The sequence below is a fragment of the Helicoverpa zea genome, chromosome 14 (assembly GCF_022581195.2).
Source record: "Helicoverpa zea isolate HzStark_Cry1AcR chromosome 14, ilHelZeax1.1, whole genome shotgun sequence".
NCBI lineage: Eukaryota > Metazoa > Arthropoda > Insecta > Lepidoptera > Noctuidae > Helicoverpa > Helicoverpa zea.
The window spans coordinates 8,543,221-8,615,309 of NC_061465.1; the positions used below are offsets into that span (position 1 = coordinate 8,543,221).

The 72,089-nt window shown below is 35.5% G+C and overlaps 4 protein-coding genes and 1 non-coding gene across 5 annotated transcripts; 3 read left to right on the forward strand and 2 right to left on the reverse strand.

Moving 5' to 3' along the window:
* The first annotated feature begins 12,085 nt into the window (after positions 1-12,085).
* On the forward strand, positions 12,086-15,819 carry LOC124636553. Its single transcript, XM_047172685.1, has 4 exons — positions 12,086-12,217; positions 13,123-13,357; positions 13,900-13,989; positions 14,481-15,819. The coding sequence occupies exons 1-4, from the start codon at positions 12,215-12,217 to the stop codon at positions 15,716-15,718; spliced, it is 1,566 nt and encodes a 521-aa protein (XP_047028641.1). The 5' UTR covers positions 12,086-12,214; the 3' UTR covers positions 15,719-15,819.
* A 4,898-nt stretch (positions 15,820-20,717) lies between these two features.
* On the forward strand, positions 20,718-25,912 carry LOC124636405 (upstream stimulatory factor 2). Its single transcript, XM_047172488.1, has 7 exons — positions 20,718-20,860; positions 21,032-21,075; positions 21,277-21,363; positions 21,902-21,979; positions 22,509-22,621; positions 23,061-23,245; positions 23,932-25,912. The coding sequence occupies exons 1-7, from the start codon at positions 20,805-20,807 to the stop codon at positions 24,089-24,091; spliced, it is 723 nt and encodes a 240-aa protein (XP_047028444.1). The 5' UTR covers positions 20,718-20,804; the 3' UTR covers positions 24,092-25,912.
* A 1,551-nt stretch (positions 25,913-27,463) lies between these two features.
* Positions 27,464-33,240, reverse strand: LOC124636503. Its single transcript, XM_047172618.1, has 10 exons — positions 32,947-33,240; positions 32,464-32,657; positions 32,071-32,132; positions 31,177-31,363; positions 30,197-31,038; positions 29,488-30,110; positions 29,037-29,156; positions 28,202-28,350; positions 27,851-27,945; positions 27,464-27,717 (listed from the first exon to the last, which is right to left on the reverse strand). The coding sequence occupies exons 1-10, from the start codon at positions 33,052-33,054 to the stop codon at positions 27,491-27,493; spliced, it is 2,607 nt and encodes an 868-aa protein (XP_047028574.1). The 5' UTR covers positions 33,055-33,240; the 3' UTR covers positions 27,464-27,490.
* Positions 29,214-29,285, reverse strand: Trnae-cuc. Its single transcript has one exon. It is a non-coding gene; the product is annotated as a tRNA-Glu (tRNA).
* A 565-nt stretch (positions 33,241-33,805) lies between the features above and the next one.
* On the forward strand, positions 33,806-35,632 carry LOC124636523 (protein FAM177A1). Its single transcript, XM_047172643.1, has 2 exons — positions 33,806-34,031; positions 34,431-35,632. Exons 1-2 carry the CDS (start codon positions 33,891-33,893, stop codon positions 34,707-34,709), a joined length of 420 nt encoding a protein of 139 aa, XP_047028599.1. The 5' UTR covers positions 33,806-33,890; the 3' UTR covers positions 34,710-35,632.
* Positions 35,633-72,089: the final 36,457 nt, after the last annotated feature.

A 72,089-nucleotide genomic window follows, 5' to 3' on the forward strand; every position in this document is an offset into this window, starting at 1 on the left:
TAGGACTTAAGTTTCTGATCTATAACAGGTAAAAAAAACATTCAAAAAAATTCAACTAAGTGATGCAAGATCGATTTGATAGTCACCATACGTTGTCTACAAAACAAAAACAATTTCAAAACCAAAAGGTAATTAAGAAGTTTACAATATTAATTAGTTAGGTACATACAACGAATATAATGACATACATACTGACATACCAATTACTTTCAGCTTCCCCACACATCATTATAAGTTTGTTGACGAGTTTCAAAACGGAGGTATGTAAATTGTAGCTTCATTAAGTACTAGCTTCCGCCAGCGGCTTCGCCCGCGTGGTGTGTAAATAAAAAGTAGCCTATGTGTTAATCCACTGTATCATCTATCTACATACCAAATTTCAATCAAATCGGTCCAGCCGTTTTTGCGTGATTGAATAACAAACATACATCCATACATTCTCACAAACTTTCACATTTATAATATAAGTAGGATATTTCATTGGAGTAAGCCCAAATTTCAGTCTTCCTCGTTGTAATGACAGGTTACTCCAGGTTTACGAGTAAATAGCTAGTGCTGGGCTTGATTATGAACCTTCCTTTGTACAGCGCATGAGAAATTGAATTTGTTTATTACAGTCAGTTCTAGGGTAACCTAAAGATTCTTCTAAGTTTTTTTTTTTTTTTTTATTGATTGAGTTTATAGTTGTTTTGAGTAGTTTGTATTATAGCAGCTTTTAACAGTAATTATATACCTACATACCTACTATTTTATAAATAAACATGGAGTAGGTAACTAAAGATATTCCAAGCTTAGACGTATGAAAATGGTATAGTCATGCTTTTCTTATTCATGGAGTACCTAACTTTTGATCAATGTTTATTAATAAGACTGTTGATGTAAATCAGGAAACATTACATAATAAATATGTCCGTTATGTATTGACGCGTGACAAAACGTACATAACAAAGTTTTATATAGAGCTACGATACATTGAGCAACAATTTAATATCAGTCGAATTTGCAGGCATTTCACTACCGGCAGTTCGAGTCTGACACCTCTCGATTACGGAACCGCCATTTCAATTTCATTCCTGAAACTACATAAACTTCTGCAATTATTATAAAAGTAGATGTACCTATGTATTTTGACTTTGACGATTTTTTTAGAAAAATACTGATGATCAGTTTCACGGGTTACCTACTGATAATGTCTGGAAGCAAAATGAACGAAGAATGAACTTATGTGACAGATAGAGATGAGAAACTGTCACTTTTGGTGCCACAAGTCTCGGAAAGCAATATCTGGCAGATATTATAAGCATACTTTATCTGACCGATAGCATTAACTATCAGATAACTAACTGATGCTTTATCGGTAACAAATGAAACCGGACTTTTTGATAGATCAAACACCTTAACTGTTCAGTCTTTGTTTATCTAAGCATGAGCCATTAAGGACCTCTATTACCGAAGGCTATTTGAGAAAATAAAGTATTTTAAGTAAAACCTGAGGATTTTTCTTTGGTGGCTTTGTGACGAGCTATGAATAAACCATCGGATCATTTCATGTGGGATTATATGGGAGAATGGACCACGGCTGCCTTTTGTGTATGGTCTTATTTGAAATCTTGATTTATATACGATGTAGCTGATATTTATGTTATACTAGCTGTTGTTATAGAAGGAGTACATAAGCGGAGTACATAAGCACATAGGAGGAGTAGGTACATAATGGGAGAGTATATCAGGGGAGTACATAAGAGAGTTCTTAAGGGGAGTATATAAGAGAGTACATAAGGAGAGTAGGTACATAAGAAGAGCAGACAAGGGGAGTACATAAGGGGAGTATACAAGGGGAGGACATAAGAGAGCACATAAGAGAGTATGACAGGTTTCTAAGAATACTTCAAGATTTTATAGGTACTGATTGTTGGCTTTTCTTTACATCTTTCCTTTTGTTGGTATCTATTGTGTTATGAAGAAAACAGATACTTTCCATTTTTTTATATTTATTATGTTAGATACTTACTTTATTTAAAAGGATGGGTAGCCATACCCGTACTTATGTCATTACATAGAGTTCTAGTGACCGTCACAATCGCAAATCGCTGTCACTCACCGATGCCCTCGATATACGTCATAGAAAGTTGCTACCTAATTGCTACCAGCTACACAAAACAAATGATAAATAGCACATATACACAACCTACTTTATCAATTAGAACAGATATCTATTACAAAAGTCCGGAATGGAAGCTGTGAGATTGCTACTGAATTGAAGGTACGATCAATCTATCAAGCCTTACAAGTCGTTGGCAGTTGGTACGTGGACTGATCAGGATCGGGCTGTCCACAATGATTGATTGGCGAAGGTTTTCGTGGAAGTATGTTGGTGAAACATAGCGTATATTGTAGTTATTGATATATGGAATAATGCATATTGATCTTGAGAGTTTGGTTGTTTATTTAGTGGCGCTAATTTCAGGAACTAATAGAACGATTTGAAAAAAAAACATGGTCGGACAGCCCATTTGTCGAGAAAGGTTATCTAGTTTTTGTGCGCAGTATGTTCTCACGTGAATAGAGGAACTGCTTATTGAAACTAGTGACTAATGACAGCTTTGTCTCCTAGAGCGGCCACGTAGGATTAGGTAGAAGGAGAATTCTTCTCAGCAACCATCCTCGTAAGCAAGACCTCTGAGAAGGATCATTTAAAGTTTGTTGAAGGTGCCTGAAGCTCTGAACCTTCAGTCCAAATGAAGACGTATTTAAAAATATGTGACATACAATTTAGATTTTAAAACATCACTAAATATAGGAAAACAAATAATTAGCGAGAAAGAATTAAACACTAATACAATAGTTACCTTCTGGATGCAGGTCGCCTCCAACAGGTATCTGTGGAGATCTAAGGGGGAGGCCTATGTTCAGCAGTGGACGTCCTATGGCTGAGATGATGATGATGATGATGACAATAGTTAACAGACGCAGGTAGGTACCAACGAACCCTCCTTACTTATTTCTTTTGTTAGACTGACCTAACTTAATAAGCTCTAAGCCAGATCGTCTCAATTAAAACTTTCTAAGCTGGCCAATTCTATTTTAACTGGTACCTATTATTAAGTAAAACCTTTTAAACACAATTGCTTTTTAAACTATTAATAAACTTAAATTAAACAGTAAATAATACTTGGTTCACAGCATTTTTTTTAATAGAATTATCAAAACATAAACTAGCCTGCTGAAATCCAGAATAGCTGTTTACACATAGATACAAATTTTCTTGTTTATAAATACATAATTACCATATTGGCGGTCATTTACAAAGGCCTCTTTATCTGCCGTCCGACCTCTGCATTGTTTTAGGGCTAAACCTTTTGTACCCTCCGGTAACAAGATAATGCTCTTTTATACCAACAAAATATTTAATTTATGGCATACATTCTACATTGTAATAATCCTTTAAATTCTCTGAGGGTTACTTTCGATAAAAAACAATGTTTTACGAAATCTTGGTTATTTATAATTGATGTTTGTATAATGAGTAGCTTTATACATAATATACGATCGAAGTTTGCGTAATATTTAGCAAAAACACTATATTATTAAGGAAGTACTTAGGTAGGTATAGTCTCCTCATAATAAACTAAGTAGTTAGTAATGTAAGTATCTCTTGAAATGCGAATTTTACACATAGAAAGAACATTTAGATAGGTATTACAATACAACAGATCAAAGACATATGAATAACTGGTGATATAATACCGAACTATTCCATGCGTAAATTATTGTCATTCATTAAAATATTAATTAACATAATAAAAGCTGTTCTAGTCCCACATAAACTCACATTATTCCATAAGCTAATTACGGAATCGTCGACTCGTATTCATTATTGAGTCACATAATTATATTAATTTTACTGAATATACTGTTACTAAGCCCTTTATTGTTTATATGCTTACTCCAGCCCAGTGTCTAGTACAATTTTGATGCAAGGTTTCAGTTGTATATCGGGTGTGTCGTTTCACAATCACATTAAATGAAATGCGTTAATATACTGGTTAATATATGTCGATTAACACAACCAATAAAGAAAAATACGTAAGAAAAATGATTTTTTCAAACAAAGTAAATAGAATAAAAATGTGCGAAGAACACCATATAAACGTCAGTCATTACAAACAACTGAAATTCTCCTTTGAAAACTGACAGCCGTCAACTGATCAAAACATTCGATACTCCTCTCCTAACTTTATCTCTGCTTTAACATTTTTTTTTTTTACTTTAAGTTTTACCCATAAGGTGTGTGAAAAAACATACCTATTTCAAGAAAGTATCTAAGTACATATCATCAAAATCGAGCCACAATATTCTTCACCATGAAATCCTACACACGAAAAACAAAACCTAACATCTGTATAGAACGTGTTTGCGTTTCCCCAATACAAGGGTTGGGGTCGAGGATATTAAACACGCCGAGAAATACCCCTAACACCTTCCAAAACCCCAAGGTTTTGCCCCAGTTGTAAATGATACCCCATTGAATAGACGGGAAAATGTTACCTACACTGAAAATGTGTGCTGTGCTAATATGAAGTGAGTAATTTTATTGAGGTTTAAATGTTTCCTGATAGATGTTCGTTTGTTTACTGACTTTGAAGACTTTACTTTGTGTAACGACTTACATGTTGGTAATAACTTGATTTAAAAAAATATGGTATAGAGCTTACTTTTCAATGTGTAGGTAAACATAATTGAAAACTGGAGAAAATGCGCGTGAGATGTACTTCTAGCGGCTTTTGCGTTTTACCTGCGTATTGCAGGTTCGGTGATTTTTAAACCGATTAAGATAACAATCATCAGTTTCATGTTCCATTTACTTATACGACTATATTTAAATGAAACTCTCATACACTTCTGTTTTTATTTATTAGTAACTTCTGCCTGCGACTTCGTCCGCGTTAGATTCGGACTTTGTGCAAAAAGAGGAAGAAACAATAAACACCAGCCTATATTTATCTAAATCTATGCGTACCTACCTACTCCTACTTCACCTAAGTAGAAAAATAAAATGTAAACTACCTACTATTTTATAATTTGAACGAATATTTAAACACTGCCAAAATAACTAATACTTTCCTATTTTATAAAATAACAACAAAAGAAAGTGAAAAATAAATAAAATGTTTAAAGTTGTATGTATAAATAAGTGTATTTTCAGTTTTATGTAGATATTTCTCTAAAGTCATCAATAAAATTATTGTCAGTCAATAAGGTTGAACACTCTGAACGTCTACTCAAATTCGTTGCACAAAAATGATCCTTATAGCATGACTCAGTATTCACGCGAGATGGCTTATTAATAGATTATTATTTCATGTATAATCAGTAGCGGCGTAAGGGGGGGGGGGGCGGAGGGGAGGGGGTATCTTGAGCCGTTAATCTCAAACTTGTTAATCTCTTAATTTGAGAGGTTTATATTTTCAGGTACAGAAAATAAACAATCACACACAAGACAGATTTTATAGTTTTATTTATGAATACTCGGTGTTTATAAATTAAAGTTTTAACTAAGTATATGTATGAGTTATATTATTTCAAGAGACGACGGCGTGGGTTCTGGCAGAACCTGTTAAACACTTCTTCTAAAAAAATATTTTTCGATTGTGAGACCCTTGTTTTGTGCACACTTAGCATACACAGGCCGCTTAAACGATTTTGGCTCATGGTTGAGCGAAGCCACGACCATTTTTTGACCTTCCGTAATGTGCTAAACCAGTGGCTCTTAACCTTTTAGTCATGAGGGTCCATTTTACCAAAAGTTTGTCTTGCCGGAGACCACCTCATCGGTTTACCTAAATTGAGAGTACTTTGATAAAGAATACAAGCATACTTTATAATTAGCACTCATTTCTTTATTATTTAGCAAAAATTAAAAGTTAGAGATTTTAATTTAATGAAATTTTTGTGACTGCATTCTCTTTACTAATTTCTGAATTTTTGGTACAGTACTACTACTCAAACCTAAACGCATGTCGGCAGTTGTTTAGATAAGCACATGCAAAGAATGAAAAACTTGCCTATGTAGTTTCCAAATGCGCGAGCGAAGCGAGCGCGAAATTTTTATCGGACTTAAACCTAATATTACGTAAAATTTAGCCCAAACGAAATTAACTCTTTGTTTGTTGACAAAAAAGGGCACATAGTTTCTGAATACGCGAGCGAAGCGAGCGCGAAATTTTGATCGGACTTAAACCAAATATTACGTAAAATTTAGCCCAAACGTACTTAACTTTTTGTTTGTTGACAAATGCAAAAATAAGGGCATATAGTTTCTGAATACGCGAGCGAAGCGAGCGCGAAATTTTTATCGGACTTAAACCAAATATTACGTAAAATTTAGCCCAAACGTACTTAACTTTTTGTTTCTTGACAAATAATAATAATAATAATAATCCCCCATCTCCGGCTTGCCGGAGTGAAGCATGACGGGGGATAGGTCTCCCGCCTCTTGGCTTGCCTTCATCGGCCGGTCAGAGTGGAGTCGCTAGAGCAAGGTTAGTCCTGCTCGGAGGGTAGGTGCCTCGTGGTAAGTGGCGAGTGGGCCGGTGATGCTGGACCCACAGGGAGCGCGTGATCTGCGTTTAAAGTCCGCCGAGGTATCCTCACCCTTCTCAGCCGCTCATGTCCCTGTTGCCCTCTTGTTGCTTTTCAGTGACTGATTCCCGGGGGCCCAGTAAGTGAGTTGGCGAGTCTCCACCTGCCATTTTAACATGTATTTATTACATTGTCATCGGCAGGTGCCATAGTTCCCGTAGTTTTCCCATTCCTAGTCCATTAGCATCCCATTACAATAGCCCAAGTAGTTTTCATCCATAGTTAGCAATAGTTTAGCACAGAACCGGGGATTGTCCTTGGGTACATTTCTATAGTGTATACAGGGATAATCGTCGGTTTTGTGTCACCATTTCATTAAAGTTGTCTCAAAAGGGCTTCAGCGTGTTGGCTTCGGCCCCACGTTTGCCTCCCAAAAATCCGGGACTCTATAGTCCCGAGGTCTGGTAGAGACATACAAGAATAATAATAATAAGCCTTTATTTGTTTCCTTGACTTAATCCTATTACATAAGTATTTTAAAATATATAAAAAAAAAGTTTGACTTATGCGTAATATAAAAAGTTAAAAAAAAAAAAAGTAATAATGCTAAATTTAATATTAAGTCATGGCCCCTCTCGGGTATAGGCCTCCTCCAACTGTTTCCAATGTACTCTATCTCTTGCTGTATCCATCCAGTTGTCTCCTGCTACCTTTCGTAGATCATCAGTCCAACGGTCTATAGGTCTGCCTCTAGCTCTCTTGCCTGTTGGACCTTTCCATATTGTGACGAGTTTCGTCCATCGTTCACCCTTCGTTCGTATCATGTGGCCAGCCCATTTCCACTTCAACCGCATTGCATGCGTTACCGCATTTATAACTTTGGTTTTTCGCCTTATAACGCTGCTTCTTTGTTTATCTTTGAGCTTTAGGCCTAGAATGCTTCTCTCCATAGAGCGCTGGCATGTGCGTATTTTTGTTTTCGTGTATTTATTGTAGATCCAGGTCTGTGCTCCGTATGTCAGGCATGGTAGTATACATGAGTCCATGACTTTTTTCTTAAGATATAATGGAAGTTTTGATTTTAATGTTTCTTTCAGGCTCCAGAACTTTTTCCAAGCCATATTAATTCTTCTGTCTAGTTCATCTTTATGCCGTGTGTTTTTAAATGAAATGAGCTTTCCTAGATATATATAGCTATCGACATATTCGATTGGTGTTTGGTTTACTATAATGGGGGTTTGTATACTGTTTGTAGCTACTTTAGTCTTAGAGGTGTTTAGTTGTAGACCAATGGTATTGCTAGAGTCACTTAAATCTGTAAGCATTTTTTCAAGTTGTTTTGATGACGTCGAGAAAAGGACTATATCGTCGGCAAATCTTAAGTTGCTGAGGAACTTGCCGTTTATATCTATTCCTTTTCCTTCCCACTGTAAACCCTTCATTATATTTTGTAGGACTGCAATAAACAGTTTGGGTGAGAGTGGATCTCCTTGTTTCACACCTCTGCGTATATAAATTGTTGGTCCTAGTCTATCGAGCTTCACACGACTTGTGCTTTTTGCATATATGTTTTTGATTATATTTATGTATATATTCGGAATGTTTTGATGTTTCAGTGCCTGCCAAATGCTCTCGTGTGATATGGAGTCAAATGCTTTCGCATAATCTACATACGCTAGGTAGAGCGGGGTCTTAAATTCTTGATATTTTTCCACTATTTGCTCTAGCGTATGGATATGGTCAATAGTTGAGAACCCTGGTCTGAATCCTGCCTGTTCTTTCGTTTGGTGTTTCTCTATATCTACTTCTATCCTTTTTTCTAGACACATTGCGAATAATTTATACATTGTTGGGAGTAGACTTATTGGGCTGGGTTTCTTGACAAATACAAAAATAATAAAGTTTCTGAATACGCGAGCGAAGCGAGCGCGAAATTTTTTAAGACTCAAAACCAAAAACTACGTAAAATGTCGCCCAAATATACATTTTCATGAATGGGGGACATACGTCCATGCGAAAACCCCCTCGCTCGCATAGGTAAGTCGATAAAAATAAAGTTAGATAACGTATAGCAACGTCGCGCAGCTAAGCTTCACGGACCACTTGGAATGCCTCCAGGGACCACCAGTGGTCCGCGTACCACCGGTTAAGAACCACTGTGCTAAACGATCGTTCTATTGTACATGGCTGGGCAAGCAAAATAGCGAGCGCGGTTTTTACACTAGGATAAAATTGTATTTCCGAAATTTTGATCACATCTACCAGTTCCATCTCTTTCTATGCATTATTTTTTGGATTGGATGGACGGCTCGGCTCGCTACGCCACATATTCTTTTAGGGAATACGGCTCGCTTTCAAATGACGCGCGCACCGCGCACGTTCGGGAACTCGAGCGTGCATTTTGTTTTGATCGCGCTCTTTTCAAAGTCCACAATTTTTTTTGTGCAATAACTTACGAATAGTATGATTGTTGATGTGTTAGTAAGAGTTAGTAAAAAAAACATTGTTTAATCAGACACCTTATAGGCCAGAGCTAGGGCCCAGGGTGGGGCAAGTGCCCCAGCTTGCCCCAGTGTGGCTACGCCCATGTCTCTTTGCGTCCCAAAAATCAAAAATTTCGCGCTCACTTCGCTCGCGCCTTCTTCACTTAACAGTACTTTTTTTAACTTTTTTGGAGCTTCTGTGTCTAAAAACTCAAAAATTTCGAACTCGCTTCGCTCGCGGATTCTTCACTTTGCGGTGCTTTTTTCAAACATGTTTGGGTACTTTTGTGTTAATTCTGTATGATTTTTTTTACTACGTGATTATATTTTGTCGTTTTTTTTCTGGGGGGGGGGAGAGGGGTGCTCAATAAGTAGTTCGCCCCGGGTGCCACCCGATGCTACGCCGCCACTGTGTATAATTTTGGTGTTTCTTTACCGATTTATATGATTCTTTCTTTATTGAATACGTAATAATGTTAACTTTTTTAAATTAGTGTCAGTGAGAGTAATATAAACGTAATAGTAGACAAATATAATCAGAAAGCTCCGAACTGCTAAGCTATCGAGAGTTACACGTGTTATTGTGAGCCAACCATAAAAGTTAGACATATGCTGCCATGGTATATATTTTACATAATTTTAAGGAGAACATTTCCGTCATACATGGTTTCGGTGTAGCATTAAAAATAACGGCTGCACACGCGACGAAATCTTAAAAAATGGAGTATCTTCTCCCGTTTTCCCAACATTTCCCTTCACTGCTCTGGACCTATTAATCGTAGCGTGATGAAAAGTATTCTATAACCTGCCATGGAGTATGAAGAATAATTGTACTAAGTTTCGTCAAAATCCGTCAAGTAGTTTTTGTTTCCATAACGAACATACAGACAGACAGACACACATACAGACAAACATTTTACTAATTGCATTTTTGGCATCAGTATCGATCACTCATCACCCCCTGATAGTTATTCATATATTTTGTACTCTCTTTTTGTAAAAAAAGGTGTTGGGTACACGCAATCAAAGTGCGAATGCGAAGGTTTAATTTAAGGAGGGTGAGGGAAATTCTACGCTTCGCCGTCGAAGAAAAGAAAACGGTGATTGAATTTCAAAATACGTGGGTCGTGACGTAATCCTTTGATTGGTAGGCCGTTGAGGAATACCATAACTTTAAATGAGACTTTGTTATCAATAGCATGATACCTGTTACATACAATATGTATTGATAAATATGTTTATATGTAGCTATATGTAATTTATCAGTTGTGTTGGCACCCATAACACAAGTTAATAAATAACTTACCATGGGGCTAACCAACCGTTTTCTTCCTCTAGAGCGGCAAAGTGATTTGAATTTAGAACATCGTGTGCTACTCCATTTGTGACAGTCTTGATAAGACTTTTCAAACAAGTACATATTAAACAAATAAAATACTGCTTAAAATATTTATTCAATTAATTAAGTATTTTTTATTATTGTTTTTACACAGATTTTTAACCTCGTTTCATTTTTAAACGGAGTTTTCAAATAATTGAAGTTTAATAGGTACTTCTTTTTAATTTGATACTCATATGTGTGCGCCATTTTGTTTTTTTGCATTTAGTAATTTCCTCGATGAAGTGGCATGAAATAATATTTTTTTATTGTTTTCAGGTCGATTTTAAACCTCATTACATTTTTAAACAGAGTTTTTGCATAAATAAATTGTAATAGGTACATCTTTTTAATTTGCCATGTGTGACGTGCGTGCCATTTTCTTTTTTTGAGTTTAGAAATTTCCTCGATGAGGTGGGATGAAAAGTTACGTGTTGCACTCGAGTGCAAAGATTTTTCACCTTGTGCTCTTTTGATTCCCTCGCTATCGCTTGCTCGGTCATCAAAATTGAGCCCGCGATTAAAAAGCAACTTTGCACTCTTGTATAACAAATAACTATTACCTACCTATATACAACGTGTTACAATGCTACCCGTGAAGCCGAAAGGGGGTTAAATGACCATAATAAAGACTCGGTTTACCTAATTCTTAAATCATTATATCGATATTAAATTTTTAATTTTTCATTGAAGTGCAAGCCTGTGCTGACTAGCTAACTGAAACAGTCTAGGTATTACAAGGTGAAAATTAAATGCGTCATCGAATCAATATTCGAAATCCATACTAATATAAAAAACTGCGAAATTAACTAGGTACTAGTTATGTCTATCAAATAATTCGGTATAAGAAAGGACTTGGCGTCCTTTGAGACGTGGATGGAAACCGCTGGCCATACCTAGTATCCAAAAAATCTGTAGTTTCGTTGCAAGTTATCAAATCTGAAGCTAAGCCTCAAGTAGTGAATACATATAAATATTTTTCTTTAAGTACTGCACAATCTGTATAAATATTATGACGTAAACACGAGTTTGATACAATGTCAATGCCAGCGGTGATTACAAAGTCCGTTTCGTGTAAGTCAACAAACTTTGGCTCGATTCCCCGCAATTTGGATTTCGCGGGAACTTTGTACCTAAATGTTTACAACTACTAAGGTAGGCACATAGTCTAGTACCTAACTTAGCAGTGTCTAGCATTAGAACGATATTATACAACTCATGCTATAACTATCTACTCAAAGCGTAAAAAAGAAAAACAATTATTGTTGTCTAAGATTGATATTTATGTCAATTTATTATTTAAAACCCTCTTCGTTTGATGCAATTATGGCTATACTGAAGACTGATTTAATTCAATTCATATACCTAGGTAATAATACATAAAATAACAACAATACTTTAATCAGTAGACAAGTAAGAGAGTAGTAGATAACGCATAGAATCAAACAAAGTAAAGGTAGGTAGTTACATGTTAAGATTGTGAATGAAAGGAATAATGTTTATAAATTAATGGAAAATATATCTTATAACGGCTCTTATTTCAAATTGATTGACATAAAACAAAGGCGTAATAATATACTACGCATTACGAACACAACGGCCAAAGCCCTCCAGACTGAAGTTTTGCAAGAAAAGGACGCGTGATCATTCGGCAGATCGGCACTCAGTAATCGGCGCGCGCCGAGTCGGCCGCCACGTCTCTAATAAGTGTATCAAACAATATTACCACTAAAAATATAATAAAATTGTTTTGTATAACAGAATTTTGATTATGGTAAGCTCATGTATATTAATTTTTGAGCATGATTTTTCATCTTTATTTTTATTACATATTCATAAAGTTTTGGCACGAACCTGTTTTTTAAATGTCTGCTAAGCGCTCCCATTACGACGATATGAGGTCCCGACCTTGAGGCGCGCTTGTTTTGTGGCGACGGGGAATCCCTGAGCGAGAAACTATTTTTGTCGGTGTCGGTGCTATATCAATGTTAATTTTATTCAATATTTTCTATCACTATGTAGTATAAACAAAGCCACTGTCGCTGACCGTCCGACCCTTATGGATGCTTAAATCTTAATACATATAATACAATTTGAAAGTTTTTTTATTTACCTACTTCATAATAATGGTCATTACATAAACTTAATTACAAGAATGGATATCAAAGTAGCTGCAGTAATAAATTAGAAAAGATTTTACCAAAATTCTGTATAAGTTTGGCAAGGCCTGAAACAATCGATTGATTGACGATAATCAATTGAGTGTCTGCAATACTTTCTTCCGAAGCGCTGCAATGAGTGGGCTCCCTAATCACGAGATGACGCAATACTGACCCGGGCGAATCGTTCGTAAAATTCCAGAATATTCTGCATACAAATCAACATGCATGCAGACATATCTAGCGTTTGTCGCAAGGTCGGAATTTGAGTGCCAGTGTCAATAAATGAATTTTGTATGAGGCTCACTTTAGGTGGACAAACTCTGGATTTGGTACTATAGAAAGTGGGCTATGCTTGTATGTTTTATGATAACTTAAAATCAGAGCCGTAGGTATTTTATCTTAATCAAATAAATAAATCTTGACCACAGAAGACACTACTTAATCATAACTTATAAACTGAAAGGTTTTAACTGATGATAAAGATTTACTTTATTAAACGATTGTATATTATTCACAGATAATGGCGCACGAATACAAGAGATTTGTGGTTATAAAAATATTAAGCCAGAGAAATGATGACCTTGAACAATATGTATGTATACCGAGGACTTGGATAAAGGTGAAAGACTGTGATAATGACGACGTGGTGTTTGGATATCCTTCCGAACAAAGAGATAATATTGCAAGAGTCATTAACCAATCCTTGGATAAAAGATGGCCTACATTGTTTGGCGAAGTGGTACATGATACGGGTAAGTTCGATAGTATTGATTCCGACTGCGGTTTCACCCGCTTCCCGAGATAACTGCTTCCCGCAACGGGATGGTGCCAAAAACTAACCTATGACCTTTTCCTATATTGCTATTTTCCCTCTAATTTTCAGCGTAAATGTTTTTTTGATGGCTTGGCCACGGGATATGGGAATTAATTTTTATACATAGATGTTGTTGTGTGTTGACAACATAAACAAGTTATCTAAATTGAACTAACTATGGACGTAATACTTACAATTTATTTATATACTATATATGTATAGCTTCCGCCCGCGGCTCCGCTCACGTGGTGTGTAAAAAAAGCAAAAAGAATAACTAATATACATTCTCACAAAAACTTTCAAATGTAATATTAGTAGCATTTATGGAAATATACAATAGGAGAATAGCATTCCTTTCAAAATATAATTTTACTTGTCTAATATTAATTTTAGTATTTAAATATCTACGGACACTGTATTATGTATATTGGGTATATACCTACCTATTTATTTGTGTTAACAACAACGAAATTTTTATAGATTCTCAAGAAGACGCTTTTCTAGTACAGAAAAACAACAATTCTGGAGATGAACATAAAACTGAAGATCAGTCAGACAATAGTAAACCAGGTAATTAAAAACTTAGACCAGACATAATATCATAGTTCCATGTATGCCTCCTTATCTATCATATTTAGATTAATTATTTTCTTACTTGACGATATAATGGACAGTTTCACCGGTTACTGATAAAGTTTATGATAGCCTGTCAGGACTTATCTGACAGATAAACTATAACTTATAGTTTCACAGGTCTCAGATAGCGATATCTGAAAGAATTTGTAAGCAGCCTTTATTCGTCATCATCCTCCGAGCCTTTTCCCAACTATGTTGGGGCGGCTTCCAGTCCAACCGGATTCAGCTGAGTACCAGTGCTTTCCAAGAAGCGACTGCCTATCTGACCTCCTCAACCCAGTTACCCGTTAGTTGTAAGCAGCCTTTATTAAGCAGATAGTATTAAATATTGGATAACTAACCGACACTTTATCGGTAAACAGTGAAAACGGACCTTAATATAATATTACTAATCTCACTGATCTGAGTACACGTTTTTCTTGCAGAAAATAAAAAAACAAAAATTACTTCAGAAAAAGAAAAATCATCTTCGAAAAAAATTAAACGCAAACAAACTGATTCTGGCGACAAGACGCAAAACAAACAAGCTAAAGCCAAAAGAAGCAAAGATGCTGAGATTAAACTGCAAATATCAAAACTAATGGAAATGTTAGGTACTTGTAAAGATAGTGATCGACATGAATCGCCATCCTCAAGTTCATCAGGAGAATCTGAAGCTGAAGAATCTGAAGCTGAAAAATCTGAAGCTGAAGAATCTGAAAGTATATCTAATGATACGGAAATAGAAGATAATGATACTCCCACAACATCAAGAAGGTCTGCTCGAGCTCAGTCGTCTAAGCCTGATGGCTATTACCGCCATATCGATGATTTTTCAGATTCAGGTTCAGATTACGTTCCTGGCTATGAATTAAATTCAAAAAATAAATTGACTGTAAAAAAAGGAAGATCTAAGAAAACGGTTTCTGAAAGTAATCGATCAAATCAGTCTGAACCGTCTGACAATAATGAAAATGACGATGTGGACATTTCGGACACAAACCTATGTCAAATTAATGTCGAAGTTCATAATCAATGCAGAAACTTTTGTACCGAGTTTAATGAATCATATAAAAAAACGATGTCAATTTTAGACAATACAGTTAATTACTTTCAACAAGTAATAAATGAAAATGAAAAAATATCGAAGGAATCAAGGAAGAAGTCGAAAGACGATAGGGAAAGATTCAAAAATACTTCTGAATCACAGCCACCGTTTGATGCATCTAGTTACAGTACTGGAGATACTAAATGGACTATTCTATATCCAGGGCCGTGTCCAGGTCTTGTAGAACTTATGCCACACACAGGTGTTTATGTTTCCAAAGAAGGTCTCATTAAATGCCAAAAGACAAACCAAGATGCTACAAAATTGGCCAGAGCTCTGCTTGAAGAAATTTTTAAAGTGGAAGCTTTATTCGTTTGTTCTTTTACCGGTAGTGTTCCCAAACGTGGTAGCAAGAATAACTTGGAGGCCAGGCCAGGTCTGGATGTGAATGCAAGAGATACCTTGGTACGTTATGCCGAAGAGTATGGGTATGAAATGAATATGGGGTATTTAGATGTGGTGTCTATTATTAACAGCATAAAAAACCAATTACAAAAGTACCACAGCCTAAGTCCTGAGGAAAAAAATGACTTACTTAAAAAACAAGCAAGCTTAAAAGTGAAATTTATGAAATAGCGTATTTTTTGTTATCATTGTTATCTAGTGTTAGTGTATTTTGTCCATTTGTTGTGAAAAGAGTGTGAAACTGACTGATTGTAGGTTCTTACCTAATTGAATTATTTTTTATCTTACGCATTACTATATTACCTAATTGCTGCTTTACCGCGGTTTCACCCGCGTCCCGGAGAAATTTGTCACTGTACCCTGACAAAATATAACCTATGGTACTGGAATAGTCTAGCTTCCCAACAGTGATAGAATTTTTTCAAATGGGCTCAGTAGTTTCGGAGCCTTTTGGGTGCAAACAAAAAACACAAAAATCTTTTGCCCTTCTTTAAATAAGATGTAGATAAATTATTTAAACAGACTAAAGCTGTTCTGCATTGTTTAATGATAAACTTAAAAAAAATTACGCAACTATACTTCGGCCGTTCAGAGAATGCGTTCCTGACACCTATCAGTTAGTCACGACTAGTGATGGGCACAACATAACACTGAGTTCGTTACCGTTCCTTCAAAATGAACCGCCGCATTATTTTAAGATTATTTTCGTTTTAAATTGGCGGAATCATTTGTTTTATATTTTAGTTATTTAAGTGGAAACCAAAAAAAAGGTAATATTCATATAATAAAATTGTTTTATTTATTCTTTGTTACAAGTACATTGAATTGAATGTGCGAACAGAATATTAATCAGACTCCGATTTGCTTGAGGAGGTGGTGTCTTCATCATCATCTTCGCCTACATGTATAATTATATTATTATCAATAACAGAATCAATCCTGATATCTCGGTCTAACAAAAGCCGGGTAATCAAATAAAAACAGATCGAAAACACTTGAAAAACGTGGTCTATGCGCACGAAACGACAACGGACGACTGTTTTAGCGTCACAAAATGGCGGCCCATAACGCCATTTGGGGTTACCATTTTTAATCTAAGTATAAAAATGCGGTTTGGTCATAGTTTTATTTTTATATTTCATAAAAGTTAATTAAGTCTTATAGTCCATTATTTTCCAATTCTTAAAAAGAAAATCAAAACGTATTATTTTATATTATAACTGTATAAGAACAGATTACGATACTTGCCTGTTATTTTTAGCACAGCACTACAAAATATAAACCGCTGACATAACCTTGTAATAGCGCAGTATAGATTTAGAAAAATATTGTTTACCAAGTTATTTGACACTCAGTTTGGCACAAAATTATAACATTCATTGATTATTGATATAATAATGTTGTTTTAATGCTCCTCAATGGTTAAAACGGTAAACAACCAGCAAAAATATTTTTATCGTAACTGCAACGCCATTGCAAAGTTACGTCGTCAGTTCAATCGCGACGTGTCAGGAACGCATTCTCTGAATGGCCGAACTTTAATATTAGGTATGACATTGTATTGTGTATATTTAATTATCTTAATTCTAAGAAGAAAATCTTAGTAATTAATTTTTTTCACCATTTTTGGAGTCTCATCATTATTGGAGAAGTTCCCATTTTCATTTACCTATGTGGGAAAAGAAATCTTAAGTTCCTACCTTAGTTATGTACTTGTTGAAACTAATCCTAAATGTACCTATTGGAGAGATATCGGTTTACGAGCCATTTGAAGATTAACTACTAGTCATGCTCTTTAAAACGTGACAAACCCACACACTGTTTACAAGGGCAAAGTCCGGTGTCTAATGTCGGATATTATAGGTCGGTACATTTAAGCACTCCACATTTACCAGACTTGCAGTTGGTAGGTACCTACTGATTTTAACCAAAGGTCATACAACTAGGGTTTCAGGAAAGGTTACTTTCTATTTCCAGTTTCTTTAGCTTTTATTATGCGAGAAACCGTATAACTCAGTAATTAAGTAGTTATCTTTCACAGTGATATAATATATGTATAGGCAAATCTAAATCAATTTCTTTATTGCTTTCCATCATAGCACTTGAAAGCGTGTACTGCACTTTATCAAATGACTACATCTACTTAGGTACAAATGCAAAGGCTTCATACCTATTAAGTAGGGTACACAAAAGAGGGCTGCATTGTCACATTGCATGGTGTCGATAAGCCGAGCCTTTCATCTGCTCCTTCAATGCTATCTCTAGCGACCACCGATCAACCTATTGAGTGTCGAGCCATCGATAAATCTGTCATACGGGATGTTTTTATCGACACATTGGTTTACAGCACTACGCCATACTTTCGATCAGTAGCAACTGATTCGTCGCGAAACGATATGAAGCCTATACTATATATAGACTAGAGTTGCTACTGATCGAACTCATATATAGACTCCATAGAGGCCCATCTAAGCTAGTACAGAATTTATATAGGCTTAGATTTGCTATTCAATTTATCTAGATAATTATAAATAGAAATTAGTTCTAGTATCTTTCGGAGAATCAAAACGAACGTTCATTGCAAGACGTGAACATTTCTAAATAACTGACTTCGTTAGCATACGAGGTAGGTACGAGCTACCTACGTGCTTCCAAAGAGCGGTTTACTGCGCTGTAAAGCTAATTAACATTTTCACTGTAAGCCCTAAATGCCTCTAGTTAAATTGGGAATACTTGGTGCAACTGCAGGGAAGGTCTATCTGCAGTGTTTTCATGATACCTTAATGAACAACGTAGGTAGGTACCCGATCTACCTATCTTTCAGTAGGTACCTGGCTTGGCAACAATTTCACGAAACAGCAGTGGTAGAAAAAAGTATCGTAAGTGCTTCTATGCAATAAATTACCCGACAAAACTGGTTTGGACCAGTGAGTGTCGGTTTCCGTATTCCCAAAGCCCTGGGGGACTCGCAAAGCTTGTCAAAGACAGACGGGACTTCCTACAGTCGAGTTTACACCTAGAGGCGATTTAGAGACAAAGGCTACTTTGTGGTCGGTTTAATATGTATCTAGGTATCTAGTCTAATCTTGTTTTTTTTTTAGGTTGTGTAAGTAGATTATCTGTATTCCGATTTTAAGACAATTTCATGTACTTACCTCCTTACTAAACAATTAGGTACCTATAGGTACCCAATACCTACTTGTATATGTAATTATATTTAGTTAATAATTATTACTTACCTAGGTACGTAGGAAATAGTGATTAAAATTCAAAAGCTGCAAAAATAGCAGGGAGTTTTTACCAAAGTGTGAGCTTTTCGATGATCGAATATTTCGGATAATGTTAAGCTATGTTTGATTCTTCTGATTTTTTGTATTTAAATATTTAAATAAATAAAACTTCTATCAAAACGTGTCATTTCCTAACATTACAACATTCCTAAAATTACAAGTCATGACTATCCTATCAGTCTGCCTACTCATCGAGGTAAATAATATCTCTGTTATGGACCATGTGATTAATTCGGGCATTATAAATAATGCCCGAGCATTATGAATAATGTCTAGCTTTATCGGGCCAAGTGATTAATAACTATCTTAACTTAATTATTTATCACATTGCACGGGCATTATTATATTGCTACATGACAGTAGGGCAATTTGATAATAAAGCTATATATTACGCGGAGCGAGGGCGGGGAGGGAAGTACGCATGGCGTGACACGCTTTGACCAATCAGAGACAGCCATTCTTAACATTTATATGCAAAAAATAGTGGATTTTTAAGGCAGAAGTCCTTGTGAGGAGGCGCCCGGGTGTCAACACTGTGTGGACAGCCCCGAGGACACGGTGGACCACACAGTCCAGGAGTGCCCTGCGTGGGAAGAGCACCGCCGGGTCCTAGTCGAGGCTTTAGGCGGCGGCGACAGGGAATGGGATGCCGTCGCCTCCTTCTGCGAAGCAGTCATGCTCGAGAAGGAGGCGGCGGAGCGTCAGAGAGTTCGCACCTCTCATCCGGGCCGCCGCGCTGGACCAGGTAGACCACGGGCGCCGGGTGTCGCGAGATGACTCCCGGCCACCGTAGGCGTGGGTCTGTGGGCGGTGAGTTCGGGTGGCTCGCTCATGTCTATTTTTAGGCAACAGACCCGTGTCGGTGGCGCGCGTTGTTCCACGCGCTCCTCAAAGAGATGTCAGCAACCCCAGCGGGGCCATCAGGGCCAAGGTCTGCCGGGGCTGAGGGATTGTTCGAAAGACCGCGGCCCTGGTACATAAAAGGCCTACGACAGAACACGACGGTCAGTCAGTAAGAGTCTGACACCCTCACCGCTGCTAACCCACAGCGGGGGGTCATTTGATGAAAAAAGGCAGAAGTCCTTCATAATTAATCCAAATCATGAGGCTGATTATTTAAGTGGTTTAATATTTAGTTTATTTTAAGTTAAATGGCAATAACAATAAAAAAAATGAAATTAAATATGTTTGTATTACTTTGCCCAAAAGATCACGGGCAATATGTTTAGTGCCCGGTCAATTTGATTATTTGAATAATTATTATCAAATTGCGCTCTCATATTGGGCATTTTTCATAATGACCGGGCATTATGTATACTGCCCAATTTATCACTTGGTCCGTAACATCTCCATCTCTTGAAATACTAGACATTGACGCCTCCTATCGTTTGAGTAGCGTTCAAACGATCCACTTGTGATCGCGAGCCCCCAAAAGTAATAAAATATCAAAATCTGTTAGGTTGCCATCGGTATTCCGTGTTGCCGCGGATGAGACGCTGGCGACCTCATTTATTTCTCAAACACTATTTTGCCAAGTAAGTTATTACTAGAGTAAAGTTTTCAGTCTGATGAAGTTCATCCTCTTGTAGACGTGGCATGACATAGAACTAAAGTTCTATGTTAGTTCTATGTCATGCCACGAGATGGCAGTGTTTTAAGAAATATTTATGTTTGGATACACCCACATTTCTGTTTTAATTTTAAAGTTCTATTAAATATTTTATCAGAAAACCTTACAATATAGTGATTATTATATTTATTTTGCTTTTTTATAATATTCTTTTTTAATTAAGTTACTTTTTCCATATAAATATTACTGCAACCATAGACACACATCATTTAATTTTAATAAAAGACAAAAAGACTGGCAACTCTTATGTGGTTTGCATTGTTTGTGGTCTCATCACATGACCCTTTTATTTTGTTCCCGTGATCAAATTGTGGAAATTCAAAAATAATTACGCGCAATGGCCAAAGTAGAAATTGACGTTGATGACATGCATGAAAATTCACTTGATAACAGGTAATATACTGTTGAATTTGGTGTTATTTGTATAGTGCATTATATAATAAGGATTTAAAGCACCGAAGGTCATTGCTTTATAGTTTTGCAACTTGGCAGTCAACGCAGTGTTCTCTCGATATAGATTTTATTTTCAAGTGTTGTATTTTAATTTATCGCATTTATTTGCAGTGCAGATAGTGAATATTTGGGCATGGTAGATGAAGGATCATTTGGTATGTAATTAGTGTCAATGTATTTTTTTCTCTTATTCTTCATAATTATTATTTGAACAGACATTTATGTATTTGTTTACTGTTGCACAGCATTAACCCTAATTTGCTGTAAGAAGTTTCAATTTAATTATCTGTGAGCATTAAGCAGTGTCATGGGGGTGGGATTCAATTAGGTTAAATTTAATTATGATTAATTTACAGGGAGTAACGAAGAGAGATCTCAACTTGTGGCTCAGCCTTACTTGGATACTAACGAGAATTCCACTACATATGACTTCAAAGATATATGTATGTATTCTGTTTTATTTATTCATAGATTTATAATCGTGACAATATTCATTAGATCAGCCCAACTCAAAATCTTTCCTAAGTTAAAAGAATGCACTCTTTTTATGCTTTAAATGTACAATAATTATACAGCCTTTCAGCTTTTTGAAAAATCAAACTTATTTTTGATCCTAACATCAGTAGTGACTACCGTGTCTAGTGACAAGCAAAACAGTGGCTTACTTCATAAACTTTTAGTTCAGCAATGTATAAAAACAGATAACAATGTTATTGCTTTACAACCATCTTGCCTTATTCTTATTATATGAAAACATCTTTGTCTGAATTGATATTCAAGAAATCTGGCTTTCTTTCATAGAATTTTCTAGAGTATAGTACCTGGTATAGAACTTTAGTGTTGGACTAAAGTTCTATACCAGGTACTATTGATTAACTTTGCAAACATTGGAAACTGGCATATAATATTGTTTCTAAACTGCCCCACTTAAGAAATTATTTCAGTCCTGGACAATGACCTAATAGAATGGTTTTCTTTCAGCTGGCTCTGTGAAATATAAGTTAATAACTATGACTGGGGAACAGGCTGGAATTAACATCACGCATTCACCATCGCCTGGTAAGTGTGAATCTGAATCATTATTAAAAAGCAAGCACCACCATGTTAAGCAAAATATATTTAATTTGTTGAATCCATCCATATATTCCCTATCTATGTATAATAGTAGGACTGTGCCATTAAATCCATTCTATGGGTAAACGTTACCTATATTATACTCTTTATGAGGGTTTCTATTAATCTTTGTTCTTTAGACATCAATGAATGAAAAGCTGTCTATTCCTATTGACCGCATGTCTTCTGAAAGTGTCAGATAGATCAAAAATAAGCAATGCTTGTTTATTTATTCTTATGATCTCCATAACAAGTTCAACTTATCCTTTATTGCGAGAATAGTGAGTAAACTTTATTACCCAGGTTTATTGGTTTGCCCGTTAACTGGGTTGAGGAGGTCAGATAGACAGTGGCTTCTTGTAAAACACGGGTACTTAGCTGCATCCAGTTGACTGAAAGCCGACCCCAACATAGTTTGGGAAAAAGGCACGGAAGATACTCATGAACAGTAATATAGTATTGAACCTCCTTTCAGATGCAGAATATTTTGTAATCAGCAACCCTGTGGAAGTGTTTGGTACTACAACTACACCAAAGAAGAATACTCGAAGGGATCCTATGGCTGCCAAAGCAGTCACTGCAAAAAAGGTTTGTTTTAAAATCACCAAAAGATACCTTTAGTTAGTTGCATCAGTTTTGTATCTAGTGGATGCAGCAATGTTCGTTTCGCCACCGACTTCTAGACACCCAAAGGCTTTTTTTAGCTTTTTAAAAAAATCTTTTTAGCTTTTTTAGGTTGATATAGTTAAAACCTTGTTAGTCTGATAAATACGATGCCAAACAGTTGCCAAAATTATTAAAGGTATTAATTATAACAATTAGAATACAATGTGCATGCCAGATACATTACACCATTCATTATTTTAATTAAACATAAATCAAAATGCGTTCTATGAATATTATTTAAAGTATTGTCTGTTGTATATATGTAGTAAAAAAAGTACGTATACGCTTTTGTTGTCTATACTTCACTATGAAGAATTGTCTAATAAAACATTCAGTATAATGAATCTCCTTATTGTTACAGCGTGACGACAAAAGGCGAGCGACTCACAATGAAGTAGAGAGACGCCGCCGGGATAAAATTAACAGTTGGATCACTAAGCTTGCTAATCTTGTGCCCAATTCGGGACTGCCTGACTCTGCTAGCAAAGGAGGAATATTAGCTAAGGCCTGCGACCACATAACTGATCTTACGGAGAAACAAAAGAGGTTGGTACCTATACATTTTTTTTTATAATGCCAGCAAAGAGGTTGGAATGTGTAAAGAAGGAAGAAAGCTTTCCTATTCAACATTATATTTATTGTTTCACTAACTGATAGTGGATGTTGTGATACAATAGATGAGATCAGTATTTATCTCATGCAAAGATAAGATATAAATACATTACAAACCCAAAAATATTAACATAGATAACAACAAAAAAACACCTAGTATTGAATGTTTTTAATGATAATATTTAGTTTTTTGAAATAATAAGGAATAAAATGGAATGCCAGCTAGAGTTATTAGACACATCTAGACAACCACCTATTATGAAAAAAGGCCTAGATTTTACTTCCTACTCTTTATTTTCTTTATTTAATAGAAATTTTACTTACCCTTATCTATACTAATATTATAAAGAGGAAATCTTTGTTTGTTTGGTTGTAATGGATAAACTCAAAACCGACTGGACCGATTTTAAATATTCTTTCACCATTAGAAAGCTATATTATCTGCGAGTAGCAGGCTATATTTTATCCCGGTGCGGACAGTAGCTCCCACGGGACGCGGGTGAAACCGCGGGAAAACTGCTAGTATCGTATAATTGTTATAACTACATCAAAAAGTATATTTTCTACAAATCCTATGTAACTGTCTCTCGCTCACCATTTACCTTAATTAATTGTTTCAGACTAGAGAAACTGGAAGTTGAGAACGAGAAACTTGTACTAGAAATATTAAGACTCAACCAGGAGTTGGCTGAAGTACGCAAGGAAAACGGTTCAATGCGCAACCAGTTAGCCGACAACTGCATAGTGTTATCCCACAGGCCGAAAGGTCAGAAATCTTAGTTCAAACTGAAAGTGATGTGACGGACTTGATAATAGATTAACCAAGGTGCTGACTGTTTGTGAAGTGACAACTGAAAGAGACCTAATCCACATTATAATCAATACTGTCGTTATGTCAAACCAAATGACACATGTTTTATTTTTTTCAACTAGCAATACTCAATGTTTTTGGGCTGCATGAGATTCAATGAGCCATTTTGGGCCTTATGGTTTATCAGTATGATTATATTATGAACTGGGTAGCCAACAGCCTGTTTTTATTTTAATGTTTATTTGGCCTGAAAATATGGTAGAACATTGCTGGTTTTAGTAAAAAGATCGAATGCATGTTCATATCTAGTTTTTAGTAGTATTGAACCAAATACTGGATATTCTCAAGGCAGCTGAGGCAGTATTCAGTCAATGTGAAATGTTTATCTTATCCTATTATTTTAGTTCTTGTATATTGACAACTTATACACTGTAATGATTTGTTGTTATTATTTTCGTTTTATGAATATAATTAGTTAATGTTTTTAATTCTGACGCTTCTGTGAGTTTTTTAGGTGTATAAGTTGACAAATTATATCACAATAGACTTATATTTTGTTGACATGATATGATAGGGGTGTCAATCTTTTGTACCAAATGAAATATTTGAAATTGTTTTTGTAGAAGTCAATAATTGTGAGATTTATACTGAGTCCAGTAGTGGACAAAAAAAGCATAACATATTCAATTCAAGTAAGAAACTTTTTACTACTTTTCATTTGTTTACCAGAAGTTTTGTCACCTCTTATTTTTTTTTTATTTCATCTTCCACTGCTAAAATTAATCATTGTTACAATTTTTAAAGTTTGTAGTCAAAACGTGTTAATAGTAAATACAATAGATGTGTCTGTGATCTGTGGCACTAAAATTTAGACGCCTAACGATAGCTCTAAGTAATTAAACAAGAGAGTATGAATTGAAGTTGTATACAAAAATTATGTGAATTAATATTATAGTAAAATTTAAGGTGATGTTGATGGAATCTGGCTGTAAGGGCCAGTGCACACTTAAACTGCTTTGGACTGTGCAATGTTCCAGGACTTCAATTGGTGTGACTTTTCACATATCACTCTATAAATAAGGCCTGTTAGGTGCAGAGTCTTATCCTGAAATGCCAGTCCTATGTTGAAGGCAGAAGTACCAATAGCACGAACCTCAGCATAGAGTATGAGGTTTGTTTTTACGTTACTGCTTATTTATTTTTTAGTTACGAAAATGTTGTTCGTGCTAGAGGTGCTTAGTTATAGTTCTGCAGTTAGGAAGTTTGAATGCATGTCTTTCTGTACCAAGCCGAGAATAACATGACGATGTATTCGTAACTGACATACGAAATGACGTCAAGGTGTTAATTTTCAGGCCGCGGTATACTGAACAAAGTCTATTTAGTGCTGGAACCCATTTGCACTGAATGACGGCTAAATTATTTATAGAATCACAACTTATTAATCCTCTTCCTTCGTGCTAATGGGTCCAAAATCCTGTATGAATGTTCTAAAATAACTATGTATGTTGTTCTAGTTATACATTTTTATATGATACTAGTTATAGAACTTACGAGTGCGTAAGCAAATAGTTTTAAAGTAGGGTATGCTAGCTTTAAGAGTTCATTTGTTCATTATTTAACAATTGGCTTACAATTGATGACAGCATTTAAAATCCACATACAAATGAATCACAAGGAGATACATGCATATAAATGTTACGCCGGTTATGTTGCAGGATAAATCATTTGGTATTTTATATTTTTTTTATGTAGCACAGTCCTACTTGAATATAATCAGGTGTTGTTGAGGTTTTGTGTTTTATTTTAAATAGCTGAAAACCGAATCTTCGAGTTGTTTTATACCTACAAAAGACCCTTATTTAGGCCAAGCAGGTTTGACATAAGGGTGTGTCTACACGGTGCATGAAGCTGGAGCAAGTTAGCATGCGCAAGTGACAAGGGCATGCGAGTGAGTACCTATTTTGCTTTGGTACATGCGCGAGTCGCCACACGTTATTAAAATACATGTAACCACTAACCATAGCATGCATACTTGCAATTGAATTGATTTGAATTGAATTGAGGGACAAAATTCGGTCCGAGAGAGGAAGTCGTGTTACGGATTATAATGGGTAATATAAATCCCACCCAAAACAAAAATGTGAAAGGCTGCCAAGTTCGATAATATGGGAATGCTTCGCCTATAAAAGAAGTGAGATCTGAATAAGTACCAAGTTTCATACACATACCTCAGTTAAAAATAGTTTCTTTTTAATAATGTTGCTTGGCAAGTTTTCACACACCTTGTTATAAACCTACTAAACGCAATGAATCAAGTATATAATTTTCTATTAAAACTTGCCAAGTAACATCATTAAAAAGTAACTATTTTTAACTGAGGTATGTGTATGAAACTTTGTACTTATTCAGATCTCACTTCTTTTATAGGCGAAGCATTCCCATATTATCGAACTTGGCAGCCTTTCACATTTTTGTTTTGGGTGGGATTTCATTTATTTTTGTAAGGTTGTTTATTTTATTTTTTTCTTATGATTAAGTTAGTTAAGGAAATGTCTCATTTATACTATCTTTCAGATTTTTGAATATGCACTATGCTTCTTACAAAGAAATGAACTAGATTAACTAAATGGACTAGATTTACCAACTGACTGACATGACATGTTATCATATATTATGTTCGTGGATCAAAGTTACACATTCGTTATTTTCGAAAGTGACTCACACTTGGCCGTTTTCAGATTTTTACTTTACTTTGAATAAATACAAACCTTTGTAACGAATTTCAGATCGGTACGACCATTCGAAGATATATTATATAAATATAGATAAATTTAGTTCGTTTTAGTTCCTTAGGGGTATCCTAAATTTACACCGGGTATAAAACACCTTCATTATTTTGAAACCGACTCACACTTGGCCATTTTCAGATTTTTCCCTTTACCTTAACATAAAGACCTACCTCCATGCCAAATTTCAAGTCAATACGACCATTGGAAGTGGTCTAGGTTTTTGATGAGTGAGTCAGTCAGTCAGTCAGTGAGTGTATAGTAAAAATAGCGATTTTCTGACGTCAATATCTCAAGACCTACAACAGGTATCTTAACGAAATTTTGTATTTTAGATAAGTGAGGGGGTCTTAACAGATACTAGAAATTTGATATGCGTAAATAAAATAGATTTTGAGTTATAGGGGGGTCGAATTTGGCCCGAAATGGTTCGTGTAATATAACCCACGGCCGGTGTGTCGCTTTTTTTGCTCGAACTTGGCGGACACACTGCCGTGTGTCTAGATAAAATTATAATAGACCTGTATTTTGGTGAAAAAATAAAACAAGTCATCATAACATTAATTTATTTTCCGTTTCCTAATTACTCAATTCAGTTTCTATGAACGGCAATTGTTTTTTAATTGCGGTATCGTCGCCCGTTGTATATATCACAGTAATTTGTTCATTTTCTTTCTTATCATCCGCCATATTTTTTTCGCTAGGCAGTTTGCCGCGCTTTCTCATACAACACTGTAAATGTCTTCGTAAATCGTATTTTTTAAAGCATTTCCAGCCACAATAGTCGCATTCGAATAATCTTTCATCTGGAATTGGAAACAGCACAAACGTTAAATTATTTCACTTAGTGTTATAGGGGACATACATTTAATAAAACAGTACAGCTAGGTATTCATAACATTAAAGAAAACAAATGATAATTGAGCAGAAGTCACTTACTTAAATGTATGAGAACGTGTCTAGTCAAGACGTCTTTACGAGTAAATAACCGTGGGCAGAATCTGCACGAATATGGAGTTTCGCCGGTATGTTGTCTGGAATTTAAAAAAAAATGAGTAGGTTCTAATTTTTGTAACGGTGAAAACAATTGTTACAGCAGATCATGAGATTTAGGTACAGTCTGGTGACAGACGGACAACAAAGTAGTCTTAACGATAGGCTTTACCCTTTGAACCTATGACTATGGTATGGAAGGGGTCATAGACAACAGGAAAGTGAGTAAGCAGTTAGAACAAAATAGAACCAGTTTTACTGTAACATCTAACTATCTAAGCTAAATTGGTAACTTACCTCATATGAGTGACCAATTCAGATTGTCTATAAAAACCTTTGCCACATACTTTACACGTGGCTGAATAGTCCTTAGTATGTCGCCTCATGTGCAGAGTGAAATTGCTGAGCCTGTTCATGCTTGTACCACATATGGTACATACGTAGTCCTGAAAAGTGAAGAAAACATATTTTATTTACAAATATTTTTTGTATTTATTTAACCATTTATGTACACAGTAAACACACACGAAAGAAGTAAAACATAAAATAGTATAAAGGTGCTGCTTATTTCTAAAGAAATCTCTTCCAGCAGACCCGTAGAAGGAGAGTTAGAATATAGAGATGTAGACAGACTGTGTAAAATACTACACTACAAAGGACATATAAATAATCTACTATAATTTGAAAAATTCTCGAACTGTTAGAAAGCTACACTCTCCCTGATTAACAGGCTGGATTTTATCCCGGTACGGGCATTATTTCTCATGGGACGCGGACGAATCCGCGGGAAAACGGCTTTTTTTAACGACGTCAAAAATCATCAATTGACCCCTCCCGCTGTGGGTTAGCAGCGGTGAGGGAGTGTCAGACTCTTACTGACTAAAAACCGTCGTGTTCCGTCATAGGCCTTTTGTGTACTAGGGCCGCGGTATCTCTTTCGAACAACCCGCAGCGCAGAAAACGGCTAACGTGCAAAAGTCCGTTTGCACATTTTTTGTTACCCTTTTACTGTTAAAAATTTGAAGTAATTGGTAATTGGATATCTTCATTTAGTCTTCTCGAAATCTGTCTCCGAGAACGATATATCCATGATTCCTTGAGATAGATTTGCGCAGTTATTTTTATTACTTACGTTCTTGCTAGGTATTTTTAAAGGTTTCATGTTTGTGTGAGACGTCATATGCTTCTTTAGATTAGTTTCGGACTTAAATTCTTCCAAACAACGGTTGCATTTAAATGTTTGTTGGGGTTCCTGCAAAAAAAAAAAAAATCAACTCAATCTCTACCCAAGAAAAACATTTAAAAAGATTTCCGATACCGGGAATCGAACCCGAGCCTCCTGGGTGAGAGCCAGGTATCCTAGCCACTAGACCATATCGGATGTTAGTGAACATGTAAAATAAGCGGATTATTTTGGATACAAATTATTGGTTTCTTATGAATTACTGTCTGTATTTTCTGGGAGTAAACTAATTGAAAAAAAGTAATTACAGAATGGAAGAACACACGATGTTCTGAAAAAGGATGATGATGTTTGTACCTATAGAGTCAATAACAAAGTGACAACACCATTTCCGACTTACCCCACATTTTTTTACGTGCCTCGAGTAATTTGCACTACTATCGTTGATTTCCTTCCCACATTTATTGCACAATTTTGTTTTATTGCCTCTTTTCCGTTTTTGTTTAGGTTTTTCCACTTTTATGTTGTGCTTTTTCGTTAAATGTATAAACAAAGATCTTTCATCTCGAAATTGCTTGTTGCACAGATTACATGATGTAGTTTCTATATCAAATATTTGATTTTCAGTTGTACTAGATACTACTCCTACAGTATTCTCAGTTGTTGATTCAGGAATATGGTCGTTGTTATCAGTACATAATTTGTTAACATCAGGTATATCTACATCCATCATCATTATTTCATTTTCCTTATTATCTACAGTACCATTTTCAAGAACACTAGTTCCTTGATCAATTTCTGATTTAAAACCACCATTTCCTTTCTTGATATCATCCAATTCAAATTCTTTTGTATCATTCTGGAAGAATTCTTCGAATATTTCTATATCACCTTGTACATTGTCATATGTTTCTATACATTGTCCAATTTTCGGATTTATATTGTTAGTGGTGACTATATCAAGTTTCTCGCCAAATAATATGTTATTTATTGTTGGCGTGGAGGCAGCTGACTGTTGGTACACTGAAATAATCGAAAAAACGTATATTAATGACATTAATGTATCTATTTTAGTAAAGATTTCATTAGAAATACTTTATCAATATTACCTGGTGGGGAAACAAGTAAATCATCCAAAGAAAACTCTTTATTATCTGTATTCTTTAGTGCCTCTTCTAAATTTCTGTCTATTGTACAGGGTTTGTCTTTCAATAACGCTTCAATATTAATACTACTATTACTAATTTCAGCAGGTTGTATAGACCCAATCACATCTTTAGTTGGACATACGTTTATTTTGGTCTTATCTAAAATACTTAGATTTGGCAACTCTAACCCTCTGACTGATTTCCCAATTGCATTGATTTCTTCAAAAACTGATAATTGTTTAATACAGCGATCATCTTTGAAAGTATTACTTTCAGATCTTTCTGAATCATCAAAATTACTTAAACTCAGATCACATAATTCTCCGAGACTTTGATTTGTTTTATTTGTACAGCTGTCTGGCTTGTCAATGCTGTCAATATTATCTAGACTTAGATCTAATAGCTCTTTCAACTTTTGATTTTGTTTCACACTATTATTAACAGATTTCCCGACACCATCAATGTCATCTAAGCCATAATTGCATAGTTCCTTTAAATTATTGCGATTATTGATATCAGTTTTACTTTTTCCTTCATATTTGCCATCAATTTCATCTATATCAAAAGTGTTTATTTGTTTCTCATTATGTTCTGATTTATCAATATGATTAACTTTGTCAAGTTCAAAACCTTTCAATACATCATTATTTTTAAAAGCATCTGTAAAATCTTTTAATATTTCGGACTGTTTTTCAGTGTTTACAGAGTAAAAATTGATTTGTTCTTCCTTCTGTTCTACATACTTCTTGGGCGTGTAGCATCGATCATTGTTAACGGTGCGCGGTGTTGAAAACGGGCTGAAACTAAAAGCAATGAAATAAGTATACCTATCTATAGAATGTTACGACATGAATTTTCTTTTTCTTCACTACTGTTCAATAAAATAATATTAATAATAGCTGCCTTGTTACAAATGATGTCACAATTGTCTCAAAGCTTACCTAAAATCCAGTCTAAAATCCGTATCAATGGACATATCATCCTGCAACCAGTGTGAATCAAGTGAGTCATCCAATACATCAGCTTCTTCTTCTATAACCTCTTTAATGATTCTCGCTTCAGTGTCCGGCATCTCCTCGCCTTGTAGGATATCCGTCATGAAGTTACGGATACTCGTGCATGTTGATTCTGAAACGCACATTTAATATTTGTCAGTAAACATGATTATGAAATCCACTTAAAATTATGGGCCACAACTACCTATTCAAACTTAGTCTAAAGTACTTTCCACAGTGGAAAGGTAGTTCTTATGAAATTAAAAGCGTTTTGCAGCATTATAGTTGGCATTGGGGAAGCGTTGGACTGTGTATGCTACCCTGAGGAACACCAAAGTAGACATTACCTCAATTTACTTCATTGCAAATTTTTTGATCAATCAGGAGTCTGGTTTTTATCTCAAAAATATCTTAGAATTATTTGAAACTGATATCTCAGCTATCAAAACAAACCTTTCCTTCTTTTGGACCAGATGCAAGTTTATGACTGAGACGAAAACTATTATCACTTCTGTTTTTATTCAGTATTTTAAGTGCTTGATCTTTTTTCAGGATTGATAAATTAACGTCTAATACAAGACTAGACTATAATTCTACTTTTCAGCTGATTACTTACATGATACGTAAAAGGACTGTTACTGTTGGTGTTACTGTTACAGCCTTTTTATCTCACACGGAGAAGGAATGAGAATTAATCACCACGCTTGCATGCGGGTTGGTGATTTCAGACATTATAGTCCAGGTTTCCTCAAGAGGTTTTCCTACACCTTTTTATCAGCCATTGATGTCTAAGATATACTTAGTTTTATTGTTTAGTATAGAATTGTCATAGGTACTTACCGTTATCATCATCTCTGCATTTTTGGTTTGCTGGTGTACTGCTCCCACTTGTCATTGGAAGACTGTAAAATGCATTAACAAATTATAGATGTTCAAACTTAAGTGTCTTCATGAATAAGCAACCACGAATAGAAAAGTTTGTGAGAAGTGGAGGACAAATTAATGTAGAGAAACAACACTCAGGGTAAATGTGCCATATTTTGTTGTTCTGCCGATTCATTATCAATGGCTTTGTAGTCTTGAGCCCAAAAACTTAAGAATTAAAAATGGACCTTTTATATAACTTATACTGTCAAAGTCCTGAAGTACTGAAGGAGGGTTGCTTAAATTAGATACAGATATTATCACATTTGTCTTGCACCAGTAGGAAAATATCTATAAGTTGATAATTACCGGAATGTTAAAGTGTCATCACTATTTTTAAGGAATGTACAGAAGTCCAGAGGATCCCCAACATCTTTGATTGCTAAGTAGTTCCTAAAGCGTTTATCTGATGTCCGACACAGTTTCTTGAACTTGCAAGCTGCCTTCATGTTTAGGAAACAGTCTTTACATAGCTGGAATGTGAATGTGTCATTTCTTTTCACCTGAAATCAGGAATAGTGGAATATGACATAAAAATCAATCATATTTTACTATTTATATGAACTCAAACAATTATTGAAGCTTGTATTCATTCATTTAGCACATAATAAACAGTGTCTTCAGATTTTGTTTTTTTTTTTTTATTTGGAGGTAATTAAGACCGTGCCAAATAGATTTAGGTAAATTATTGAACGTAAACGGTGGCCACAATAATTAATTACACAGTTAGGGAAACAATAAGGATATTTAATGAAATTATTGTATATATTAATAAGTTGATTAAAATTTTACCTGCAAACCAGTGGAATAAACAAACAGTCTTCTATTCTTTTCAGTATACTGCAGCAACTCCATAGGTTCATTATATTTTATTAGACAACCTCTACAAAATCCTTCCATGGCTACAACTTAGAAGGCATTTTGGGTCGGTGGGTTGTCTTTTTTGGTATGTTTAACATTAAATCCCAAAGCTAAGTATTCATTTTAGCAAACAATTTATCTGATTTCTACTTATTTTGATTTTATTGTTTATTTGATTTGTTGACTTCGAGTCCCTAGGGCCGTCATTTGACGTCTGTCTGTGTGACATTGAAGCGTCATTGCGTCAAACAAAAACCACTCATTTTCATTTTTTACGAGTATTTTTCAAATGATGCTTAAAATCCTCTTATATCCTGATATTAACCGGGAACGCAATTAATGTATTGCCATTAAATGAAACAAAATCGTAATTATTTTATTTATTCTAAACTAGATTACTTTTTTAAAATGATAACGAATTATTAATTTTCACTTCTATTTATTTTACTTACCACCTTGATTCATGACGTTATAGTTTTCATCATATTTTTACTTCCAATCTTGCGAATAGAGTATTTAGAGGTATGTATATTATGCATACTTTGCCATATTAATTTCTAGATAAATCGAATAAATTGCTAAATAATGTTTGTGGTCTTACTGTATTAATATATTTTACAATTGGTTGAGAAAAACATAAAAAGTATAAAAGCCGTAATTACTTTGTTCTGGTAGCGCGAGAAAAAAAATACACATTGTATTATTTCAATTTTCTACATTTTTCAATGCCTTTTATGGTAACATTGCTCTTAATGCCATTGTCATCTGACAAAGAATGGAATGACAACAAAGAATGAATGGTTTATAATAAGACGTCTATTGCTAGAAATAAACAGTGTCGATTCCACTGTGAATAAATATCAATTTATTTAAAAATGGAGAAAAGCGGGGAAACTCAAGTGACTATTAAGAAGCCGGGCCGAATTCTGCACTTCAGCGATGGGGTTGAAGAAGAAATAGAGGAAGAAGTGGCCACGGAATTAGCGACTGAACCTCAAGAAACAAATGTGGATCCGGTGAGTAAGCGATACATACATTTGTTTGTTTTATTACCTTCGACTGAGGTCAGGCCTTGGTGAATTCGTTTCTAATAATATCTATGACGATAAGGCTGGTTTTATTGCGTACAATTTACATTCGATTTCTTCTCACTTAAGTTTTTAATAAGTTCCTTTCAATTAGAGGAAATCAAAACAATGAGTTGATTTTTATTATGTATTAATCTTGATTGGAATGCCATGTTCATGTACATGGTTATGAATCTTCTCATTATATATAGATAAACAAAGATACACAATATTACAATTATTTAGCATGCAGTTCCAGTTACAGCTGTTACAGTTACATTACTGAACTGATCTTCACAAATAAAAAAGGCATAAACATAAACTTATTCAGCATTCTATACTTTACAGAAAACGTTATCATGGGGCCCTTGGTTTTCGCACTACGCATGGAAGTCCGGCAACAAGGTACTGAACGCAGTAGATTATGCAGGGGAATCACTGGCTGGTTTCTTTGGCATAACTACTCCAAAGTACCAAATAGAAATAGATGAATATGAACGAATGAAAGAAGAAAAGAGGAAATTGGATGAAGACGCGGCTGGTTGGGTGCCGAAGAATGGAGGCGGGGACATACCTTTAGTACTTAACGAACCTATCAAGGTTCTTGATAAGCCTGCAGAAGTTTAATGGCATTAATTTAATATATAAAATTTATTTCCCTCCAATCTTTACATGACTAGTCTATTCCTGATTAAACAGACTAGTATTTCTTGTAATCGAGACCAACTTTTAACTATGCACTTCAATATGTTGTGAAATTATTGCAGTATTTTGCTTAGAATGGCTTAATGAATCTTTGTAGGTGTGTATGTCTCACATATTTAATCTGTGAACATAAGTTTTTTGGAAAAATTCTAAATGTTAGTATAATAGGGTTTTATAGAATTTTTATGCAATTGAAAACAAGGCTGGAAACTGGTTTTACAGGTCAATCCTCAAAGTTAAGTCAAGAGACATATTGACATATAAATGATTTTATTTATGTGTATTATTTACCAAATTGTATTCTTGATTTTCAACTGATTGGTAAAAATGGGTATTTTAATGTCTAACAATTGTATGAGCATTTCTAACATAGAATTAAAGTAAAAATAAAAGTAGTGTGCTAATGTAATTCGCATAATATTAATTATTATTGTATAGCAAGGAACTGAAAGGATAAGAGCTTTATTTTATTGTATGTTATATATATTGTTAAGAATGTTTTATTAAATAATATAATTTATTTTATTTTAAACATTAGTTGAAAATGTTCTGTATAAATTGTATTTTTAGTAATTTGACTGGCTTAAAGCTGTATTTTATTATTGGGATCCACATCCATTTCGTGTGGGTTTCCCTTTGAAGGCTGTTAACATTTCTAATGATGTATTTTGCCGAAATCTTTAATTTATACCATCTGTTTCTGCTGCTTACATATCTCCGTTAATAAGTCCGAATATGTCGTCGGTAAAATTAGCACTTAATGAATTTTACGAATGAGACTAAAATGTGGTACGACTAATGTTTGATATATGATGTAGAATTAAATATACATTTCATAGAAACTACATCTTGTTGTTATTGATTTCTGTCGACATTCACAATCATTATAATATTATCCTTATCACTATCACACCACGCACTTTATAAAGGGGAAAGTATGTGTGGTATTTACTCTTCAAGCGTAAAACGGAACGGAAACACATTACGGACTTTAGTCCATTGTGTTTTACTACGTTTAAAATGTAATTAAAATTAAATCAGGCAGAAATATAACTCGTATGTTAGAATAACACCTATAGCGATTTCAAAGTACCTAAAGTGGCTACTTTAGGTACTTTGAAATCGCTTATACCGCTGGTGGAAGCCGGAAAAACTGTTATTAAAAAGGGGCACTATATTATAATGTTTAATATATAATTAATTTTATACCGTAAAAATAATGGCTCGTTAATATACATCATATTTAATAGTGTTTCTTAACAAATTCTAATAAGAATGTTATTCAAAGGTGACGCTAGATGTCACTGCTATCAGGGCTCACAATTTTGTGCATACTGCCATCTGTTGTGCAGTAGCAAAAACTAAATTGTCAAGTTCGTTTTCATTTGTTTAACAACTTAAAGCTAGGTGGTAGTGTTAATGCAAAATTTCTATATTTAATCATTCTAAATAAAGTCCATAAACATAAATAAAATAAGGAGACTGACAGAAAAAATAATAATGGAAATGAAAACTTTTATTAATTTTGTTAGTGTCCAAACTTACATTGTACACATTGTACAAGTTGTGGTTAGTGTGGTTATTTATAGTAGGTATTTTAGATGCTGACTTTCAGATTCACTTTTAGTTCATAAAAGATATTTAGTTTAGAAAAAAAGCCAGTCATAGGATTTTTGAATCAGTAAGTAGTCATTCTTTAGATAAACAACCTTATTTCAGGCTGGTTAAAGTCCAAACTCGCTCGGTACTCTGCCATATTATAAATTATACCCCTCCGTAATAGAAAAGGTGCTAAGTAGTGTCAATTTTGTTATGTGATTTAAGACTTTATATCTACGAAATAGGGTTGAATATTGTGTGGCAAATTACCATATGTTATTGTTTGTCGGTGTTTAGCATGTGATATGTCGAAATGTAAACGGTTCGAGCGGTGTCCGCAGATCAATATGCGTGTTGCGCGGCCCGTGAGGGTGTTCGCCCCATGCGATTGGCCAGCGTATGGGGGGCGGGGCGAACGTGTGAGGCGGCGCGCGTTCTCGCAAGCGACGCGCCGTTTTGGCGCCAAATTGGGCAATAGGCATTCCATTTTCAAGTTTCGCGAATGAGTATTAGGCTGTAAGCCACTAAGATAAGCTAAGGCCGTAGACTAGGGTAATACTTTTCGAATTTTATCGTCTATGGTACGACCCGTACGACTTTGAAGTAGAGGTTTGGGACTCACTAGAAGTTTGTATTGTGAGGGAAAACTTTAACTTTTTCTCATTATTATTGATGAGATGCTGACTAAGTGTCAGGTACCTATTTCTTTTTTTTTCTTATCAGTCTTACACGATACAAAATATCAAAAACGTGTAAGTAGGTAGATACCTAAATAGAGTAGGTAGGTACCTACTTACCTAGTTGAGTATTTAGGTGGTAGGTAGGTAGGTAAGTGGGCACCTACCCCACCATCACCATTACCTAAAGCCTAATCTCTATCTATTAAAGAAATAGTTCTACCTATCCTATAACTTAAGTAGGTACCTACCGTCCCATCTTATTTATCAATTTTTATTATTTATTTATTTACTTATTTTATTTAGGAACTGCTGGGTACCTACATTCTTAGAAAAACCTAACCTATCCTAATGTTAGCAACCTATCCACACGCAGGGCCCCAGGGTAGGGGCTATTAGGGTCGAAGCCTGCGGGATTGTTCGAAAGAATTAGGTTCCGCAATTCTGGTACAGACCTACTTACCTACTAAAAGGTAGGTACCAAACAGAGGTAGGCTGTGCCCGTAGCTTAGTTAACATCATGGGATTCCCCAGATGCTTGAAACTTCCTAAGAAATATTTACTTACTTACTCAGGATTCGTTATTCTAGGATAAAGTTCTCATGATTCATACCTGCCATAATCTTACCTTTTTTGTGGAGATATATACTTACTTACCTATGGTATGTAGTTTCCCTGGAGACCTAGGTACGCCTAACTAAGGAATTATCAACCAAGCTCAAATAAAATCTGGCCACTATCCGCTGTTGTGGCTACCACCAACACCAATCCATAAATAACATTCCTTCCCATTTAAAAATAAAATTTACGACAAACGCATGTAATTATTAACTAATTCAATAACTCGTTAACAGTGCAGGTCATTCCGGACAATATGGCACGGGACAATAAACACGAACCAAGGTTGCCAGTTGAAAAAATATTGCGAATTAAAAAAGGCGCGTGGTCTGGCCAACTGGTTCCAAAAAGTTTAAACGAACTTGAAATTCTGGTTTTTGGTACGCGTTCCGTATTGTGTTAGAATTTTGCGCGGATTTGCCAAACATAATGATTTTCTATGGATTGAACTAGTTTTGTAGTGCAGTTCTGAAAAGGTGTTAGTTTGGCAAAATTGTGTTGCAATGGTTGGCAAGGGATTATTATATTTTGTCAGCTGTTTCAGCACGCGAATTAAAAACTGGTTAGGTAGATAGGTAGGTACTGGTTTTAAAAAGCCTTTTTTGAAAGTAGGCTGAAAATCAGCACTTTTCTAAAGTCAGAATTAGATACATGAGACAGCCCCCAAAAACGGCCATCGTTCACCACTTCCTACTTACTTATCTGTTATTTATTACTGGGAAGAAGAAGTAAGTATCTTACCTACTTGGTACCATACATACATCATTATGAACACAAAAAGTGTGATCTTACTATAAACTAGCAAATGTAGCCTATGTACCTACCTACATATCTATATTGAGTAAGAAAACAAACATCATACCTACCTATCTTACTCATTTAGTTGAGCACAAAAATAAACGCATTTAGTGAGACACAGTGTAAAGTGTTCTCAAAACGATTTCATACTTGAGTAACTTTTTATCTATTCATTCGCCCATGTGCTGAAATATTCTCCGTCTGGAAGAAAGCGTGTCTAACAACTTACCTACCTACTTATAAGTATATGTAAAAACCTTTACCTCGCTATGATGATGATGATGTCCTCCTAGCCGATTATCGGCTACGGCGGCTGTTCTCATGTAAGGAGATTAGCCAACTGCGCAGGACATTATAGTGCACAAGCATTTGCGCAGACACAGGTGCACTCCCTATTCCTTCACTCTCATAGCCCGATGGGACGGCAATCCGACACGACCGGAAAGAGATCAGGCGCAGGACCGACATTTACGTGCTCTCCGATGCACGGGTGAATCAATCACCAACTTCCAGGCTTCGGGCTGCTTTGTGAAAGTCTTCTAAAACCCACAAAGCGATTTCGGCCCGACTTGGGAATCGAACCCGAGACCTCGTGCTCAGCAGCCACACTTGCAACAACTAGACCAACGAGGCAGTTACCTCGCTATAGTTATGTATCAAATAGATATAGGTACTTACGTATGTAGGTATGTAAACAATATTCCAGTAGCTGCCTAGTGATTATTTAAAGCAAGCAGCTTTAAAAGCTTATCTCCCGACATTAACTTCAATAATTCACATTACCTACTTCGGTATGTACAAAATTTTCCTATTACAACCATTCTGTTGGCCAACTAATACCTCCATAAATCAGTTAAACAAATGCGGTTAACTGCTATGTTCTCCTCATGCATGCTTACTCGATTGATGGTCTAATGTCACATATCTATCTAAGCAGCAACCAAGTAGGTCCCATAGGTTCGCATAAAATTTCTTCTTAAAGGTAGCTATAATGAGGAAAGGAAAGGATCAAAAAATGAAAACATTTTTCAAAGAACGTTACTTTTATTTTGCAAATCAATTTCACAATTTACATAACAAATACTTGATACAATTTAATAATATCTATTATTTATTCAATCCAGGTAGAATGCAACTATTATGCGTTCGATATTCAAATTTTTGCACAGACGGCCTTTCAACCCTAGGCAGATGTTCTACTTTTAACTTTGCATGCATTCGCAGTGTTGTTTATGAAAAAAAAATCTTTTGTGGCCATTTACAAAATAAAGCTTGCAACACAATACCTCATGCAAATTAGCAACGAACCTCAAACGTTAGATCGTAAATGCATTTTATTTCTTCGCGAATTTGGACTGTATTATCGTGAAATAAGCATTCAAAATGAATTGCATAACTTAATCTTTTTATTGCAAGCCTTGGTATAGTAACTTTAAACTCTAATTGTGTGCAAATAGAGTTCCAAGTCTCTTGCAAAACTGAAATCGAAAATAAAATTTGCATAAACGACGCACACCTTTCGCGTTGATCCTTTTTATGCAATTTGACTGACAGTTTTTATTGAATAGTGGATATTATTAGAATTTTTGTACCTATATATACCGGTGTTTATATACTTCCTATTTTTTACAAAGAACTAAACCATACCTACCTATAGATACAACATAATTTTAAATAAGTACTGAATTTCAAAATTTTGGCATTTCAATTTTGCTGATCCCAAAATAATATATATCAGAGATTTTCGGACAGATGTCATACAAGACTTCAGGCCTTCGAAATTTCAAAAATCGAATTACGAATTAAGAAAAAATAAACTCGAATATTAACAAAAAAGTTTTTAATGCAACATAAAAAAGTTTCGTTCCCAAATGGCGTTCGTCCAAGCCACCTTAAATATTAGTGGGTTGCCTTTGCCTAAGTTTCGCTGGTTCCAGCTCATCTAATATGCACATCCGTGGCACCGCTAGTTACACACGAGGGGAACATTTCCGGTGCATAAATAATAACAATAAATTGTTAACTATTAGAAGGGGTGTGCTTGTATGCAAAATAGTTTGTTCGTTTGTTGCTGGGTTTTGCAACGTGTGTTCGCCGGTTTGGTTTCGAGTAGAAGAGTTTTGATTTAGTTTGAAATGCATTGGAGAATAGGTAGGTATGATTTGCTTATTAATATTGTACCTAAGTTACTCTCCTGATCAATATACCATAACAATAATATACTGTGGATTAAGTTAAAAAGAATCATAACACTTCAGTTTTCGTATATTTGGCCTCTATACATTTATCCTCTTACGTATTTTGAGAAGTAAATAATACATAAATGCCAGCCATTTTATTGTATCTTATTTCCTAAAATAAATAAAAAGAATACATTTTGACAACACCTTGTACGAGATTACCTAAAAATAAATACTACCCAACGGACGCATTATTCGCCGAATATCAAAAACAGATAAACTGATAACTGCAAAATACAAAACAAAACCAGTTCTGACCGCTTTACGTAAAAAAAAAAAAATTCGCAAGAACCAGTTTGCAAACCCTAAACTGCAGAGGGACACTTAAAAAGTTTTAATATAAGCACAATGGACGAGGAACGAATAACGGGTGGGCAGTGTCCATACAATGGGCATACTAGCCGATTAATTCGCTACACAATGACCAGGGGCTAGGCCGAGAGGTCATATTTAGGTAGAGGGGTTAAGGGTCAGTGAGGGTTACCAGTAAATAGGACCGTATGCTCAATGTTAGGGGAGTGACGGCCGACCAAGTTTTGGAAAACATGTCGCCGTTGACGGGTTAGGAAATTTATGTGTTTTCGTGTTTGCTTTGCTGATTTTAGGTTTTGATGTTATGTGCTTGAATGGGTTTTATGAGTGGTTTTGGAAATATGGTTTTGTGATGACTTATATGATTTATTTGACTATTTTCATGCCATCTAAAAAAGGGCCAAAGTCACATAAGTATTTACCTAAGCACAAGACATATCATGATACACAGTGCAGACCTAAACGAGTTTTTGTTCCTCACATTTGCTGCATGAAATTCCGTAGGCATATGTAGGTACCTTAAAAGCACTGACAAATCTCTATATTTAAGCACTTTATGTCCCTCAAGCACACACAGCTTTAATTCATTACAAACTTAGTCTAGCTTATGCAGATACACAATTCCAACACCCAAACCTACAAACTCGTATCTTAATTATAAAACCACGTAAGTAAAAAAAAGTCAACGAGTTCAAAATACTTGAACATAATGACATCAAATAGAATTGGAAGCGATAGTTATCGTTCCAAATAAAGCACTCTTCTGTCAAATTGAAAATATGTGGCGCATGCGTGCCAAGTGTGAAATTGTTGATCATATCTCTTGGCTTTTGTCTGATAGTTTTTTGTCTGGTACAATAGACCATAGAGGTTTTAAAGGGTTAGTAGTAGTGCACTTTCTTATAAAGATGGTTTGAGATTTATTGGAGGATTGATTTTATCAGTGATTTTTTAAATTAATTAATTTTAAACAATTAAATATATTTGAATGGTAGCGTATATCTACATACCTAAGTAAAAATTATTAAGGAATAAAAAAATGTAAAGGAATAAAATACCTAGGTAGGTAATTAAAGAACAGCGTAAGTATGGTTGAGAGCTGTTTCTCTTTAAGGTCATAAAAATCAACTCCAAGACAAGAAATTCTGCTTTCTCTTTTTTATTTAGATTTGGAAATAACTTATTGATTTTCTAGATACTTCTGCAAACAATTAATTATGTAAGAAGATACAATATTTACCTACAATAAGCACAGATAACCTACAAAAAAAATCGTCAGTTCGCAAACGCAAATTCAACTTTAACACCGATATAACGAACCGTCACGAACCGCACACGCAGGGTTAACTCTTTGTACGTCACATTAAAAAAAATATATTCAATGCACTACCGACGTGTCTAACCCTTTCGCGGCGCACAAAAAGACCAATTTTATATGCGTACCCGGTGTCTCATTTCAATAAAGTGTAATAAAAAAAAAAGATAAAACTTTTTTACCCACGATTCTTTGGGGTCACATTTTTTATAAGGGTTGAATCCTTAATTTGCAACAAGGTGCATCGCAGGCAAAGTAGGGTGCATCGAGAGATTTAAATGAGTTCTATAGTGAAAAAGTCGATGGGGTACAATATGGTGCTTCGTTATTTTTTCCCATAAGCGATATGACAAAAGATGTTATGGTGTTTGCCGGTGATGTGTCGAACGTTAATATTGTTGACCTCACTTTCTCATGATCTGTTTAGAAATGGTTTTTAAACTGCTCGTCTAATATTTTGGAGCAATCTTTTGTATAACATTTTTAATTATTAATATTTTGTTCAAAAATGTGCTGTAATATGTCCCTAGTGTTGTATAGTCCCTACATTCTTAATAATGAAGCTGGAATTTTGTTTCTTAATTTTGTTACACACAAATAACTACACCTTAGTATGTGTTTTACCACCAACCAAGCTTTTCTAGCTAACTTCAACGAGCCTAATACAAAATCATTGACAGAAACGTACTCAAACATCTTATACGTTGCTATTTACGTAATTATCTATGTACCGCGAACCGCGATACATGCTCGCTTGCAGGATTAAATATTCAGACGGCGTCTTAAATTATTAACGCGTCCATTACTGCTTGCTATCAATCAATAAGGCTTTGGTTTTGAGATGAGAGATTGTAAAATGTATCTTAAGATAAGGCAGTGTGAGCTATATGTTGGGCTAGGCGATCCAAAACTCGAGTAACGCACAGTTTAGCTTAGCTTAGCACGTACTTAGCATGTACTTAGCAAATATGGTTCGAAACGAGAAAAGTACTACTCAGTATCTGTGTTCTAAGACTTATATGTAGATATTGAATCTATCTTCTACTTATAAGATAAAGCGTTTATTTATTACTTAGGTGCAAATCGAAATAAATATCAAAAACGAAAATTATGTAAAAAACATGTCACCAAAGCGTGCTGCCGTTTCAAGCACTACTAAAATAGTCATCAACAAAAAAAAAACTTTTATACATAGGTAATAATACCCAAAAATTAATTTTAAATTGAAAACCTCTATAGACAGCAAACCTCTTTACGTAAATGATCTCCCCGTCATAATCCCTGGTACCTGTAGTATCGCAACGGGCAATTTTAGCGTTCTGTCCTGTACAGGATTTCCCTTTGCGCCGTGTGCCTTCATACAGGAAAACGTTACCCCCTACACACCCGTTGAAACACCCACCCACCCTGCTTAGTTGACGAATAAAGTGAGGGGTAAGATGGGAGAGAGTAGCAGGAAACAGAACGGACAAAGGAAAGCATAGTTTTAAGTTCATCATCTGCCTAGCTTTATTCCAACTATATTGGAGTCGGCTTACATAAAGCGACTGCCTGCCTCTTCTGGCCTCCAAAACCCAGTTTCTTTATGTGATGAACTATCTTCATAATCATAGCTTTTGTACTTATTATAATTTGTTTTATTTAATTTTTGTTATCTTTTAGTCTTCTTTTTTGTAACCATATACGCTCTTCAGAAATAGGTAAGTAGATCCCATAAAAGACATAACTGAGTTTCTTAATCCGAAAAGAAGACATCAATTACTGTAGTCTTCGGTAGGCACACAATTTAAAGAGTTCACAAATTTACTTTCTCCAAAATCGCTGCCATCCTCGTACTTGGAGCAAACACCTAAACATGCGTTACAGGGCCACCCTGCTTAGGCGACCAAACAGCGGGGTGGGTATGTACCTACGCCATCGCATGATATATAGTGCCCCTTAAACTTAAACGGATTACCTTTGATATATTACGTGGATTCGCAATTCAATCTCGGATAGTCGATCTCTCGTATATGTGATTGCTTTTTGAAAGACATTTGTTGTAATTACGTGTCGTCGTGGATCGAATATAGATATCGATGTGGGATTTTAAGTGCTGGCTATGGGCTGGATATGAAGTGGATTGGGGATGAGATGGTCTGAAAGTGGTCAGTATGAAGGAAAGTACTTACGTGCAACAGTACTTACATGCATCAAAAGACTTAATTTGACTAAAGGATGACATATCAGCCTTTTCTGTGTAAAAGGCGCTAAGTTCTTTGAGTCTCTGATTCTAGCGTCCACTACAAAAAAATATTGTAAGTATTGCAAAAAGGTTTTGTCTTTCCCCACCATCACCAAGACTCGACGAAAAAAAATTATAATCGACGTGGTAACTTTAAAACTTCGACATAACTATTTATAAAACAATATTACTCAGAGTTCCGCTTAATAACGAGGTATTTCTTACATATCTACAAACAAGGATGTAGTAGCTACACATTCGAAAAATTCTTCAGCAATCTTCGTACTTTTAAATTAAAACGTACTCCGAAGGTAAGGGTGGTTCCCCCTGGATCTCAGGTTGGTTGCTGTGAAACAAACCACAATGCGGGGTGCGCATCACACATCCTTTCATCACTTGCCAAGGAGCGAAGGGCATGCGATATCGGAGTATGAAGTGATGGCTTGTAGATGCGGTATTTTTGGGGCTTGATTTAGAAAGACATTCATTTGGTAAGACCAAATGGTTAGTTAGGTTAGTAATACAAGTAAGTGCAACTGTGAAGGATGGTATTGTAAAATTTGACGAAGCAGTCATCATCATATTAGGTACTGCATATAATTTACACAACATAAACCAGAATTTTAAATTTAATGTTTGTGAGACTCTAAATCACAGCAAAAAAAGCTTAATTTGGAAAACATTATTATGCATTTATATACTCCTGGTTCGATGCAAGACACAAGAACATACTGTTATTAATTTAATTTTTATGCTTTCACTCTAAGTAAAACGTAGTTCAAAATTGCTACGAAATCGGCTACGGATTTCCCAACGAACTACGCGTCGTAGCAGCACGCTACGAAGAGCAAAAAGCAATACACTTCGAGCAGATTTATTGACCGCATCAGGAGAGAATTTTCCAACAAATAGACGCTGCAGCGACATATCGGCGCTTCGATAGGGCGTGTACGAGGGAGCGCGTGGACAGGCATTCGAAATGAAGAGTGCTCCACAACTGCGTCTGTCTGCCCTCTGATGTTGTGTTGGCTGGAGACTGATTTTTATTTTAACGCTCTTTTCTTTGGCAAAGGTATTTTTATACGACATAATTTTAGTACCTATCGCAGGTCACCTTGGTCGCGTTGTGATCGCTAGCGCGAATATTGAATATAGGCTCGGCTCTATTTAATTCCAAAATTTTTATGCCATAAAAACAGTTACCAACCCAGAATTATGTAATAGATTTTTTGTCACTATATGTTTTGTTTTTTTTTTGCCTGTCCAAATAATGTCAGAACTAACCTTAATTGGTTCACTTAGGTACACGGATCATTGACAAAATAACTTATTGCATTTTCACACAAACGGAAGCACCACATAGTCCAAAAAACAGCAAAAAAAACTCCCACTCCACACTTACAAACCTACACAAGGGTACCACTCATATCTTGGGCCGCAACTCCCGCTTGCTAATGGCGACCAACGTTTATATTGAAATACTCCATCGAATTGCTGTTGCTCCGCGCAGGCATCTCGGATGAGGACGATGCACTCTGTTCCACTTTAATATGGACCTCCATGGTTTATGGTGGGTTTGTGACAAGGAGTTCTTAGTTGCGTATAGCGGAATGTTCTTGGAAAGGCCTTTTGTTGTGGGGGACAGAAATTAATAGGGCTAAAAGTTGGGATGTAATATTTTTTGGCAGTTTACAATAACCGAATGTTTGGTTGGTTCTGCTGGAATTATATCTCCTATTTGGAACTTGGAACTAATGAGTAGTCAGAACATCTTTCAAAAAATAAAAGCTACTTTTTTCCGCAGTATAAATGCCTTCATGGTTGACTTTGATCAACACAAATGCCAACTCGCATCTATAAATTCAAATTGTAATCAGAGAGCCGATATGGCCGTCGGAATTCGAGGAAGCCGCGAAAAATCTCCAAAAGACTGCGTCCGTCCTTTTTTATTTTCATTAAAACTGTCATTCACGTCCAGAATATTCTCATAAGCAATACTGAACAACAAACCGTGAAGCTATTTACATTTCAGGTAGCGAGCAGACAATTCGCGGCCGGTTGTCATGGTTACGGCAAGATGGCGGCCGTCTGCTGCGGTTTCAAACTTCGCCTCTAGTTCCAAATTGTTCCAGGAGTATTTTAGAGCGGCGTACGTATGTACGAACGTGCATAATTACATTATGTACGCCCGGCTATATACCACGGTCCCACTAATTACTGGTACGGTTCGCAAAGGAGTTCCGAACATACATAGATTAAGAGGGAATTTGTCGTGGAGTTTTGAATAGTTGGCTTGTGTGTTATGTCATCCGATCATATGTATACCTATGTAGTGCCTTAATACTTGAGCTTTGCCTGCTTTAAAAAAAACAATTTAAAATATTTATTTCTACTTAGGTACTAAGTAGGTAGATATTACATTTTTTGTTTCGAAGTGTTAATTCATCATCACATGGTTTTCGTTTACATACATATGTAAATGATCTTCTTTCCTAACTGAGTATTGGTAGGTAAAACTATAGTTTATATTGGTCTTACAAATTCTGCCCCTAGATGCTTGCAAGACCTTTAGCAGTCCTCCTAATGCATTTGGAGGAAGTTTATCCAGAAAAAAGGTAACAAACCAACTTCAGCTTACAAATATCGAACCTATTTACTTTTTTCGTCGCAAACTTTTTTGCAGCCAGTACTCCTGAAGGATTAGTTAAGGAGAATTTAATAAGAGTTCCTTAGATAAGTGTAGCGAGCGCTCTTCTATCTAATGCTCATCAACTTAAACACCTCTTGAGGACGGAGCTGCGCAGGTCACCTGAACGACGGGATTTTCGTAATAATGTGTCATATTCGTAGTCTTTGTAGTGTACATACGACAGACTATTACGTGTGAGTGTGGGTTTTTAATGGGGTTAATTGAAAAGATCTTTCAACTTTCACTTTTGAGATCTGTTCATTTTGCTTTTTTACAAATAGCATCTTTTTTGTAGTTTGACAGACACTAAGTTACTTTACAAAAAAAATCACTCAATTTATGCGTATTAATTAGTTTGGGAGTTTGAATGAAAATGTGTTATCATTTGTTTTTCTATCCAAAACCTCACCTGGCTGTGTTGTTAAATATAGATATAATCTAGGCAAAGCACTAGGTTTTTGGAAGCTTGCCATATGGGTGGAGGTCATAGGTGGAAACGGACGAAGTTATAAGTACGAAGTCCGGGGAATCACGTTTGCGTTTATTTGTTTCAGATATATTAAAGCTGGAACTCTTTATTATGAGGGCGAACATTGTTAACGTTTTCGAGTAAGTAATCGAAGTCCGACCTGTTTTAAATTTTAAAGTGATCGAGAAAAACAAATAATACCTGTCAACATGTCTGGCCGAAGGTGTTACAACCTCACATTTTGTTTTTTTTTATTGCGAAAACACCAAAATACTTTTACTAAGAAGCTCACAGAAGTATAAAAAACCTAAATAAATCCTTAAAAAATTTAAATCTAGTGTTGCTTGGTCTTTGTTTTAGTGCCTCGTCTCCAATCTTTTATTATGAATAGCCGGCTCGTAAAAGTGTCTTAAGAGCTAAAGTCATGAATTCTGCACAGGATTTTTATGTTATATGGCATACATGCTCCGTTTTAGGTGCCTATATGACAAATGATTACTTATTTATTTTTCTTTTGTTTTTTTGACACTACGCACGGGTTTAAACAATTTTGTTGAAAATCATGAATGAAGCGGCCAGGAAAGTTAGCCCAATTGTGTTTTGAACGTAAATACGTTTAGATTAGCGTCAGCCACTAGTACGCAAATAAATATTTGAAAAATTATTTTTGGTCTATCTTTACATCGAAAAAGCTTCTTCATGTCTTTTCACTTACTTGCAAATAAGTCTGTAAATAATTATTATTTTAGTTCTAACAGAGGCAACAAATATCGTGAATAGGCATGGACACATCAAGATTATAATATGATACTCGTGAAGTAAACGTAACACTGTTTACGACAACTTCTAAGAACACTACAAAACAAGAATATTATGAAGACATTATGACGAAACAAATGACAGCAAACAGATTCAAAAGACACATAAGTGCCAGCAACAAAAATGAACACAAACAAAAGAATAGCGATTGACCTTTTTCAAATATTCTTCACAAACAAGCGTTCTCTATTTAAAATAAATCTCCAGGTTTGATCAATCAATCTATCAAGACAAAGAACTCTTTGGTTGATCAAGTATACACAACCCACATAGCTATCTATGATCTTACGTTACACATAAGTATGTATATGTATATACCTTCATGATATTGAAGAAAATCCCTCACACGTTATGTAAGCAGTAGGCCGAGGCAATATCCGCTCAGTATCGGCACGGTATCGGCCTGTCAGTTTGTTTGTGAAAATATGTGGCTATGTGGGATTCGGGGAGTGGAGTGATGAAGTATCATCGTGTAGTTTTTTGGGAAAGATTGATCTTTGTTAAAGGCGAAAGCTTGGAAAATCTAAATACTTATATAAATGGGCAAAGTGTTAATATATAAACAGTTGTACCATGACCAGAAAGTGTGCTTACAAAGTGGACATTTTTAATCAATTACTTATTAACTGTGATAGACACATATACAGATCATACAATAATGCCTGTCTTAAATGAACACTTCCAAAGAAAAACCTAGTACTACAAGAACATAATTTACCTTCCAATTCCTACCTATTTACTATTTAATCAAGCCTTATATACCCACACAAATCCGCAATACATAACGCCAGCACATAAACCATACTCCCAACTAATTTGTTACATCTAATTCGATCCGGTATCCGTAAACTTACCGTATATACCTCACGCACACACCTACATCATATATATTCATTTAAGCCTTCCGAAAGTAGCTTCGCTGTGTACGAGAAACTCACACATGCACGCTAAAGCCGCAAGGCACGTAACATAAGGAGCTTTGAAATTAATTTAGCTCGGAACTAGCTGGCAAATGGATAGACGTGTGAGCTCAGGGGGGGTTGCCCCCCCTTTCCGAGGGGGTGGGAGGGGGCTGTGTCGGGAAAATTCGGCGTTTAGGTAAGCCTTTGTGGTGAGACCGGTTGCGCTTAGCAGTAATTGTGTTCCGTTGTATATGGCTCAGAGTTTGATTATAATTGATATTGTTATGTGAACTCGCCAATTATGTATGTTCAAAGGAGCTATTGTTTGGGCTAGTAATAGGCGGTTAATAGGTGTAATTGGTTTTCTTTGGGTTTTTTGGTCGGTTTTAAAATATCAGTAGATGACATTGGAACCACTCTGCTCTATAGAGTCAAATAAATGGATTTACCAGATTTTATGATATTACCTAAGTAACGAAATCTAGTACATACTATTGAAAATTTGGCAGTACCAGATTTTACAATATTAAATAAATAACGAAATGTAGTACCTCCTATTGAATATTTGGCAACGACCTAATTACTTCTTTACTAGTCTTTATTTGATATTGCCCGTTTGGGTTGGTAATTCAAGATGGGGTTCCTATCAAGCACAATCCCAATCATGACTTTAATAATGCAAACGCTCCTTCGAACATCTCTTCAAGTTAAACCTGTCTAATGTCCCTCAAAAGCATACACCACCCTAGCTATAGGAAATATACATATAGGTACATATACCATCTTCAGTATCTAATGAAATACACGTCAATATCTTCGCGTCAAAGGCCGCACAATATCCGTGCGTGTCACACACCCACAGATACACTGACACACACACACACACGCACGTGTATGTACATGAGCCGCCGTCACTCCGGGCGATTGCCGGATAACCAGCTTATTAATATCCGGGGACGTCTCCTATGTCTTTGATTTATATTTTATATAGTTGTAGTTGGTATGGGGGAAAATCTGGAGGGTCTGAAGGGAATTTTGGCAACGGTATCTACTATTTATTTGAAATTTTTGTAGGTATAGGGTGATTTTTAGAATTTTCAATTTCGTATTGAATGTACTATTTACATGATCTTTGGATATTTGCTTGCGATGTTGAAGCTGGTTTGGGAACACGAAATTGGTTGGAGATAAAACTTTCTTTAGACTTTGCTAATCGAATAGTTAATTTTGAAAACGTTAAAGTAAGATAAAAGTACGAACAAAGTGTGAATTTCCTTTGAAATGTAAAGCCAGCTAACTTCGTCACACAAAATCACAACAAATTCACTTATTATTCCAAACCCATTGTATCACATTCATAATCCTCATTGCCAAACGACAATTAACAACAAAAAAATTAAAGTGACGTCACAAAACGGTCGACAGTTGACCTACACTGAATGCGTTCCATTTTCAAATAACAAACAAAAAACGTTCCATTTACATATCCATCACCGCTAGCTGACATCCACGGCCCTTTCAAATATCACGATCAAAGAAATAAACTGAGATTAATTCGTGCCCTGTGAAAACAATGAATAATCTCGCCCTAACAAAGGGTTAGGACAAAGGCCACGAATGGAGTTTAGTCTATAACTCTGCATGTGACTTCTAAACTATTGTTTTAACGTTTGACAAACGAAAACAATATAGACTTTATTCGCTCCTTTGTTGTGTTCCTTTTTTGAATTTTGTATTTGGAATGTGAGTGCTATTTTTAATCCGTGTAAAATTAATTTGATTATAATAGTCGTCGTTGTTATAATGATTAAGACTTTAAAACTAGGTAAGTATTCTATAAGCATCAAAATACAGCATCAATCATAAAAGAAACAGATACCAATCAATCAGAATTCCAATAAAACGATGGTATATGAGTATAAAAATAAATACTAAGTAGACAAGATTAAAAAAATGGCGGCAATTTCTTTCTTTTTTCTCTGCCGCTGAATTGCAGACTACGGCATAGCTTCAAAAAGTCTATCAGAGCGGAATATTCAGTTCGTCAAATGGTAATCAGAGGGAGGCATTACACGTTATGGTTCAAATATCACAAGCGTAGCCTCTACGAGATTTTACTTTTACGACAAAATAAAAACATAGATAACTTTGATTGAAGATAATACCTACTTTAATATTTTTATCTGCAGAAAAAAATATGTATCTTGATGGAAAAAGAAAGTGTATTGCATGTCATGAAAAACACATTTTCTCATCAAGGGAAAAAAACTTTCAGTTCCCAAGCACGTAAGCCTACTCGAAATTATTTTATTTGCGGGCAGGCTTGTATGGGTCTTATTTGGTTGAGGATAAGGTTGAGTTTGGGTTGTGTGGAGTCGACAAAGAGTTAAAGGTTTAATACACGTGACTGTGAGAACGCTAGTTGTTACGGTCGTAACAAGGCGAGCGCATCAAAGGACGTTTTTCAAAGAGAACGTGATTCTCGACCGATGCTCTAACAAGTCCGCCCCCGGGTGACTCGGGGGAAACTCGACAATATATTTTTAAGAATTACAATTTTATTTGAAGGATTGTGCGGGCGATGTGTTTTATGTAATGCATGCTTATTGTGCTGTTTCTGGGAGGTTTATTTAGAATGTTAATTTAAGAGTGTGAGTCGGTTTTGTACAATAAAGAAGTTGACAGGCATTGGTGAACTGCATTCTGTCCTTTCTCAGTAGCTAAGGTTTCAGTACAGAGGTTTTATTTATTGGTGAATGACTTAATGGGTGACATTTTGTAATACTATTCATAATTAGTGTTTACGTTTAACTACGGCAACATATTTTTTATTAAGAATACAACACAACACTCGAATTTAAAATCAGTTATTTGCAGCCCAACTCATTAAAACAAAACACGACCATAATCAATTCGAAATTCAAAACATCGCAGACACATCCATAGAGCCCCCTCATTCCCCGAAAGCAATCCCAATAGTTTCGATAGTTCCCGGCCGGGATTAAACCAGGGAACGGATAACACGGCCCCATATGTCTTCGGCGTCACATCTACGATACTTCACGGTACAAAGGTGGGGCTGATTGAAAATCCGAGGTATGTGTTGCCTACTGTATTAGGCTTAATGCTAAATTCAAGCTGTGTGGAGGAACTTTTGTTTGGATTTTGTTGGTTATTTTTGGCTATTCTGTAAAGATTGAGAGGTATTCTTCATTACCTTTATCTGGGGTAAGGTGATTAGAACTGCAGTCCATACGAAAAAAGATTACGAAGGAAAGTTACAAAATAAATTCGTGGAATAAGTTGTATGTTGTGTTATACCTTTAGATATGTTGTGCTAATAGATAAAAAATCAAATATTTGAAGATGCGTAACGTTTTTATCAAAACTCATTTCTCATGACGAAAATAATTTGGCTCACACTTTAATAAATGAACCGTTTGACAACTGAACAATGATATCTAGACTTAGGAATACTATATTTACATTCGCCAGTATAAAACCTTTGTGGTGAATAACCAAAGAGAATATAGAGTACAACGCTAGAATTTGTCTGTCACATTCTGACAGAGATTTATAGTGAATCTCTTCGGTCGACCATCCCCTCTGTCTGGGTACCAATCATATATTATTCTGTGAAGTAAGTATATTTAACTTATTTATTTTTTGAAGATCACCGCTAACAAATGGATGTGAGAATACATTGGTTGGCGCAGTCAAGCTGTCTTTGATGCGGTGAGGAAAAGTATGGGTGTCAAAAAAGGTGTTATTACACTTCAGTTTAGTGATAGATAGCTAATTAGGTTACGGGGAGTTTTAACCGTTCTTTCTTCTATTCATACTGTATTATTTTTACAAAGAGAAGAATGTGAGCAGTTGAAAAATAAAATGTTTGGATCTACTGAAGCTATTTCAGAGTTTTTCTTACTAATGGAATACTACATTATCTCTTTACTTTATATACCAGACAAGAAAACATCAAAAAATATTATCTTGCTTAGATTTTTAACCTAGTATATATAAACCTAGTACATATAGTAGCAATATCTAAACTTGTTCAGACTGTGTGCACTGTAGTGTAGCCCAAAGTAGGTCTTGTACTTGTTCTTTGTTAGTCGTCGTTCTATGATTGGGACTTCAACTACAATGTCTACAGTGTACAGTCTACAGTTGTAGTTCTGTCTACTAATAGTACTCTGGCAGTAGTAGTTATGCTGATGTTGTCAATATAATGCAGCTTATGAGTATAGTAGAACGCCGATTATCCGAATTAATTGGGAACTGTATATATACGGATATTCGGAAGGAAAAAGTAATTATTAAAATCCTTCATATGAAGGATTTTTCTGTAATAATTACTTTTTCCTACATTTTCATTGTAAAATACACAACTAAACAAACTATATAGTTTAACAAATACAGTTTTACAATGAAAATGTAGGAAAAAGCTACATTGTAAAACTGTAATATTTCGTTGCAACTGCAACGAAATATTGCAGGCATTAGCAAAATTAAAATAATGGAGATGCATAGTAGCTTGGACCAATTCGGTTAATCGGCGTTCTACTATACTTACAGTACACTATAGGCCATTGAATGTGAGACATCAATAAAGTTATACACAATTTCAACAAAACAAAGACTAAAATTATCTATAAGTAAACTTAATTTTGTACTAAAAATATGTAGGTGCCATGTCCGAGTAAATTGTATCAATTGACTACTCCCAAGAGTAGAGCTATATTACAGTGTGAAAAGAATGAAATAAAACAAACAGTTCTTATTACGCACATAAATCATATTTATTGAACTATCTACAACACTTACAAAATACAAATACACAACAATATATTTAAACAAACAGCTTCATACTTTACCAAACTACTGAGGGTTTAATGTAATTTTACGGAACATAAAGTAAAGGGTAAGCTTAACTAACAGTTAGACGTTAGACATACGACTCGTAGCTAGTAAATGAAGCGACATAACGTTATGGGGTCCGTAGAACTCAGTGTATGGGGAAATTCCACGATTAGATTTATGTTTTGTTTCTATTGTTTGGGTTTGCTGAAGTTAATTTTGTAAATGAAATTGGTGTTGTGACTTTAATATGGGTATGTAAGTATTCTTTACATGACAAGACCAACCTCTCAAGTATGAGGGTGAGGGTTCGATCCCAGGTCAGGCAAGTACCAATATATACTTACGATACGATATACTTTCTAAGTATATCTTAGACACTATTGGCTGTGTTTCGGATGGCACGTTTAACTGTAGGTCCCGGCTGTCATTGAACATCCTTGGCAGTCGTTACGGGTAGTCAGAAGCCAGTAAGTCTGACACCAGTCTAACCAAGGGGTACCGGGTTGCCCGGGCAACTGGGTTGAGGAGGTCAGATAGGCAGTCGCTTCTTGTAAAGCACTGGTACTCAGCTGAATCCGGTTAGACTGGAAGCCGACCCCAACATGATTGGGAAAAGGCTCGGAGGATGGTGATGATGAAGTATTCTTTACATGCAAATATTATAAAATAGTTTTGATACTTAGACACATGTCTGCAGGTATGTTATTTTGCCGCGGAAAATTATTTCGTTAGTGAACTGGTAAATATTGTTTGTAAAATGAGGTTCCAATAAAAAAATCTTGTACTATATGTATAAGTTAAAATTATTTATGGTAAGTACTTTCTTATAGCTTTTTTAAAATTGTATTATACAGTGTATGTATATTTAGCTAAAACCAGATGTGCCTGATCCTTGACTTTACAGATATCGTTTCCTAAAAAAGAGGTAGGCTTATAATAGAATTAGTTCGTGGATAAAAACCCTCATTATCATACTTATAACTATAGCTCGGTTTATTCAAAACACGTGTAAAGAAAGTGGAATATCAAACGAGGTGAACCCGAATTAAGTACTTGAATACCTTATTTATGTACAAGTAAATCTAAAACATTTTGTATTAAGAACTTATTAAAACCTATAACGTTATAATAAAGTGTTCTCTTTTGACAAAAACCCGTGCGTACAACATTTTATTTAAAGAGACCCAATTTAAAGGCTTTGAAGCGTAGGGAGGCCTCTATATCACATATAGGGTAAAACGCCCACTCAAACACACACATATTATTATACGTATGTACATACATAGAGCATATAGCCTGGGGGCCCGTCAAACGCCCTGAAAGTCACGTATGCCTGGTGGCCTCGCAATGTTATTATCCAACACTTACGCACGAACATACACTCACGCATCTATACCTATCTGTGTGTGCTATAGATGTGCGTAGGTAGGCGAGCCCGGGCATCTCACGGCCCACACGACCCCGACCGAAGGGACAAAGCGAAACGGGTTTGTCCCAAGGGAAATTCAATATTCGGGACTAAACCTTAACTCCCCCTTAAGACACCCCGTCTACCACCCCCGGAATGCTTATATGGCCACGACGTGTATCGATTTTCTTGCCAAATGGAAGATTGGTGTCGAACCGTTCTCGGCGGACGAATGAATGATGTATTGGAGTGGCGAGTGAATATTTCAAGTGTGTGTGTGCCACCTTCGGGCTTTGTGTTTAGCCACCGTATCGGCTCTGATGGAAATCTCCTTCGGAAATTGACGTGAATTTTTTATTTCGGTAATGCATTGCGGGGTAGAGCGGGAGACGTTCGGTAACCGCGTATTTCTTTGAGCTCGACGCCAATTATCTCTGAAATGCTCTTTGAGGTGACTGATTGGATCGCAACCGTTGCTTTTAGGCTTCTGTTGCTCACTGTTATGAATATTGAGATTTCTGTGTGGAATGCCATTATAGGCTTCATGCTCATGAAAGGGCTGTCATTATCTTAATGGATGATGATGTGCTAGTTCAACTAAATCAGCTCTTTCTTTGCCAATTTCAGTCTCATTTCAAACAGTAAATAATATAGAACATTTATAAAAGTAGTGCAATATTTACTCCCCTTATGGATGTTCAGTACACATATTTACAGTATAAACTAGAGCGGTCCCTGCATGACGTACTAACTTATTCACAAGCGAATCCTTTAAGGGGAAATCTCGACTTTTATGTACGTAACATGCCATAAAGCGTCGCCATAAACTTTAGTCGTAAAGTACGTTACAACCAAATTATAAATATTTACTTTCATTTGTTTATTACTTGCGACAGTATCAAAGGACAATAAAACTAATCTTAGCTTGCATAAATACCTAATAACACAATTGAGAGGATAACACAAACAAAATTACTTACAAATTGCATTTCGATAAACCTTGTAAGTATCAAGATATTTCAAGTTTTTTGACTAATTACTTTGCTTATTGGTACATCATAAGGTCAAACAAAGTCTTTCAGCTTCAATAAAGTAAGTAAATCAGTTTCCTTTTTCATAAATAAACGTTAAGTGAAAGATAGCCTTTTACTTACAAAGTTCAGTTTATTTTTAAACCTGTTTATTTTTATCAAAGGCTATATTTATTGTTTCCTGCCTCTTTTGCAGGTAGGTGTTCTTTTATGTTCTGTATGATGGGTTGGGTAAATTATATGTATCTACTTATTTTTATTTTATTTGAAAGGAATAATTAACAGCAGTATTATACACTAGCCGTTTTCCTGCGGTTTCACCCGCGTCCCGTGGTAACTACTGCCCGTACCGGGATAAAATATAGCCTATGTTACTCGTGGATAATGTAGCTTTAGAAAGTAGAATTTTTAAAAACGGTTCAGTAGTTTTTGAGCCTATTCATTACAACCAAACAAACAAACAAAGTTTTCCTCTTTATAATATTAGTATAGATTATGCAGAACAAAGAAAAAAATATTTCAAAATACTGAAAATTAAATGTAGTTGTTACTAATTATCTTCTATATTAAATTGCTGATGAGGAAGCATATTTTGTCTAATTAAACTTATTTGACTGAGGCTAAGCTTGATCACTGAAAATATGCGATCCATAAAAAATGCATTATCACGCGTCTCGAACTCATCTTAAACGGAACAATAATCAACAATTCTATCCACTCATTACAAACGCGTAAACACAAAAAACAAACGAAAAACAAATTGAGCGCAAACAATTTAAAGCTCACACAACCTGTGTGCTCTACATTAAACACACACACACGCTCATACGTAGAGGACATTAGTATTAGTGGGTTTCGGCCTTTCAAAGGCCCCTTAGATCGAGGGGGCATGTTTGGGGTAAGATTGAGCGTGGGTGGGACGCGGGGGAGGGGGCAAATTCCAAGATGGCTGCGGACCGTGCCGGCCATAAGGGTAAAATAGGAGCCTTTATATATTTATATGTAGTTTATACTTGTATTGGTCAGGCGGCCTCCTGGATTTGCTATCGATTTCTGCTTATTTCTGTTGCGGCTTCGTGGGGCGTTCGGAGCGAATTGCATTTGAGTAAAGCTTCGACTTGATTGTTCATTGTACTGAAGCCCGTAGATAGAGTAACTTATTGTTTTGTAGCTTTTCTATTGCTGTGCTACAGTTTGTAATAATTTAAATTCGAAGGATTGGACTAGTTAAAATATTACGCAAGCTACGCCTGGTACTTTTCAATGTTTTTATATTACGATGATGTACTTTGTACACTATTTTTTTATTATTTCTATCCTTCAAACAAGAACATAGCATTGCAATTAGTGACTGAATTATACATATTCACCAATCCTCCACAGACAATTTCCATATCTAGATTTACTTACTACTTAAATGTTTCAATAAAGTACTGAGTAATAAATAAGTTTCCAAACCAATAGAATAGGGAAACAGAATGAACGAAAATTAAAGAATCGGATCTGCGGTTAGCCATTTCGAAGTAAATAAAATGCCTATAAAAACTTGAAGATCTCATTATCAAGTGGCTGAAAGTTTTTTCTTAACGCACGCGAAGTTAGAGGGAAACTTTGTGAATATTTATTCCGTGAACTTTTGAGATAACATTGAAAGTATTTATTGAGTGATAGCGTTCATTTTTTGGAAGTCAACGGGATGTGAGATCAAATGGAAATTGAATTCGCATACAATGTTAGGAGAACATCTAAAAAATAAACACAGGTGTCAATGTGTTTGTGAATTCAAATAGCGAAATTGAATTAGACTTTTCATAACTATCACGATATCGTGGAAAATTTCTGATTTCCATTTAATGGCTTCTCAATGCATTTAATAGATAGGTCCATTATTTTAAGTTTGTGTAAATATGTGTATAACCTTACATAATAGAGCAAAATTTTAATCGGTAGTTATTTTACTTACCGATCATTGTCCTTGTCATGAGCTACTGTCCGAACTCGAATAATGTAATCCAAAATTACTAACAAAAATAACACAATCCCGAAACTTCGAATAGTACCCACCTCATCAATTTCCATCGAAACCTTCAAAACAAAAAGGTTCAAACTAAAACTTTTGTAATCCATAAAGGAGTTTGGAGCGACATCCCCTCAGGCTCTCAATGTCCATTACAGCGACGTAATACATAATTTAATAACTGCCAGGAACCTACATACAACAAAAAGTACCTAAACTCCACTAAGCCCGGTCCATTCAGGGAAGGGTTCCACTAGGTGTCATAAATTACAGCCCTGTTTATCGGGAAGTGGGGGAAGGAGGGACCCTCCCGTGGTTTTACAGTTTATCGTCCCTCTGTATGGGCCCTCCGTAAGGCGAAGGGTAGTGAATTACAGAACTGTTACTCAGCGGAATGTACCCCCTGAAAGTTTAAGAAAAAAGGGACCCTTAAGACTGTCCATTGCGGAGGGTATTTTTGTTTTTTGGATACATTCAGTCGGAGGCCGAGCGTCAAGAACAATTCATTTTGTACGTATGTTCTTTTATACAAAAGTTACGAAAATTAAGTTTCCATACAGAGCCGTTGAACAATCATCGACACACAATATGTTTATCATTTCTACATAAATGTTGTGCATAACGTGTATTTAAACCGAAAAATAAAATAAACTTTGCGAAAACTGTTTCACATTAAATTCAATATTTACTTAGCGTATACCGTGTTCAATAACACATTTAATATTGAACGTTTTTTCCTAATATTTTGATACAATATTGATCAAGTATCAAGTAGGTTTGGTCGGAGTTTTACTGCCTTCCATACGCGCGGTCAAGCGGATTTCGAGTCAAAGAATAAGGAATTCGTAGAAGGGACACGATTTTTGCTATTTTAGAGAGTTGGAAGATTGAAAAGGTGTGGTATGGTGACAGTATTCAAGTTAATTTATGCTGAGAATTAACGGTTAAGAAAGGTGTACTTTATTTTGATATTAATTTTTCAAGGGTGTGAATCCTATGATGACAGGTTATCCAGGTGCTACTAATGAAAGGGAGCAAACTCAGAGAATGTGAGCAAATATATTACCTAATCGTGAATATCACAGAGCCTACTAAACAAGTCTGCAATAGCATGTAAGCACTTAAAGAGGATTATAATTATCTCTTATTTAGGACTTAACATGATAGAAGTTTTCAAATCATAGGTATACGAGGCAGTTTTTATAAAATTACTTTCAAACATAGTACATGTTCATTGAGTTAAATTAAAATTTTGCATACGACAAAACCTGAACACACAAAGGAGGAAAATATCAAAAACAGTACCTACTTCAATAAGAACAAAGTTTAGTTGTTAACATTGGAACGGCGCCATGTTAACACAAACGACTCACGCAAAGCAATATGCATAAGTAACGCGCGAAGACGATACAAGACAAACATATTGTGGCAAAAACCACATAATACCAGTGCCATAACAATTTCGGGAGGTCTAAATTACTCTGTGGCAGTTGACAATGTAGGAGGAGGCGTGCGGTCTGAGGGCGAGGGGCGGGGGCGAGGCGGGGGGTAGTGACACAGGCTACCGGTCACCACCGCTCGTATTGATTTGTTGTATCGCTCGTCCTGCAACACCCATCCCTTTCTTGCACACCTACAGCACAATGGCTCTCTCTCCCTCCTACACGTGTCCCTCCCGCGCACACGTGGGCACATACGGCGCGTATGTGAAAGCTCACATGTGTGCGGATTACTATGTGTTTAGCGAGCATGTGTGCGTTGGGGTCCGAATATTATGTACCTACGCATTTTCGACAGAGTTTTCCTCATACTGTGTTACGGACACTTCGTGTTTTTCATTTTGGGTGGGAAAATCTTTTATTCGTGAGCCTTTATTAAAAGTTGGATTGAAATTGTTTTTTACTTTTAATTTATCATGTTATTTTTCTTTGATGTATCATTATCTATTTACACGGTCATTTATAAAAACCTTTGTTGATTTGACGATATTTGTACACATCAGGTATTGAAATAGCTAGAATTGTCAAATATATTTAATTGCGATGTTATAGGTGTAATTATATAGACGTAATCAATTAACAAAATTAACTAAGTAAAGTTAAAAAAAATAAAAAAAAAAACCTTAAGCAGAAAAGAAAAACAACAACGACGATCTCAAAAGTTCCAAATTCAAATTCAATAAAGTCGCGCACACACTTCAATTTAAACGCACACGTTTGACGTTGTGTAAAGAGGTCCATATGTCATTGTGTGCTCTCCCAGAGGTCAGGTCACACTCTCATGTACTTCATTACAAGTAAGAGGAGAAAAAGGGCAAAACTGTGAAAGCGAGTTCTTGTAAAACCTTCTGATGTACGAGCATTCTTATATTCGACAAAAGAGTTTAACTTCGTCGAAAAGTTTGTAGACTATTTTAAATTTTTCACGATGGTACTTTTTTATTTGCAAGCTAAGGTGTTGGTTTCTTGTTTTCAAGTTTTTATTTAGACATTGAATTAGTGGTCTAGTATTTAACTTATCGTGCGTACTCGAAATGTTTTTTCGTGGATAAATAGGTGTAATGTAAATTATAGAAATTAAACATGTCTAAAGAAGCATAGATATATGCTTATAAGAATCTATTGGAGGAACGTCACGCAACCGTTTTCGAATTTCAACAGTAACTAAGTAGAGTAACGCTATCTTGAACAAGGTTATGCCATTTTATATCAACTAATTGATTTTCTCTATGCACTGCAATTAAACCGTAATTTCAAACAATCTTCCTTCGCATGAGAAGAAGAAGATTCTGTGCTATCATTTCGGACCAACGTGACGTGTTTTGCTCTTTGGTAGTGAATGAATAAAATAAACGTTAACTTATCAAAACTTATTGCATTATTAGATAGCTTTGGAATTCTTCACCAAGCAGATATTTACAATATCAAGTAAGAAGTATTTACTCATAATTCTATCAATCGCCTAAATAACCGTCACTATAGGTAGGCTAAACGTCACCGCAGCGTGGGGCGTATGTGCTAATTAGGAGCGCACAGGAGCCGCATACTAACTACTCCTGTATGTCGCGCGAATACTAAGCAGCCTGTACTTAATTGCTTTCTACATATACAAGGAATATGTCGGAATTGGTAATGTTTTCAGTGTACTACAAAATGGGTACAAGAAAGATGTACCTACTGATTATAATTATCTAGAATCCATTTTTTATACAGGTCCGAGGCATTTTTTTTATTCCAAAAACCCTACATAACATAGCAACCAAATCTTTTTTTTTTGTACACCCTTCTCGATTTCTATGCCACTTAAAATAGCAAGACCAGAATTTGGTACTAGATAAGGAATTGGTAATATTTTCAGTTTAAAAATCGCTATGAAAACTATTTCATAATTACTACATAGTATAAAATAGAAGTCGATTTTTCTGTCCCTATGTCGCTATGTCCCTTTGTACGCTTAAATCTACAAAACTACGCAACCGATTTTCATGCAGTATTTTTAAATGGATAGAGTGATTAAAGAGGAAGGTTTGTATGTATAATAACATACATTAAATTGTAGGAAATACTGTCATCCCGTGCAAAGCCGGAGCGGTTCGCTACTAAATAATAATACATACATGGGTACCTATGTTAGTCTTTAAGGTCTGAGGCCTGAAAATAAAGGTATTTTGATTTGGTTATCTAGATTCGATTGTACAGTTGTATTAGTAGCTTCTGGTTTAGGTTAAAAATAAATTCCTAATGAACAACCAGAGAAATAGATGATCGATCTAAGCAACATCGTGTGCTTATTTTTATTTTATTAGTTTATGTTGTGACGATTTTCGTTTCAATGGAAGGTAAGAATTTGAATGCATGAATTTGAATCTAAGTATTTAGATAATTTAATTATACTAACGTTGGTAGGCCCTCGAAATGTGTTTCTATGGCTAGAATACTGTTTATTAAAAAATAAATATTAAAGTTCATCTCTCTCTTATTTGGTCTGACAAGTAGCTGTTTTGCATAAAATGTTTATTTTTTAAATGCCCGCATCGTAACTACAAAACATCAATATAATCGTGACATTAGGGTTCTTTCCACGTCACGCCTAAGAAATTGTTTCGAACCCCACATTTTTACATAACTACTGTAAAAGTAAACAAAGTAACGTAGAGAGGGAAACTTTCCTCGTTTTTCATCCCCCGGGACCCTCGCAAAGGGACGTAGCTCAAATTTCCGACAAAATAATAGCGTTTGAATTTAATTTCAATCTCACTTTCTATCGTGTGGGTTGGAGAATAACCACTCACATCCATACGTAGCATAAAAGTAGTTTTCTCTTTCAAAGTTTACAAAACTCATTCATATGTCAATAGAAATAAAGACTAAACTCGCATTCAAACTAACTTGTGAAACTTTTAGGTGCTCAACGATCTTGAAGAAACGCAGTCGCTTGAACTTCTAACCTTTTCACCTCTAAAATGACACACGTGCGTTCAAAATTATAAATTAAACGTAAAATTTTCAATAAAATGTTACCCTCGTTCGGGCAAACCGGTCTGTCAGGCCCAAGCTGCGAAAATATTAGAATTTTTGTATATAATGTAGCGGACACGAGGGTCATTCGGCCAATCAGTCCCCTTTTGAATGACCGACGGCGACCCGAACGCGCGTCGGTCAACTTCGAATAATGAAATTCTAAAAAAGAAACAGGCCCGCCAATAAACAAACCGTATATCATTCGTTATTCAAATATATTTTGGTGAATGGTTGACCCGAGCCCACGCGACCATTTGATGGTTAAATATTTTCAGTGGGCAACACCGACCGCCGGTTATAATTTATGACTTGTGAATTTGGAACGAATATGTAAACTTTTTGGAGGTGATTTATGTATTGAAAGGTAATGTTAATAGTATTACCATGTTTAACACTAAACATAAAACGTGTCGGTGTCAGTAAATTAAGTTTAAAAAATGCAAGTGTGCAAATTAAATGAAATCACCCTAATTGTAACGATCTACTTTATTAATAAAATGACTTGTAATTAGGCGGGGGAGAAAAAGGCGGTAAAATTGTATTACTTTGGCTTTTAACACGAGTAAAGCAGTGTTTTTGCTCCCCCAAATTATAATTGTATTAATTGTTGAGACTGATGCCTTTTTAATTTATTTCCTCTTGGTCTTAAGATATTATCTTCATGTTTTCGAGATTAAACGTGGAAGATGATTACGTAATGTAGATTTAAATATTTCATTGGGGCGGTTAAGTTTTAAATGGTTTAATGAACATGATTTCTTTTTTGAAGTGTTTTTTTATGTTACGTCACCTACGTTACGAATGATATTGATAAAAAGTAAAACTTTCAGTTTGCAACACATACTGTCTACTACTACTTGATTTATGTAAGATTTGTCTTATTCTATTTAGTGAATAGACACGTAAGCGCTCGGTTCAGGTTTAATTTTTTATGCATCATTTTAATCCTCCTACTTCTTTTCAGAATTAATTCATCATGTGCCTCGACTCTTTGATACATTTATTTGTCAGACTTTAAAAAGGGTTTTTAATGTATAATAGCGTAATCACTTTGTTATACATTAAGTCTCTACTAACAATTGATATGTAATTATTTTAGTTGTTACGATACTATAAATTTTGAAACTTTCGACTATCTACTTATTACCTACTTGAATTCTCTTGAAGATGACAATAATTTCGTTATTATATTAAACACAACAAGTTATACAAAAAATATTCATATAAAATTTATCCATAATAAGAATAATAAATAATAAGGCATGCCCGTCATGTTTTCAAACCATTGGTCCTTGCAATAAAATTATATACGCCTACGAAATAAACCGTCCCCTAGCAACGACATTCTGCATGCAAAATTTAATTTTACAATCCGAGCCATTTCAATATAGGTAATATTAGAAATTTATGTCCCGTTTGACTGTCCCTTTGCCATAAATTTATTCTGTCTGGGTAGTTGGGTTCTGTTATGTATGAATGTTGGGTAGGAATCATTTTGAATTTTGTATTTAGAATATATCGTTTGAAGTTGGTGCTGGACGAAAGGAAATTACCAAGATATGCATGGAATATAGGAGGCATGTACCTCGAGTAACGTAAAATTATATTTTGCTATAATAAAAAAATTGGCTCTTGCGACAAGAAGCTGTCTCGAAAGATTATAAAAGAATTGGTGACTTTGTCTTGGTCTGAAACTCGCAACTAAACATTCTATTGCCGAATATGGAAACAAAACTGTAGTAGAAGGTTTTTCGAACAAAAACATCAGACCTCATGATTATAAAACGTTTCTTAGCACTAAAGACAATAGCCTAACATCTAACCACCTTCAAAACAAAAGAATATCGAAAACAAACATCAGACCGTGCACTCTAAAAATAATAACATACTTATTATGTCCCTTCAAAGTGCTCGTCTTGGAGCGAACCTCCCTCCCTCCCTCTTAACCGTACAATAACTTCACCCTCACATGGTCATAACGAGGCCCGATAAGGGTCTCGGAGACCCGAGGTAAATCACCCTGTATCTGGGGTGACACCCCGCCTTGGGCTATGTACTTTGCTATGTACGTCGGACATTAGATTTTGAAATGTTTGAGTATTTTTCTGCGAGATGAAAATGTTTTTGTTGAGTTTTGTTTGGGATGGGAGATTTTTCAGTGCCTTGCTAAGAGGGCAGGTCTTGGTAAATATGGAGGTACTGTGGACCTAATTTATATTAGCTTTAATTGTAATCAATTTCGATAAATGAGAGTGTCTATATTAAAAATAGCAGACAGAATATTGTGGCAAGCTTTAACATAATATTTGTAAATGATCTACTTAAAAATTCTGGGTCCTTTCCCATTTCTGCGGTTACGATGTTCTATTACGATAATGGTACCTAATATATACGGACACAGAACAAACAAAGAACAGCGTCACCGCACACGACTCATATAATATCCATAAAAAACACACAACACACACATTAAAGATTAATGTCTAAACAAAAATCAGGCCTGACGTGCCCCTTCAGGAAAATAAAAATATCTTAGAGGAAGGCTTTCCCTTGAGGAAACTGGTGAGTCTAATGTTTTCTTTTTATTCCATCACGCGGGATGACGGCATTATCCATCAGGGGTATGTAGGGTGGAGGGAGGGCGATGATCGATTTTCTATACGAAAGGGACCCCCGTAAAACTATGGTTATTGGATATTTCGGCCGAACATCATCTTGGGACGCACTTGTTTGGTTTATGCGCTGGGCTTTGCGGAACTAAGGAATCTGTGGAGCGGTTTAGACTAGTACATTTTGAAACTTCTTTACGAAATAAATATGAAACAGGTATTCCGATAGCCAGCTTGTTCGCTTCAGATTTTTTTTAAAGAACAGAATCCTAAAGTACTTTGGTATTAGGTACTTAAAATTTTCTCTGGAGATGATGAAAGTCTTTATGGGTCTTACGAGTCGTATACTTACCTACTTAAAGTATGTGCTCACACTTATTTTTATCCTTTTTAAACACATCTACGTGATTGATCATTTAACTATTTTACTTTGAATATTTGTATCTACCAATGAAAAAATATTAACCGCAGTCATCTTCACAGCTTTCCCAAAGCATTTGCGTTCGCTCCAAAATAGGGGTGGATTTATGTTAACAGGAAGTGCCCCGGCGAAATGGCGTCCTAAGCCTTCAGATACGCTTTATGTACCGTGAGGCACAATACGTGTTGTCTTCCTACACGTTATTAATTTCAGTATGTGAAGCGTTACACTTTGTACGAAATAGTTGGCCAAATATTTGTTAGATGGGTGTGTCACTCAGATTGAACATGAACATTCTGTATTGTGAATTCAGCAAAACAACAAATAAATAAAATATGAAGATCATTTAACTATCAACAGTTATGGTGTCCCTATTCACAATCATAATATTATGTGCCTATAAGCAATTTGATTGATCGAATTTAATTTTCAGGAGGCTTTTCGCTTGAGTCAGCTTTGCAGACCTAATAAAATGCAATAAAAAACGGAACGAACCGTGGACTTATACTGGAAAAATATTTATATACCAATACTACAAAGTTTGATTAAACAGTTTATTTGTGAACGTGCAATGTTAAATACTTAGCTCAATTATCGTGAGAGGTTATAAATTACTTTTTATGAAGTGCTTGAAGAAGTTCCCACAAGACTCTAGTAGAAACTAGACTGTAATATATAAAAACTAAAAGCTTATTCTTATGTACTGACTCAATCCCACCTATAAACCACCTAACCTTTAACGACGAACTGACAACAACGCCCATAAAACTCAAGAAGCTATCCGTAACACGTCAAACACATACAAGTAAAATATAATGGCGATGTCTGAGCTTTATGACGTCACAGGATCCGAGAGCTCACGGCCATTGCAGGATAAGGCGGTCGTTAAGGGTCCTGACACACACTGATATGCTGAAGCCTGAAAGTAACCTGTAATGTTCGAAGTGAAGGTTATTTGGCCGATATTTATCGTAAATATCCATTATAGATGAATATGGGGCTTGGGAAATTGATTTTGCTGCTGTAAGGGTTGGGCGCCATTTTTGTGAAAGCCCTTGTTTAGAAGATGTGGCTTGAAGACAATGTTTTAGCAAGAACGTAAGTGAGTGTAATGTTAGCTTTAGATATGCAAACTTTATTGGTGAAAACCTTGGGTTTTCATTCTAAATGAAAATTGAATAGATAATGAGACCAGATTTTACTAATAAATAGAGTTGTTGGTTTCCTCTTTGGCTACAAGTGTAACTATTAACATAGGGTTTTTAGTAAGTGGATGATTTGCTCTTGCAAATCGCCATGTGTGACAGAACAATAACAATAGTCTTTAAACAAAACACAACTCACAAACAATACCGCGTCAATAACTTCATTAACAACGATTTCCAAATAAATATTACTAAACACAAGCACGAAAATCACCTTAACACAGCCAAAGTCAAAAACATACTAATCTTGGTTGAAAGCAAAAGTTAATAAATGCAAGTCTCTACAGAATCTAACCCTTTTGCCCCTGCGCATACGCATAGAAATTAGATCAGATGTTAGCGCCGGCGCCGATTTAAATGGCAACTGTCAAAGATTGTTTTGCGTAATTCAGTTAAAATTTGATTTTTCTTTACATATTGAACGGATTGTATTGTTTATTTAATACATGTTTCTCTGTTAACTGATAAGTTCGTCTTACTCAAAATTACTTAGACGTACCACTTCTAAAACTACGTTATTATTATCACAATACACCTGCCAGTTAACCATTATTATTTTTCTAGTATTATACAAACTAAATCACTTCACTATCACTAAAAACAACTTAACACATCAAACGTCAAAAACACACTAATCTTGGTTGAACGCAAAAGTTAATAAATGCAAGCCTCTATTGAAACTGTGAATAAATCTAACCCCTTCGATACCTCTGCGCGCACGCATGGAAATTAGATCAGTAGGTAGCGAGCGATTTGAACAGGGATTGTCAAAGTTTTTATTACTGCGTAGAACTTAACAACTTAAGATGTATGTGATTTATTTTTAATAATGTTTTGAGTTCAATTAAAAACCTTTATAATTTTTTTTTGTTTTGTATAATTTTTGTAATTTTAATAACATTTTCGAACTCATACTGGTGATAAAGTTTACCGTTAATTTTTATATTATGTCAACACAATGTATTATTATGAAAAATATGTAATTGACAAAACAAGCGAAATTGCTATGAATAACGATTACAAATTATGACATACAAGATCTGATTCATATATTTACCGTCAAAGATTTAAAGAATCTTTGAGAAACATTATAAGAGATCGTATGTCGCGATTGTGCAACATTTTTTGCAGGCGCTCATTAATTTGGAGTTGTATGTACAGACAATAGTAACCCTTCCGGTGCGGCGCGGTCTCTTCGACCATTGTGCGCCATTATCACTGCATTTGTGTTCCGGACGCTTCTTTTTATTATGTAGATTAGGAGCTTTATCAGACCCGGATTTAGATAATACTGCATTTGCGTTTCTAAGCTTCGGATTCGCATACAAAATTCGCGCATTTAACAGTTACGTTTTATTTTTCGTTAGCTACATAAAAGCTTCAGTTATGCGGGTGGCGCTTTTCAAAAAATATGCTTTCACCCTCATTGTAACAAACGTCAAATAATAAACACTAACTGCCAATTGACATGACCAATCATGCGGAACGCGAGATCAATAGGAAAACAGCAGTCAAATAAATCTAACGAGGACTCTTACATCTGCATGTCATTGGAATAAATCAAATCACCATTGAATGCATCCGTAAAATATTTTTGAACTATTTTGAATGTCCCGTGCGTTTGATAGTACTAAAAAAATCATCCCTCGTAAGTCAACCCGTTCACTGACACGTATTGAACGAATATAAAAAAGTTACACCCATATTTTGCACTTCCCGATATCGAATAATAGGGTCTATTTATGCATTCTCGATAAATGAAGAGTATTTTTTTACTTCTATTATAAATCAAAATGTATTATTTATCTTTAGAGAATCAGAATCTGCATCCTATTGTTATTCGGGATATGCGGTGTGTCAAGGGTGTAATGTTTTTATGGATTGCAGTTACGTTATTGATTTTTAAATAATAATAGCACATTGCATCAATTTAAAATATGCTTAGTTCAGCAATAAAACTGCAGATATCGCACACTCTCGATATCCTTACGAGCCTAGCAGATTTTATCGCTTGCATAAATTGAAAGGAGAGCAGGCGGCCATTTTGAATATTTGAAGGGCCGAGGGTGTATTCGACCGTAGGGCAGTAATTACTTGATTGAAGTCAAGAGGTGGCATGCCGGGAGACCGGTCGGGCTGCATTGTTGTAACCGCGCCTTCGTCGGCTCGAGCACGGAGCTCAAGTGTTTTATAAAATGTACGGCATGTCAGATTCACACCTACAGCGCTCGAGGGTTACCAACTACTAGAGTTGCACGCTTCAAAATATAAATGCAAATTATTATTCACCAATTCATCTATTTCCGTAACTGTAGAATATAATTTGCATAATGCAAGCTCCCAACAAAAGGTTTCCAATATAAATGTAACCCTGTCGAACATCAATGAATCGGCTTATCAATTAAAATTTCGGTAACATACAGCTTGCACAAATGCATATTATTAAGCCTCCAAACGAATTGAAAGAGTAAAAAGTTCAAAAAACATCTGACACTGGCAAGGTGACGGGAACAGAAAAAAAAATGTCACGCACAGAAATCCAGGGACCTATAATCCGTTCTATTATGCATATAATTATTATTTCCGATACTTTATCAAAGAAAATAACAGTCCTTTTTGCATATGCGTTTGTGACGGAAGTGTGAATAAAAAATGTCACCCTCAGGTAGTAGAAGGGTGACCCGAAGTGTTTTTTATGAGCGTAATACGAGTAGAAATGTATTGGAGAGTTTTATAAGATGATTATTATGCATGCATTCTCAGGAGGATTTAGCCGACACTTCGCCTGAGGCATGTGTGAAGGACTTCCTTAGGGTCTAACGTTGTGGGGTTAGCGTTTGAGGGTTAACGGAAAAATTACACAAAGTGGACCCGGATTTATTATAAAAAATATCGGCGCATAATTTATAACCTCTTATACGAAAAAAAATGTATTGTGTAATAGTTAAGTAGCATTGTAAAAAACAAGCGGCTTGCCGAAAAACGCCGTACAGGAGTATATTTTTCTGCACTCTCGATCCTGGTAAAAATCACGGGAGAACCAACCGACAAATTAGTATTTACTTCTGAATTACTTAAGCATGCAAATGAAACAATCCTAAACCAAAAACATGCACAAACTCATCTAAAACCATATCCCACGAACCAAGAGACAACCGAACACGGAAATCAACTCATTCACTTTTTTTTACCCTAAACTTTTTTCTAACGCACCTTGTATTCAGGGTAACCCATTGTGCCACTGTTTGTTTGTCATATTTTTTATGGGTTTTAGTCCAGGTAATCCCGTGTCCTCTCAACGAATGGGTTGTGACGTATAAAAGGATTATTTTCTAATAGATAATTAATGATGTTAGTGTTGGGAGCTGTGGGTTAGAGCTGTTTGTAAGTATTTGTATGAAACTGAGTTTTATGACGAGATCATTAATGTTTGAATGTGATTTGGTTTGATGAATTATGGTAGATAGATGTGTGCATATTTAATGATTATTTGTGTCATTCTGTGAAATTACATATTATACAAAACCATGGTCTTAATAATTTGTTGTAATATTATACTTGACAAAATTGTGTCCGCGACTTTGTACGCATTTTAAGAGAAGTCTACACTTATACCTATATAACCTGGCTCCCATTCATTTCAATGAGTTCAGTAGTTTTGCGTGAAATTGTAACATACAAACGCATTATTGGATTGAAATTAAAATATTCCAATTATTTGTTATGTAAGTAAAAACGAAAGCGGCCAATGTTACTACTGTTATATAGGTACAGAGTTTCAGAGCCATACAGACTAACGATTGGAGCTCAACATTTCAAGATTTAATAACCTAGTGACGTATGCAGATCAGCAGTTCAGCACTCTACTGCAGGCTTGCTGAAATGTGTAGAATCAATATACTAAGGCCGACTGCATTGTAACTCAATGAAGTTTATCTGTACTTTTATTGGAACGTAAGGACTAGTTTTTTTTCCTTTTTATGATGATACATACAAATATTAAAGCCATAGGAGCAATGTCAATTTAGCAACTAAGAATCAGACTGAGGACAGAATTAAATCCTTCAAATCTGAAATTTATTTATTATTAATCGTTATTTACTTGTATATTGTATGTATTTTTGTTAACATTAAATGGTTAGCCAGTTATTTGTCTAACTACCGACAATTAGCACCAGTGCTCATTCGCGAAAAATCCGAACAAATGAAGACGCGACGCGGATGACAAAAACAAAAGACAGCTGTTCGCAAAAGTTCATCGACCTACGGCAACGTGGCCGTAACTTTCATTCTTAAAGCGTACCAAGTTAGTAACCTACTTTTCATTAATAAGGCAAGCTAAAAAATGCAAGAAGAAAGTATCAAAGATTGAGCGAGCGAACTTCGCTAACAGCGAACGGGAGAAACATGGGGATACGCTACAGGATAATTGCGCGAAACGAAAATAAAATAAGAACGAAACTTAATTGAAATATATATTTATTTCTAAGCTATAGAGAAGGAAATATTAAAAATATAAGTTTAAAAATAAAGTTGACAGTTGCGATAGAAGTTATGATATGATTG

Coding starts and splice junctions, on each gene's coding strand:
- LOC124636553 (XM_047172685.1), top strand. Junction 13,358..13,899: donor CGAAGTGGTACATGATACGG/GTAAGTTCGATA, acceptor AAATTTTTATAG/ATTCTCAAGAAGACGCTTTT. Junction 13,990..14,480: donor GTCAGACAATAGTAAACCAG/GTAATTAAAAAC, acceptor TTTTTCTTGCAG/AAAATAAAAAAACAAAAATT.
- LOC124636405 (XM_047172488.1), top strand. CDS start 20,805: ATGGCCAAAGTAGAAATTGACGTTGATGACATGCATGAAAATTCACTT. Junction 21,980..22,508: donor CACGCATTCACCATCGCCTG/GTAAGTGTGAAT, acceptor ACCTCCTTTCAG/ATGCAGAATATTTTGTAATC. Junction 22,622..23,060: donor AAGCAGTCACTGCAAAAAAG/GTTTGTTTTAAA, acceptor TTATTGTTACAG/CGTGACGACAAAAGGCGAGC.
- LOC124636503 (XM_047172618.1), bottom strand. CDS start 33,054: ATGGAAGGATTTTGTAGAGGTTGTCTAATAAAATATAATGAACCTATG. Junction 31,364..32,070: donor ATGCAGAGATGATGATAACG/GTAAGTACCTAT, acceptor TGTGCGTTTCAG/AATCAACATGCACGAGTATC. Junction 28,351..29,036: donor TAAAAATACCTAGCAAGAAC/GTAAGTAATAAA, acceptor TTCACTTTTCAG/GACTACGTATGTACCATATG.
- LOC124636523 (XM_047172643.1), top strand. CDS start 33,891: ATGGAGAAAAGCGGGGAAACTCAAGTGACTATTAAGAAGCCGGGCCGA. Junction 34,032..34,430: donor AAGAAACAAATGTGGATCCG/GTGAGTAAGCGA, acceptor TATACTTTACAG/AAAACGTTATCATGGGGCCC.